We start from the raw sequence: 72,089 nt of genomic DNA on the forward strand, positions 1-72,089 counted from the left end.
TTCTTGCACAAAGCATCAGTGACTGGAAAAGCAACTGGTGCAATCGTTTCTCTTTAAAACAGAAAAAAAATGGGGAAAATGTATGGAACCAGATTAGTCTCAAAAGAAATTCACGCAAAAGACACAATGATACATGTTGCTCATGGGGCTGCGAGACAATAAATAAGAAGAGCGGAGCTGTGGCAAAATAATGGATAAAAAGAGTGAGGATATGGTCAAATAAATAAATAAATTTTAAAAAAGTGCGCCTGCTGCTTTCTCCGTTCGCCATGCTGGAGAGGAACAGTTTGTGCAAAAGAAGCGCAGAGTTGGTTTTATTGAATACAGCTCTCATCTGATTGGCTGAAAGGTACGAGTAGTCCTGACTCTGGCAGGAAAGTCTCAAAAATAGACACACATACGTATCCAGGGGGGGTCGTAGGTGAAAGAGGATTTGCACATTCTCATCCAGGATGAACTCGCAAGTTTTAAACATTCAAAACTTTTTGTACACTCTTATACATTTGCAAATGGTGTTTTGCATTTGTGAAACATTTTATGAAAATGTATTTTTATTTTGTGCACGTGAAATTTTTTTGTGAATATAAATAAAATATTACGCACGTGAATTTGGTTTTATGCACGTGAATTTGGCTACGCATGTGTACATCATGTCTTTTGCGTGAATTTCTTTTGAGACTAATCTGGTTCCATAAAAATACGGTGTTCATGCATTCACAGTTGTGCTGCTTTCAAGACCTCAAGATGTTTTAAGCAGCAGCAGTTGCAACTTTCGCTTTAACCATTCTTTGAACAGATCATTAATGAGCCTAAACCCTGTGTGCGTGATTATCCTTTCATTATCGCACATGGAATGTTTTTCACCGGCTTTGTTTTGCTTACAGTTATTTTTGTTAATGTGGTTTAATTATCATCCTATACAATAATATTGTTTTGATAGGAGATTAACTTTCCATTAATTTATAGTTAGCTGGTGATCTGAGACCTTTAGCCTGGACAGAGGCTGTGTTGAATACATATATATATATATATATATATATATATATATATATATATATATATATATATATATATATATATATATATATATATATATATATATATATATATATATATTTTATTTTTTTATTTTTTTATTTTTTTTTATGCCATTTGTTTTTTAAAGAAAATTTTTAAATTTTAGCATGCCAAAGTTAAATTTGTGCATATAAAATATATTTTCCCAACAACAAAATTGTGGCTTGTGAAAAGGGTGAGTGGCTAGTAAAGATGGAAAACTACTAGCCACATTGGCTGGTGATCAAAAAAGTTAATGTCCTGTAGGCCTGGTTATCAGCTAATAGCTATGGGCCCGTAGAGGCCTTCTGCACCTATTAGTAGGCTCAGAAGTCTGTTATCATTCATCCACATAGTTAATCAGCTATAGATCACAAACGGCTGCAGCCATAAGTTAACGAGAATTATTTAAATTATTTATTAAATTTCCCATTAATGGTATATTATTAACGTTTACCCCTACCCCAACCTTAAACCCAACCGTTACAAACCGTTAAAACAGATCTGGATCTGGCGTCTTCTTTATTAGTATAGCTGATTAACCATCTGGATGGATGATACAGTAACAGCCTTCTGAGTCTACTAGTACTAGAATGTCCCTACTGGCCCATTTGTATCAGCAGATAACCACTGATAACACCCATTTAATCAAGTGATAACATTCTAAGCAAATTCTCTTGTGAAATACAGTACATATACTACATATTTTTATAATCAGCAGTTAAATCAATTTATTTTTCTTCCAGTTCAAATTCACAGATGTACAACAACACAACATGTGTTTAAAAATGCAAACAATGGAAAGAAAAGGAGAAAAAAGCTATAATAATATTGATTGGAACTGCACTATGGGAAACGTGGGAAAAATACAGCTAAAATAAATTGCCCTCAGATATACGGAAGAACAATATGAACCATATTTCAACCGGCTCTCATGAAGTACACTATTCCCACCCTCACATGTTCTTCCAGCACCTGAAAACAAGATGTGCAGTGCTGTTATCTGCTCAGTGAGCGAACAGATGTGTTTGCTAGAGCGCTTCATATCGTTCCATGAGGCAACAGGAAACACTGTAATGACACAGTGTGTTGTTGTAGCTCGGTTTTTCCTTTCAAATAAACACAGACAAAGCAGATTGCTGGGAATTCAGCTCACACGTTCTCCTTATCTTTTCATCTGTCTCTGCCTCTATACCTGGACCCGTTATGTTGTGCTAAGACATTTTACTGAACTTTGAGAACTACGAGTAAGCAAAGTTTAGTTTTGTTGTGTTTTTGTTTTGGGTGTGTTGTTTTGTTATGTAGCTTCTTTTACATAAAGGGTGCATGAAAACAAGGTTTTGTTTTATTGTTTATGTTTTTTGTTGTTGTTTTTTTTTTTTAAGAATTCAGAGCCAAAAAGTAGTTTATATTTAATGCAAGAAGTAGTCTGTGCTTTATCTGAATATTTCTATAGGGTGATGTAAACTTTACCTTTATTCTAAAGCATATTATTGTTATTTTTTTAAACATTATATGTAACTGGAAATAACGTCACCTAGCGATAGCAGTGTTTTATCAATAAGTCTTTTACAGACCCCTATTTTTTGTGTTTTTTTCTGCTATAAAAATGACTGATTTTATGGTGGTAATTTCCTGAAAATTGCAGACAATATTGTGATTTATATATATATATATATATATATATATATATATATATATATATATATATATATATATATATATATATATATATATATATATATATAAAAGGAACGTTTTGTGAACGATTATTTTGTGTTTAATTAAGAATTTTGCAGGATCATGAAAATTTGCGACTTTTTGTTGATTTTGTGTTTGATTCAGCGGTCTCGGAAACACATGAAACTAGGGGTCTGCTTTTAGTTAAGATATAGATTAAGTTGATGCATTTAGTTTTGCTAAATCATACTCAACAATTGTTTCAAGAATTGGACTGATCAAATAAAATCTGTTCTCGAATCAACAACTCACTGATTTAAGTACTTTCAGAAAGTTTCCAGTTAACGATTCACAGATTCAAACGTTCCTAGAAGAGTGAAGGGCTTGTCCCTGTACCCTTTAATTCTTTACATGTGACAGCTTCGAAGGGATTAGAGCATAGGGATGAGCCCTTATGTATAGAACACTCTGTTTAACACCAAACAACTACCCTTTGCAAATGATCAAGGGGGCCTGAAATGTCCATCAGTTATACCCATTAAAATCCTTCATTCTGTAGGACCATAAGAAGTGGTCAGTTTTCAGCACTTCAGTTTGGAACAACAATTCAATATGGCTGCCATGATAGTTTTCAATGCAAAGTAACAATTTTGTTGGCAATGTATCCTAAGTAATGGCTTAATCATTATTAGCTAAATAATGATTAGCTAATTCAGATGTTTGAATAGCTAATAATGAATAGCTAATTCCCGTGATACTCCTCTTAACTGCACTGTAAATAGTTTCTCTCATCTTTTGAAAACATCTGCTGCACTAATCTACAATTATTTGTCAGTAATACAAAAAAAACATTTAGTTGGGTTAAGATTATTGGTTTTCTGGAGAGGTGAACTACACTGTAAACAAAAAAAAGTTTAATTTGCAGAACTGGAATGTTTGAAGTTAAGTGAACAAAAAAAAAACAATATTTATTCCCTTTGGTTTTTTCATTTATTATTTATTTTTTCTCCTTTTATTAATAGGACAGTGGAGAGTATAGACAGGAATGCATGTAGAGAAGAAAGAGGTTAAGGACCGTCATAGGAAACAACAATTACAGGTGTGTGGAAACTAGTACTGAGAAATAATAGATTATCAGAACAAACAAACAGCTCAATTGAAAAAAACTAAAATAGAGACAAATGATAACAAAACCTTTATTAGACACGGAATTAAAAACAGGACAGGGGGTAAAGCAACAATAACAGTAAACAAGACAAGGATCAAAACATGACAGGACAAACAGGGAAAACTGCTTTGTAAAGCTTTACATGTGAATCATGTCTTCCTGTTTTTGTTTTTTTGTTTGTTTGTTTTTGTTGTTGTTGTTGTTGTTGTTGTTGTTTTCAATTTAACTATGTTTGTTTGTTCTGATAATGTATTAATTCTTAGTAATATCCAAAAGTTTTTTTTTTTTTCACTCAACTTTAGACATTTTTGGTCAGTGCAACTGATGTTTTCAAAAGTTTAGTGCACGTCAGCGCCAATGGTGCAGTGGTAAGTGTGTTGACACATGACACTCCAAAGTTAATGGTTCGATTTCCACCTTGAGGTCCTATGCCGATACGGAGTAGTTCACTTCTCAAGGAATCTAATCTAATCTTATGTTAACCCAAGTAAATGTTTGTATGTTTGTTTGTTTGTTTGTTTTTTTGTAATACTGACAAATAATTCTAGGTCAGTGCAGCCAATGTTTTTTAAAAGTAAACAAGAAAAAGCTAAAGGAAATAAGGATTATGTTATTTATTTATTAATTTTTTTATTTTTTTATTTATTTATTGATGTTGTACTGACTTCAATTTTTTTACAGTGTGATTCTAATAATCCTACAAGAGTGAGTCTCCAATGAACCATTCACTGAATTTCAAATGCACCTTTTTGACTAACGGGATAGATTATATTTGATTTTTAAGATAATTTAAATTAATTGCTGCCATAGCAACCAATAGTTTAAACAAATATGTTTGCAAGTTTTTCTTTTTCTAAAAAAAGTTTAAATAATTTGTCCTGTCTGATTTCTGTTTTTATATCTTTAATATGTTCAGCACACATTTTTCCTTTTTGCACAGTTTTATTTAATTCTATTTTTGCTTTGTGTATTATTTTGTTTTTTAACTGTTCAAGAGCAAAAGTAAAACAAGTTTTTGTGTTTTAAAATAATTCATAATCAAAAGTAAAACAAAAGAGTTGTTTTGTTGTATTTTGCTTTGTTTTTTAAGCTTTTTAATAGAAAGAAAAGTAAGACACAAGGTTTTATCGTGTTGTAAGTGTTCAGATCCAATAGACAAACATGTAAAATGTGTGTGTGTGTGTGTGTGTGTGTGTGTGTGTGTGTGTGTGTGTGTGTGTGTGTGTGTGTGTGTGTGTGTGTGTGTGTGTGTGTGCGTGCGTGTGTGTGTGCGTGTGTTTTTGTGTGTGTGTGTGTCTGTGTGTTTTTTTTTATTTATTCTCTTTTTGGAAAAGGTTTTTAATAACTATTGTTTCTTTTATTTAGGCTCTTATAAACCTCAGGTATTTGGCAGACTTTAATAGAATTTAAAGATTTTTATTATTACTTTTATGCATGCAGCGTAAAAAAATAATAATTCTAACATTAGGGTTAATTACCTACACTATACTCAAGATATTTAATTTGCTCAAATTTAGCCTCCTTTTTTTTAAGTGTCAATCATAATGGTGATGGATTGGTTGCCACCATCTGCGTGACCTATTGTACTGCAAATTAATTTGCACACGACCGACTGTTGAAAAGAAAAGAAACAGCGCCTCTAAAGAATTCCTAATAAGTTCCTCTCCGTCTTTGTTATACAATAGTCGCTCTAATGTGGCAAAACAGAAGTAGCCTTGCTATTACAAAGCAAAACAACACCAGGCTTTCTTTCTTTCTTTTTTTCTGGTCCCCCTGCCCCCTCACTCCACTCCTCCGCTCCGCCACCCTCTTTTGTGTCTCTCTCAGTCTCTCTTTTCCTCACCTCTTCTCCCTGCAGTTTATTTCACAGAGGTGAAATGGAGTCCTGGAGTCTGTCAGGTCTCGTCCGGCTCTCTCAAGGTGAGAGGACGAGCCTCCCCTGGCCCGCTGCCGGTGGGTTCTCCCATCTCGCACAATCGTTTAGGGAGACGGGACGGACAGTGAGAGTGACAAGGAGGTCAGCTTCACGGCTTCCGGGGAGAGCAGATGGCCCTCGGTGTGGGCTTTTTTGTCCATCATTGTTTTTCCTTTGCGTTTTTTTTTTTTTTCCAGGGGAATGTGGTGCTGAGAACACAATGGCCTGCAGTGAGTGAGTGAGTTGGAGCTCCTGGCAGGGAGAAGGCCAGCGAAGAGCTCTGGATGTTGGGTTTAAATCCCCTTTACCTCAGGGAGGGACTAACAGCTCTCTTTCAGCCAAGGTTACTAAAGACCCATCCAGCCATTGCACTGTTTAACCCGAAGAGAAAGTAACGACCTGGCATAGTCTGCTACTTTCAAGGATATCTTGTCCTTAACTTAGCGGTTTTAATTAGATATTTAAAGCGATAGTATGGTAGAAAATTAACATGCTGATGGCCTTTACTCAGACTCGCGTTGTTTCAAAGCTGTATTGTGTTCAGTGGAACAAAAAAGATGACCTTTTGACATTTGACATTTTTTTTTGTAGTTTTTGCTTTGATTGATATAGAGAAAGCCAACAGTGTTTTTTAGTATCGTTAAGATAGTATTGTAGTTTTTATTGAATTAAATTGTACTAATTTAATTTTATTTCTATAATTTTTTTTGTAAATTCATTTTAGTTTTAGTTATTTTAGTGCATTACGTTTATTTAAATTATATAGAGACATACTTCCTTAAATAAAACTGAAATAAACAACCCAGGCTCATTCTGAATATGTACCCCTATATATATTTCTGGAGAGTGTTAAATACATCCCAGGAGGTAGAGCTGTAATCAGGCCATAAAAGTTAGACCCAACTGGGCCCGAGCCCCACAGAATTCGGCCCAAGCCCGACAAGTACATTTTGATTGACTTTGATTAGAAGCCCTCTAAATAGGCCTAGGTACATACACTTAGCCTTTAAATTGGCCAACACACCAATAAAAAGTCCTTCTTAACAAATTACTTTAAATGTAAAATTATGATGGGTATTTGGCTATAACGAAATTAAGATAAAGACTCTGTGGGATTTGTTTCGCCACTTCTCTTCACAATCTGGCTCTAAGGCGATGGTGAAGCTGAATATTAAGAATAATGCCAACATTAGCCTGTATACTCTGTCTACATTAAACATTTAAGATTTAATTAATGTTTAGTTATAATTAGAAAATTCTTTACTCACCAAGATTAGGCTGTGTTTTGTGGAGGAACTTTATTGAATCCACTGTGAATGGCTTTAGCGCAGTTCTGCACGCACTAAGCAGCACTGAACACCCTTTCACTGCTGCTGCTGTCTATCCACTGGCCGGGATTCATACTGTTCTTGCTAATCTAGCATGTTTTGTGTTTTGGTTTTTTTTTAACTGGCGGCTAGCCTAACCGCAGTCAAAATTTGCTCTTTTTGCCTTCTCTGTCATCATTTGTTTTACCTTTGCAGGGATGGATTGTAATGTTGTAACAAACAATTTGATTACTTTCTCACGCTAAACGAAATGCATCACATGACTGTTCATTTACTGCACAAGCCCAAACCTGTTCTGACCCCTTCTGAAATAATAGAAATTAAGCCGGTCAGTCAGTCAGTCGACAGCGGCCTCTGGTGGATTTACTTGAGAACAGCAGGCACAAATATCACTTGCAAGTGAAATTTTAGATTTCAAAAAGTGTACACAGCGGCGTTGAATGACTAACTGACCGACCGATACACCCCTAACCCACTTTCACAAACCTAATCTATAGTGTTTTCAAAAGCAATGATTGACCAGCGCCCACTCACTTCCCTAAACACAGTCGACAGTGTTTTCAAAAGCAATCCAAAAGAAAAGCCCTCACCACTGCCTTATTATTACCACGTTTTCAGATTTTACCCCAGTCTCACCCTGGTATTTACTTTTTTATTTAATTTTTTTTGCTTTAGTTATTGTTTCATCTACTTTCTGGAACCATTCTTTGATGGACTCAAACTCAGTTGTCGCAACAAACTTTGTTCCACGTCACAATTCCACTGACGTACCGGGCGAGTCACTGAACAAACTGGTAACAACTTGTCCACATGGAGTTAAGCGGTCAGCTAAAGGAACAGCATCATACCGCCATGTAGCGTTTGTTTAAAATACCAAATGGATTCATACATACTTCTGGCTACATAATTCACGATCTCCAGGTATGTATATGGGGTACGTTTTCAGAATGAGCCTATGTAAGCCTAAAGTGATTTTTTTTTGTGTGTGTGTGTGTGTGTGTGTGCATTTTGAGTAGCTATTCTTTGTCTGTGTGTAGTTTTATTATTATTATTTATTTTATTTTATTTTTTGGATTTTAGTTTTACCAAATCAGGTTAATAAGTAATGCAGAAGTACATCAATCAATAATACTGAGAAATATTACCTCAGGTACTAATTAAAATCAATTGTTAATTTCACATTTTATAGTGATTTTTATTTTACCCTTTTGTCAATTTTATTTGTTTGCATTTTAAATGTTTGTTTATGTTTGGAAATAATTAATGTAATTAATTTTATATTATGGCCATTTCATTTAATTATTTTCAAAACATCTCCCTTTGTGTTTGACAGAATCAAGAAAGTGATAAAGATTTGTAATAAAACCTAAAAAGTAGTAGATCGTCTTCTTAAGTATTTATAATCATGTAAGCAATAGAGATTGGAAATGCTCAGTATTTTCAATAAACCGGCTTCCTGAGCTTTACGATCACGCATTGTGGCCAAAGCCTACGTGATTTAACATCATTGACTTGTTTTCTATATGCATGGCACATACAGTAATACTTATTTTTAATAGCAGTGAGTAGTTTTCGCACCATCTGATAGCAGAAGACAGGTGCAGTAACTTCCCAGGAAACTGCTGGGTGTGTCTTTCTCCCAGAGTGACATCTGCTGACGCTGTTAAACCATAAAATAACAAACACTGAATATAACAGCGTCTACAAATAATACAGCCTGCAGCACATTTAAACCTGTTGTTTATGTGCTGACACAAAAGCGCGTCTGTCAAGTTTGAAGTGTGTGTTTTTTGTTCTGAATATGATAAGAGGCCGTAAACACACTGTAAGACATGACTGAAACTTTGAACGTGCCTCAAAGCCTCAGGCAATTACGCTCAGGACATGGAGAAAGTCGTTTTCTTTTGTCGGGAACAGCACACCGTGGCGTTGCATTTTAAAGGAAGTTCTGGGTAATTGAAAAGGGGAAATTTGAGAAGTGTCTGTGAAGTGCTTCTGTGATGATTGTTCAGTTCTTCTCCTTTCATGCATGGAGGAGTTCCCCTTTGCTCTTTTAAGACTGCGGAGAGGAATAAGAACGCCCGCACTTCTCTGAGAAGTATTATCAGTTTGATATGTGCTTCTCCAAAAGTGACCCTCAAGCTATTGCTTAATGTGAGCTCCAACTGCTTGCATTAATAGTGCAGGTGGATTTTTTTCTTTCCTCTTTAGTGAGAGTAAAGAGTGCATAGAATAAAACACTATGTATGTTATTTGTAAACCTATTAAAATAGTATGCCCATACAACAATATACGTATTGTAAGTATAAGTTCCAGTTGGTACATTCATATATTAACAGTGGAGATCAAAATAAGAGGCCAATGCTTAGTCCTATTTGAAGTTATACCAATAGGAGTAAGTGTACTTCATGAGTTACATATGAAACCACCAAGCAATTTTGTGTTTATAGACATCTAATATACATCTTGCATGGATATCTTGGTTTTCAAGAGTTCACAATTAGCTGATGATTGATTATAAGCAAGTTTGGCATGCTGTCCCGGGAGAGAGTCCTGAGCTCAAAAGGTCCTTGAGCCCTGGGCTTCCTCCCGATCGCAGGGTGAGAGGGGAGCCTTGAGGTCAGGTAGATCTCGACAACTCCCCCTTTTTTAAAAGAGCTGATGACTAAAATGATTGCTATGAAGAGATTTGCTGATGGATGAGAGTTTGACTGTAGTGCTAAATTCATGGATGTTTTTTGGAATGAGGGAGGAAACCGGAGAACCCGGGGGAAACCCACGCGAACACAACATGCCAACTCTTCACAGAAACGACAGCCGGCCTGTTAAAGGACTAGAACCGATGATGCTCTTGCTGTGAGGCAACAGTGCTAACCACTGGGCCACCATGCCACCCTATGAAGGAAAAGGTGGATGAGTGGGGGGTGGAAGGGAGGATTCTTCAAATCGAAGATGACTGTAGTGAGAAACCCTGGCTCTTTATAGTGGGTTGGGAATCGTCTGATTGGTGGATCATACATAGGTAATGCAGAACCACCCGTGTTCAATCATAATCACGTGATCCTCTCGAAATTAGTTTATAAATAAAATTCACAAAGTGTGGCTAAATTTGGGCTGTCAGTGAAAATTTAATAGACGTCCAAGACTTATAAATTAGACTAATCATTAAATAGACAAGTCAGAATTCCCATGCATGTGTAGTTATTTATTCCTCTGCTTTTATTAATTAGTCTAGTTTTGGGCTTTTAGATTTTCACTGACACTATACAGTATGTTTAGACGTTCATTAGACATCTATTAGGCTTCTTTTAAAGAAAAAACAATGCTTACTAGGAAATTTATTTCCTACACTATTGCTTCATGTTGTCCCAACCTAAATCGATTGTCAACTTCATTGTTTTTACAAATTTAATTGGATTGAACATAAAAACAAAAGTTTCCCAAAATAAGCCTCAGAGTTTTGATTTAGCTCATTTTAAATAAGTAGTTTAAACAAGTAACAATATATATATATATATATATATATATATATATATATATATATATATGTATATATATATAAAACTGAAAGGTTGGCCTCAGTTTATTTATTTTTTCATGGTTTTTAAAGAAAATTATTCTGTTTATTATGAATGATATTTATGAAAAAAATTAATAACTGCTTTTCCTATTGTATGTAGTTTCAAATCAAATAGTCATTATTGCTTTTATTACTATTACCAATAATAATAATAATAATAGTAATTAAAAAAAATCTAAATACATTTAAAAAAAAATTATATATATATATATATATATATATATATATATATATATATATATATATATATATATATATATATATATATATATATATATATATATATATATAAAAGAGTGATTTCTGATAGATAGTGTTAATCTGAAGACTGGAGTAATGAAACTGAAAATTCATAAGAACAGGATAATGTGGAGAATCTTAATGTGCTATCAGTTCAGAACAGGATATATATCTTTAAGATTGTCTTATTGTTTAAGGGCCTGTTTACATCTGGTCAAATGTTAAGGGCCTGTTTACACCTTTGGCAACATAAATATGTCCGCTAAACGGATATACAGTACATCTGTTATTCAATCTCATGCCATATGTAAACAAGGTAACAAAGTTACGTTGACTAAAATGTCAGGTAAACCACATGTTCTATATTATACAGAAACATGAGTTACACATCTTATTTGGCATACAAATGAATTGATTTGCATATTCAATTCATTGTAATTTATATAGGGCAGATGGAAAACATGTCATCATCAATGCAGGGAAAAGACTTGAAAGTTGGAGGAGGAAGTGTCATGGTTTGGTGGATGTTTCCTGCTTCAGGTTGGGCTTTAATACATTGCAGAGTAAATAAAATGTGAAAAATAACACCAGCAATTATAATTCAGGACCATGGTAAAATCCAGAAAAAAAAGATTTTTAAAACAAGGCTGGTATGATCCTTTTAACAGTCATCAGCATTTTAAATCCTTTTTTTTTAGTTTTTAATTTTTAGATTTACTTATGATGTATGTTTATATCTATTTCTGTATGCATTACATCATTTACTTTTATTATTTCAGCAAATACGATTAATATAGGAACAATTACTTGTTGTTCTCTCCCGTTTACTATGCTCTACGCTTACCCAGCTATGGCAACTTCTGCTTCTGAAAAGCATGAAAATGTGAAAAGGGTCCGTAATTTATTGTGAGTTTGTGTTACTTTTAGAAAATGTTTGCTGAACAGTATTAGTTCAAAGATCTGTGTTCTGCAGCTATTTTGAGGTATTCCATCTGGACTTTCCTACCCAAATTGAAAAGCATTCCATACCCACATACCGAGGTGTACATTTTTGTATTTATGAGATAGACCTAAATTTGAATTTGTTTTTAAATGCTTGTGTAAGATGTCTGTCTAATAATAAAGCCCCTAAAAAACACTTTTTTCCACAAACTCAAATTTGGAAGTGTAAAACTCTGGCCCTTTGTCCTCCAGCACCCTGTAGATCAGGGATTTTCAACCAGTCAGCGGTCTGTGGGCCGTGAGATATTATACCAATATATTACACTATAATTTTTGGATCTATTCTCTAATTGATTACTTCAAACTCGTCGCAAAAACAGCCTCATGATCGTGACTTCAACTAATACACTTAAGTCTGTTCATTCACAAACTATGTGTGAAGTGAAAGTTAAAGTCTCTATGTATTATTTGTGAACTAAAATTTAACTATTTAACATATCTGCATAGTTGTCCAAATGAATGTCCTGTGAGTGTTTTATAATGGACACGCGCCCATACAGGAGAATCTTGCGAGGCTCAAAGGTGTTTCTGCCATAGAATGTAAAATAAACGTGCAGTTGCATATGAGCTTCAGAGGCACTCTGGTGAAGCTGTTTACTGTTCCTGTCAGCGATCTCACAATAATATCCAGCTGCAAACTCAACCTCTATTAGATCGACATGTTTCAACAGATTTAGGGTGTTTTACTGTATTTTACATTTGTCTGTATATTTTTGAATAGTAGATATTTAACAGTAGATATTCAGTCAGTGCAGTTTAAAGCAGAAGCTGGTCTTTTGCAATTTATCAATATATATTTTAATATATATTTAGTAAATAAAAGTAAACATTATATTAAGTATTATAAGTATTATAGTAAGTAATATGTTTATAGTAAATAAAAGTATATATTTATTACAAAATGCTGATAACAGAACATAATAAAAGGCACAACACTATATATATATTTATTTGTTTTTTATTTGTTAATAAATACAAGTTTAATTGAGCATTTCATGCAAACATTTTAGAGAAAATGTCAGACAGGTGGGCCTTCAAAATTGATTGGAGAAAGAAGTGGGCCCTGGACTAGAAAAAGGTTGAGAACCCCTGCTGTGGATAGTTGTGTTTGTTTTTAGCACATGTCAGCAAACAAAGGAAAAAATACATTTTACTCTCTCGTATTATATGCAAAAGTTATTCTATTCCAGATAAAGAGAGGTGTACATTTTTTTTGTATAATTAACTGTCCCTTTAAAAGTGTTCCTAAAAAAAAAAAAAGAAAAAAAAACATTTCACAGGTCATAAACTAATCCAACATGAAACTGGTGTTGCTATTGAACATATTAATGTTAATGAAGCAAATGATACAGTAATTTTTCCACTGATGGCATTATGAATGTTTCCCTGGGGATTAACGTCACTCGACAATTAGACACACAGCAGCGCATGACAATCGCCAGAGGACCCCATTATAAAAGAGACGGTCATTTTACAGTGAAAGAGACAGATTGTGTCTCTCCTGGGATTGATCGCATACTGTATGTACACACCTATACAAATCTTTGTCTGCTCGTGTGCCACATCTGGAACCACACATTTGCATTGTACAAAGGTGCAATATGTTGCCCCCATTCTCAAACACATGGATACACACAGACAATACACAGATGCTATAACACACACACACACACACACAACAAGCTTTATTTTAAACTGGATTTTTGCCCTGGAAATATTGATTTGCAATTGCATCAAGTTCTCAAAACTACTTTAAATGTTGTATTTGACCATATTTCATTACTATCTTTCAGTTTTGATTCATTCTTATAAATTAAGTTTATTCATTGCAGTTGTGACAGACAGACTTAAAATGCCTTACAATATACATACAGTTGAAGTAAGAATTATTAGTCCCCCTGTTTATTTTTTTCCCCAATTTCTGTTTAACGGAGAGCAGATTTTTTCAACACATCTCTTAACATGCTGTTTTAATAATTCATTTTGAATAACTGATTTATTTTATCTTTGCCATTATGACTATTTTTCAAGACACTTCTATACAGCTTAAAGTGACATTTAAAGGCTTAATTAGGTTAACTAGGCAGGTTAGGATAATTAAGCAAGTTGTTGTATAACAATGGTTTGTTCTGCAGACTATCGAGAAAAAAAAACATAGCTTAAAGGGGCTAAAATTTTTATCTTAAAATGTTTTTTTTTTTATTTAAAATGGCTTTTATTCTAACCGAATTAATATACATAAAATTTTCTCCTGAAGAAAAAAATATTATCACACATACTGTGAAAATTGTCTTGCTCTGTTAAACATCATTTAGGAAATATTTTAAAAAATTTAAAAACTCATTCAAATGGGGGCTAATAATTCTGACTTCACCTATATATATACAGTGTTTATTTATTTTCGTAATTATAACTGCAACTTTTATTGTGTCTTTATTCTTTGTATAATTAACCTTTTTTATATTTGTTTATAATTGTAACTTACAGTATTTTACAGTATGACTTTCATTTATAGTTTATGAAGATAAGTCTTAACCTTTGTGTATTGTAATCATCAGATTTTTTATTTATTTATTTATTTATTTATTATGTTCAATCATATGTTTATTCCTTCTTTCAACTCTGCTATAATATGTTATTCATGTTTGTGGACATTTATCATATTTATCACTAACAAAACAATTTTTTTTTTCATTCCTACTTTTTCTAGTTTTGTAACTTTTTTTTCTGGTTACTGCAAATTTTTCTGCAATTAAATTGTTGTAGTTTCTGCAACTAGTTTGCGCAACTTTAGGCTAATTAATGCATTTTATTAAAGTTAGCACAACTTTTTTTTGTTTTAGTTATTGCAACTTATTTTTTCTAGTTCTTATAACTTAATTGGTCTAGTTTGCGCAACTTAATATTTCTAGTTCTCACAACTTCACAGATTATATTTCTAGTTATTGTAACTTCATTTTTCTAGTACAGCCTTGTTGTGAAGTGTTACTGTCAACAGTTTATTCATTTACTGTGCAATTGGGACTTTATTCACCATTCATAATTGACTCCCCCTAGATATTGATCAAAACCTGTATGTTGCCTTTTTTTTCTGCTAAACACAAAATAAAAAATTCTGAAGAAAGTCAGTACCCGAGCAATTTCACTTCCCATTCAGTTCCGCTGTATTTTTTGTCCAAACAATGGAAGTCTACTGAAAGCGAAACTGGAACTATAGTGAGTAAATTCTGATTATTTTTTATTTATTTATGTATTTATTAATTTTTGATCATCTTAATCTGTTTATTTTATAATGTTGTTTATATGATATAACCTTATTGTACTTATGTTATACTGCAATAAAAAATACATCAAATTTAAAATAAAACTGTGGCTGTCAATTACTGCAACGCTGTGCTTAGTGTAGTAAGAGATTCTACAGTCTGTCTTAACAGTTTGAAGAATTGTAAAAAAAAAAAAAAAAACATCTCTGTCATCATGACATTTTAATTGTCATTTTTAACCTCAAAAGCAAATTAAAGTTCCTAAAACTTAAAACTCTGGCATTTAATCCAGTTATAAGATTACAAAAAGAATAATGAACAAACAGTGGACTGCCCATTTTTCCCACAAAAACCCACAAGTGCCACTTCATTAATATAAAACATTATTACAAGCTTATCTTTGTGAATTGGGCTATGGTAAAAAAAAAAAAAAAAAAAAGTTATGCTTATGAACTTCATAAAAAAAATTAGAATAAAAAAACATTTTGGGATATTAAAAAAAATAAAGCTTTAATGTCACCGTGACTCAAAAATCATGTTTGAATTGTCCTGACACTTCTGATGTGAAGGATCAGAGAGTGGACATAAGTAACCTCTATGTCTTGTCATACAGATAGTGTGACTGGGGGGGTGTCATCCTTCCACAGGGGCTCAGGTGTGGCCAAATCTGCCCAGCTCTGCTGCTTCCTCATGCACACAGCCTTCATTACACACTCTCTTTGAAACTTGAGGCCAATTCATCTCCGCTTGCACGTTTTTCCATCATTATACTCCAATATGCAAGCATGTCAAAGTCATGTGAGCATCACGCACATACACACACACACTTAAATTAAGTCCCCCATGATGTATTTGCTCACAATAGAACCTTTTTTTTTTTACGATTGCTCTGGTTTGCAACCCTTCTCTCAGGTCGACACGTGCAGATAAGTGGACAGTCAGTCAAACAAAAAGCGACATGAATTATGAATACATATTTGCACAAAAGACAAGACACACACACTGGTCCCTCGTGAAAACACAAAAGAACGACAGACGAACACTGACCTGGTGGATTTTCGTGTCGCTCAAAAATACTTTTTTATTTTTATTTTTTACTGAAGCATGTTGTAGTCACTAGTTGTTATTTAAAGAATCAAGACAAAAAGGCGCACTTGTTTTTGTTTTGGCACAATCTCACAAAGCTGTCAGCACAAATACTGTAAGCTACTGGTGGATGTTTTTTTTTTTTTTTTTTTTTTCTCTCACAGTACCTGATTTTACCAAAAACAACATGCTACTAGATCAACATCTTTGATTCTGGAGCAATATTTCAATCATCTAATCAAATTGAATGTACAAGTTTACAGTTTTTAATTTTTGATTGTGTTAATTGGTTAGTTCACACAAAAATGACTCTGTCATTAATTACTCATGCCGTTACAATCCCCAGAGACCTTCATTCATTTTTGGAAGACAAATTAAAATATTTTAAATAAAAATTTGAGAGCCCTCTCATCCTCCATAGACAGCAAGTGTTGTGATACATTAAAAGTCCATAAAAAGAACCAAAAACATTGTTAAAACTTTCTATGAGACTTCAGAGTTTCGACTGTAAACATATGAAGCTCCAATAACATTTTTGTAAGCCAAAAAACCTAATCTCACAAGAAAACCGAACTATTTTACATATTGCCTGAAAAATGGCTATCAAACTCATACAGTTTCATTCGCAGAAAAATGTATGATTTTTAAAATGACTCCAAACCCCACCAATTTAACAACAGTCACTGAATCATTTCTAAATCATTCTAAAATGTATGAGATTGTACAAATTCATATGAATTAGCCACTAAATAAAAAAGTTATTATTAATTAATTATTATCATTAAAAGTGTTTTTGAGCTTTATATGGTGACAGATGAAACACTAAATTCCAACCAAGGCTCATTATTGATGTACCTCTATATACATTTCTCGAGAGCATAAAATATATGTACCAGGATGTATGTGTTTTTGCAGTTTTTGTTTCAGCAAACTATTTAGTTTTTTTTAGTTTAAGCACATTCGTGCCTGCTCTTGCTGAGTAAATCCATCAGAGATCGAGGTCTGACTCACTGACTGACTGACTGACTGACTGACTGACCAACTGACTGATCCCCAAACCCCCTTCCCTAAACCTAACCAATAGTGTTTTCAAAAGTACTGATTGACTTGCTTACCACCTTCCTTCAACCTAACTGACAGGGTTTTCAAATGCAATCCAGAAAAAAAAAAACTTGTGGCAATGATTTTTATCACGTTTTCAGATCGTACCACATTCGCACCCTGTTGTTTACTTGTTTATTTTGCTTTTTGCTTTTTGTTTAACCTGCTGTTTTGAACCGTTCTATACCAGACTCAAACTCTGTGGTCACGATCAACTTCTCACAGCGTCTTAAATCCGACGTCATATGTGGTGAGCTACTAGGCAAACAGGTAACAGCGGAAAAGCCATCCAATCGGAAAAGCCAAAACTAAAATCATACTAAAATGTATGAATGAGGTACGAATTACCCACTAAATCTAAAAGTTACAGATTGCCTTGAGATTGCAAAGAAAATCTGTAAAAACAAACCATATGTTTTATACCGTGTCAGGTCTTCAGGGCATTTCAGGGTTTAATACGGGCAATACAATTTATTTTAATTTGAGTCAGGACCTCGAATAGGTGTTGTATTGCCTGTTGATGTAGTGAATCGTTTTTTTTTTTTTTTTGTTTTTTTTTTGCTTACAAAAGTATTTTTGGAGCTTCATATGGTGACAGTTGAAACACTAAATTCCAACCAGGGCTCATTATTGTTATATACGTACCTCTGTATACATTTCTGGAGAGCACAAAACACGTCCCAGTAGCTATGTTTTTAGGCAGTTTTTGTTTTTGCGAATACACCTGTGCCACTGTGTGCAATTTTGCTAATTTATATTACGAGTGCCATCTGATCCTGCTATCTGCTATTCGTGTGTAAATCCACCAGAGGCCGCTGTCGCCTGACTGACCGATCAATCCCACCACCTCCTTTCCTAAACCCAACCGACAGTGATTTCAAAAGCAATCCAGAAAAAGGAAAACCCTCGCGGTCGTCTGATTTCACCCTGTTAATGTCTTGTTTCTTTTATTTTTTGAACCATTCTACACCAGACTCAAACCCTTTAGTTGCAGCTCCACTCTGCATCTCAAGTCCTCTGACATACGTGGCGAGCTACAGGGCAAACTGGTTACTGCGGAAAAGCCATCCACACGGAGGTAAGTAGTCATCTGATAATACGAAAGAAACAGAAGCTGCCTTTGGTGTCATTTCGTTTTAAAGATGAAATGCAGCCATTCATAACTTTGACTATATATTTCGCAAATTCTCCCGAAATGGATACTAGGGTACGTTCACAATGAGCCTGTTGCTAAATTCACATGTTGAATGTTTTAACAATGTTTTGGTTCTGTTTCTGGACTTTGAATGTCTCATGATTGTTGCTGTATATATGAGTAAGTGAGCTCTTAGATTTAATCTAAATTAAATCATATTCATTTCAGTTAAGAAGATGAACAATGGTTTCAGGGGACTAAAACAACTTGAAGGTGTTTAATTAATATTAAAACTTATTTTTGGTTGAACTAGCCCTTTATGCTTACAATCAGGGGTCCTTCTTAGTTATCGTTATTCAGCTATCGTTTTTCTATGATTATTTTGGAATAACCTGTAGTTAGTGTTTCATTTAGGGGTAGCAATAACAGGTTTAGACTCAATTTTCAGACAGGAATGATGTTCTAGGATCAACAAAATATGTTGACCCAGGAACGTGTCTAACTCATCAAAATCAGGATGTGCTATTTTTTTCTTTTTTGTCGAGCTCTGAAAAACACCAGAGAATGTCCGAAATGAGGAGTAGCTGATGAGGTGATAAGAGCCCCGGTTGGGGGGTAAATCTGCTAACTGCACCCCTGAGGCTTGGGCTGATGAAACAGAGGCCTGATGACCTCATAACCCTTGACTGAGGGCCAGGAGATCAGAATACAAGCCGGAGCCTATAATGGAAATCAAAAAGCTCGAAATCAAATGACGATTTAATTAATGCAAAAGCTGCTTCTTAATGAGACAGTGAAAGCAGCTCTCCCTTCTAAACGCCGGCGTCCTCTAGGGAGTGATACACACATATTGTATTTACATTATCCACCTCCCACACACATATATACACGCATATGTGCCCACACACACTGCTCGTGTCAGCTGCAGGCATGCTTTTCCTTCTTTGTTCCTTAAGTACAACTTATGTTGGATAAACCTAAAATTACATACATTTTTGTAAATTATCTATCTATCTATCTATCTATCTATCTATCTATCTATCTATCTATCTATCTATCTATCTATCTATCTATCTATCTATCTATCTATCTATCTATCTGTCTGTCTGTCTGTCTGTCTGTCTGTCTGTCTGTCTGTCTGTCTGTCTGTCTGTCAACTAACCAGTTATGCATAATAGTGACTGAAAGGGAAAATAAAGTTATATAAAGGAACATATATTTTTTTAATTAAAAAAATTAAACAATATCTTATTCATTCATTAAATAAATAAATAAACAAACAAACAATACAATAGATATCAAAGCTTTCTCCAGTGATAATATCATCAAAGGTTTGGGCACCATTTTTTTTAAAGCATATTAAAATGATTTCTGAATGAAGTAACGATTGAAGGACCTACAGCTTTACCACCTTAGAAAGACCATTAATTTTTAAGCATAAAACCATTAATTTAAATTGTAATAATTTCGCAATATTTATTGTTTTGTACTGTATTTTTTAACTGCAGCCTTGATGGGTATTTAAAAAACTTCTCGCAATTTTAAATATTACAAAAATAAAACTTGACTTATTAAAAAACTTTAAGTAGCTGGACTTATTTATAATAATGTATGTTTTGTTTGTTTGCTTTTAGGCAGCAAATGCATGAAAAGTACTAATGTCCATCAAGAAAGGGCTAATTGACATCTCAGTTACTTTATATTTTTCTAAGAGCATCCTTTAGTGCAGGTTAACTTTATTCAAATCATATTTTACCTTTTTTTGTAGGTTGATTAAATTGTCCTGGCGTGTGATAAAGTGAATTCTAATAGTCCTACAATTCCATCGAACCACTCAGTTAATACGAGGTCATAAAAACGACATGTACAGTATAATTGCACAAGTATTTCAAAAATAGTTTTCGCTGAAGTAGATAGCATGCAGCGCTGCAGGTCAACAACCCGAATTCAATTTTTAATCAGCCCTTATCAGATGTATTTTTAAAGACTTTGTTTTACATTTAGAAACATGACAGCCCATCTTGTTGTTTTCTTGCCAAAATGTGTCCTGCTGCAGGGAGTGATAATGCGCTCTACGCCACTGTTTGCTTATTCGATAGAGTGGATCAGTGTGTGTGAATCAGCACTTCAAACACACAGAGATAATCAGACATGTACACACACACAGTCAGAACCATCACTCCACACTGCCAAACAGCAAAGTCTGCCATAAACTGTCAAAGTTTTACACACTTTTAGAAATAAAGCTGTATCTTCTCAAAAAGATGCACGTACCTAAAATGTCTGTATTTTTAACATTGAAGATACATACAGTATTAGTAACTGAAATGTACACTATAGGTCAAACGTTTGGCATCGGTGTGTGTGTGTATGTGTGTGTCTGTGTGTGCGTGCGTGCGTGAGTGTATGTGTGTGTATGTGACTGCAATACACACTCATTCACACACATACACTACGGTCAATTTAGCCTACTCAATTCACCTATACCGCATAAATAGAACATGCAAACTCCACAAAGAAACACCAACTGACGCAGCCGAGGCTTGAACCGGCGACCTTCTTGATGTGAGGCGACAGCACTACCTACTGTGCCACTGCGTCGCCCTACGTTAAATTATATAATAATAATTATATTCCTAATTTATTTAATTATTACTAAAAAATTTATTCCTGGGATTCCAGTCCATAATTAGTCCATAATATTCAAAATATGGTAATTATCTTTTCTATTATGAGCAATTAATATGAGCAGTTGTTATACAGATTCTTATAATTATGTAAATGTTATTCTGTGAAATATTATATTTTAAGGATTTTTTTATGAAAACAAAGTTAAAAATAACAGTTTTTGAAGAAAAGATATATATTTTTAAAATGTCTTTATTTTACTAACTCTAAAATGAATCCTTGATGAACTGAAGTAAATACTTTTACTTTCATTGTATCACATTTTACAAAAAATATGAAGCAGCCCAACAATTTTTAACAATGACAACAACAACACCAACACAATAATAATATTAATATTCATAATAATAATAATAATAACAATAATAATAATAATAATAATAATAATAATAATAATAATAATAATAATTGAGCAACAGACATAATAAATAAATAAATAAATAAATAAATAAATAAATAAATAAATAAATAAATATATAAATAAATAATTAATTAAATAAATAAATAAATAAATAAATAAATAAATAAATAAATAAATAAATAAATAAACATCTTTCCGCTTCCAAACATTTGGCCAATATAACATTTATCTACTGTTACAGTATCTATACTATATTAGACTATATCTATATTAACTGTCTAAAATGTGTAACTTTTGAATAGACATCACCACACTGATAGCATTTGTATCTTTAGCACCATCCGAGAGTACTCAACCAGACCAGACAAACAAGACACAATGATCTGTTTCTTAGGAATCGCATTGGCATTCCTCCACTGGTCTGTATTAGTTAGTAGCGGGGCAGGTGATAAAGTTAAAGTTGAAGGTGAAGGCAGGTAGTAACCCGTGCTCTCTGTCTGACTTTGGCATTTAGTGCTGCTTCTAAACTGTGTCTTGTTTTGACAGATAGGCGCAAAATTAGCACTTGACCTATCTGATGTGACATTCCACCCCACCCTTTCCCTTACGCACGGCACAGGCGCTTTATGAGGGTGGTATCCTTCTCTCTCCACAGGCCTTTATTTCTGAAAGAAAAGAGGGGATGAGAGAGAAGAGCAGAAGGGGGAGAGGTTGATGTTGTGTGGGTGTTCGCTTCGGCACACACAGCACATGTCTCCCCCTGCCGGTCAAGGCACAACACTGAGGAAACCTTTCGACAATAGGTGTGTATTTAGAGCAAACACTATTTAAAATCGTAAGTAAAGCTTGAGATTCGCATTATTTAGTGTAAGAGCCGATTTGGGTAACTGTAAGTTAAATGTGTTAGGCTTTAAAATACTTCTGAATGTCTTGTGTCGATTGATATTGCAGACTGTTGTTTATTGTCATGTTAATTTATTTGGTTAAATGTCATGGTCATTAATATATTCGTTTGTAGCAGTAATTGTATTACTGTTCACTACACTTTGTCAGTTACTTATCTTAAGGAGGTACATAATAAAAGATGCTATAAATAAGATTAACTAAAGTGTAAAACTTTTTTGTTGTAAAAAATCTTGAGATTTCTGTAATTGTGTTTTAAATTTGTCATACATTTATTGTAATTTCCACTTAATTTTTCAGACACTACTTTATTAATCCTTAGTTTGTAATTAGCACAGTTTATGTGCTAGTCAGTGTCTTTATATCTTGCATTCTTGTTTAACATGACTGTCTTTTTAATATTTTTTCTGTCACTATCTAATTTTAATTTTATAGTTGTTTTACTGATTAACTAATTTAAAGTAGCTGTTTACACGCCATAATGTAATTTAGCTAAAATAAGACGCATTAAATATGTAAGACATAAAATGTATTAAATAATATATTTAGAATTTTCAGTTCTTATTGACTTCTGTTGTAATTGTGTTAATACAGTGAAAGCTTGTGGGAACTAAAACCAAAAGAGATAATAAAACAAAACATATATATTACTGTACATCTTAATTTCTTCTTTAATTTCTAAAAATATGACTTTATTTCTTGCAATTTATTGGAGTCAGAATTATTACTCCCCCCAAACAAAATAAGTGAATAAAACTATAATTGCTTAAAGGAAAATGCTATTTCTATAAATATGTACCTAAATATACGTTTGATTAATTTAAAATGTTACTTGCACATTTTTTTATAAAACCTCCAAGCAAATCCCAAGCTAAAATTCTTTTTATAACTTTTTTTTTAAGTACACTCAAAAATCATTAAAATATATGTAATTAATCTAACCAAAATTATTTTAGATTCGGATTATCAATATGATAGGATGCAGTTCCTAAATTTTGGTAACACTTTGTTTAACTATTTACTATTCCACGTACTTGCTAATGTAAAAGCAAAAAAAAAAAAAAAAAAGCATACTTAAATGCAACTAACACTTGTTTAAAACTGAACCATATGTAAATACATGTAGTTAATTGATATTATACAGTATTTAAATGTGTTACAAGGACACCATAAAATAGAGTCATTTTCTAATCTCGTCCCATATGAATTTGACATTTTGAAGTCTTAATACTGATTTAAATGACCAAATCTTTCTCATAAATTTGTCTAACACACCTGGTATGACTCAAAATACTGAATGTTACACTAAATTTGTGACTGTATACCTAAAAATCATTGTTCATTGTACTTCATGTGCATTTAATAATATAACAAGATAACATGTTGATTCTAATAATCTAGTGCACTGACCAAAAATTATGTCTGCAAAATTATTGCACACAATTAATATGGGCTGAATTTAAACTAATTAAATTCAGTATTGTTCAACTTAGTTTGTTTGTTTAAATCCTGACCAGAAAAATAGTATACAACCAACTTTAAAAAAAGCTTTGATAAATCCAAGGAATCATCTTTGAATCGTTTTTTTTTTTCAGTGTAGCACATGGCAAAATTGATATTAGCTAAAATAAAATTGTTATCTAATGTTATTAAATGAAATATACAGGCTCACATTAATATGAACTGAAAAGGAAGGAGTGAGTTTTGGATGCTCATGTTGGCATCATGTGACAGTATTAATACTGCATACATTAGTTGGAAAGGATCTTCATAATGCAGTGAATGATTGAATGCCCGTGGTCTGAGAAGCAAACGCTTGTCATTTCCTGGGTTATGTGGGAGATTAGTGCTCTAACTGCTGTTTCAGCCTTGTAGTACTTTTCCCCCTTGACCTCAGATGTCTTAGTAAGACTCTGCCATATGTCTGAGTGTCTTTATTAAATGCTCCCACAATTTGAACATGCTTTACAGCTTAAGGCCAGCCATATTTTTTTTAAATCGTGCTTTCAACTTAATAAAATGACATACGTTTAGCCGTCACTGCAATCTCCTTAGCTCGACTTGAAGATTTTTGTAAGCGTCTCTGACCAGCGAAACAACGTCATTTCATCACTGCAAGCAATACCAAAAGTGCTTCTTTTAGATGATTGGAAAATCCATTGTCTCCATGTCTCGTGATTAAACTAGTTTTAGTGAAATTAGAACAATGTAGACTTGCCCTCGCACTAAGATTCTTCTTCATTTTACTGAGAAATTTGATCAAAGAAAAAGCACAGGCGGAGGATTTGAAAAATCTGAGTGACAATATTCATTTGCAGAGATGATCGGAGAATACCTCGCTCGATTTAGATAAAGTAGTTGATGTGTAATCTCTGCTGGAATCAGGACGAGCATCTTAACCAACAGAGACCCGCTGGAAAATCACTGTAGAAAGGGTGTAATGCAGGTTTGAGGAAGCACAAGTGTGAGAGGATGTGCTCGCAGAAATGCATATTAGAAAACACAGTCTTTCTGCTTTTCAGACACGTTGACACTTATTTCATAAGATTGTTGCACCTCAGAATAACATTATAACAGCTTTGTTTTTTTAACTGTGACAAATGACAGTGTATTACAAGATCTTACAATCTTTTTTTTATTATATTTTGAAAACTTTGTTTATAATAATTGTAATTTTGCAACAAGTTTGGAGTTACGACTGTCACACAATATTGTTTGAAACTTTCACATACTGTTACACTGCATTAGCACTGTCGCCTTACAGCAAGAGAGTTGCTGGTTGAAGTACTGGCTGGGCCAGTTAACATTTCTGTGTGGAGTTTGCTTGTTCTTCCCAGGTTTGCATGGGTTTCCTCCACAGTTTAAAGACATGTCGATATAGGTGAATTGCATAAACAAAATTGTTTGGGTGTGTGTATTGGTGTTTCCCAGTGCCGGATTGCAGCTAGAAGAGCATCTGCTGCATAAAGCATATGCAGAGTAATTATTAGTTCAGCCACAAGAAGATTGGTCAGAAGAGAAATGGTCATGCCCACTGAGCTTGGTTTCTCTCTAGGTTCTTTGCCTTCACTTTTGTGAATGGTGAAGTTTGTTCCTCGCCATTGGCGCCACTGGCTTGCTTGGCTTGGACTTGTTGAGCTGCACATTGATGGATTTGCTTTTCAGTGTTTGGACTTCCAGTAATGAAATTTAACCACACTGGACTGAACTAACCTGAACTTCAACTCTGAAAACTGGACTGACACAGTTTCTATTTATTAGAACTTCTATGTGAAACTGCTTTGACATAATTTACATTGTAAAAGTGCCATTGAAATAAACATGAATTGAATTCAATTCTGCTGTGGCTACCCCTGATAAAACCTGAGACTAACCAAAGGATAGTGAGAGAGTGAGTCCAATTTAGTATCTTTGTTTGTCATTAATTGCAAATAGCAAAACTCAGTATAACTCCTGATATCTAGGACAACTCCAACTTTTAGATTTTTACAATTACACCAACCGCGCAATTGTGCTGCTTTAGTGGGGTCTGAAAGTGCTATTTATTGAAAATGTATTTCAAAGTGCAAGCTTTAGAAGACAAGGTCATTAACATCTCTGTGTAAACTACAAAAAATATATGTCATATATACGTACAGTATGTATTATGTGTTCAGCCTAAAGGCATGTACCACTTTAGAGGAAAGTTTATTTGGGTTTATTTGGGTATTTTTGTAATTACAGGATTACTTTTAATCTCACAATATATTAGAATGGCGACGCAGTGGCGCAGTAGGTAGTGCTGTCGCCTCACAGCAAGAAGGTCGCTGGTTTGAGCCCTGGCTGAGTTTGCATGTTCTCCCTGCGTTCGCGTGGGTTTCCTCCGGGTGCTTCAGTTTCCCCACAGTCCAAAGACATGTAGTACAGGTGAATTGGGTAAGCTAAATTGTAAGTAGTGTATGAGTGTGAATGAGTGTGTGTAGATGTTTCCCAAAGATGGGTTAAAGCTGTGTGCTGGATAAGTTGGTGGTTCATTCTGATGTGGCGACTCCGGATTAATAAAGGGACTAAGCCGAAAAGAAAATGAATGAATGAATGAATATATTAGAATAATAGGCTACTTTATATCTTGCAATGTGACTAATGTGAATTAAATCTTCATAAATCACAATTGCAATTTTGTAACTCAAAATGTGACTTGCCTAAATTTCACAGTTGTCACTTTGCTGGATATAAAGTTCTTTTCAATCCCACAATTGCACCTTTTGAACTCATAGGGCTCTATTTTAATGATCTAGGTGCAAAGTCTAAAGTGCACAGCGCAAAAGCATTAAGGGCATGTCTGAATTCACTTTTGCTATTTTAAGGACAGGAAAACGGTTTGCACTCGGCACATGGTCTGACAGGGTTGTGCTTATTCTCTTAGGGCCCTATCATACACCGGGCGCAATGTGGCGCAAGGCGCGGTGCAATAGTCTTTTGCTACTTTCAGCTCGGCGCAAGGGTCATTTTGAGGTGTTGCGCCACACTGTTTAAATAGCAAATGCATTTGCGCTCAAATGTGCGCCCATAGGCATTCTGGTCTAAAAATGTAGGCGTGTTTTGGCACGTTGCTATTTTGAGAAACTATAAATAGTCTGTTCTTTAGACCAGAACAAAGTAAGATTATTGTCTGGCTTGCACACTACACACAAGATGTAGAGCAATACACAAATATCTTTACATATGAAAAAGATATAATATATTAAGGATATATATATATATATATATATATATATATATATATATATATATATATATATATATATAATAAGGATATATATATACTGTATGATATAAATATAAATGATTAAAATATTACAAAACATATTAATTTCTAGCCTACATGAATTTAAAAAAAACACTGCCTTACTTTCTTCATCTCAGGAGGCTTTTTCAGTTCATTCAATTTGCTTTTGTATCATGTTATTATTATTAGCTGTATTATTTATTATATACATATTTATATTTGTTTTATTAAAAAACAAGCTTAGATTTGTCCACCTGTCAGGTTTTAGACCATATGGGGCATAGCAGGTGTATTTGGAAATAACTCAGTATTTTGACCACACTTTGTTTTTATTGTTCATTTATTCGTTTGCTGGAAATTAGAACTGAATTTAGAAATCGTTTTGAAACAAATCTTTGCGCTTAACAATTATTTATAGGCTGATTGATGTCTGTGTGGTAAGGTTTCCCTATCTACGAGAGCAAAAGCGAAAGTGAACTAACTTTACGTCATGTTAATAGCAAATGCGCTTATGGCGCGACACAGCTGGTTCTTAAAGGTAATGGGAGATGAGACTCTGATTGGTTTATTCTCAAAACACACCTATAACCCATTAAAAAAATAAACTCAACCCTTTTAGACCATGTGCCACGGCGCAAAGCAGAATTTTCCATCTTTAAATTAGCAAAAATGCGTTCTGACATGCCCTGAAAGCGTTTAAGCCCTGCATTTTGCGCTCTGCGCATGGACCATCAAAATAGAGCCCTTAATGAGTTATGGGTGTGTTTTGAGCATAACTGCATTAAACCAATCTGAGTCTCATCTCCCATTGCCTTTAAGAATTCACTGCATTCATGCCATGGCACATTTGCTATTTAAATGGCGGACTTTGTAAGTGAAAAACTAAACGATTCACTTGCGAGAAAACAGTTAAACAGACCATCTGCAGCGCGTGGATAAAGAATGAACCTCCTCCATTTGGCGTCTTTACCTTTACTCTTTACTCCTTCACTCCTTTGTATGCACTCCACTGAAGACATCCATCAGCCTACATAATTAATTTATTTGGTAAGCGCAAAGATTTGTTTCAAAACTATTCATAAATTCAGTTCTAATTTCCAGCGAACGAATAAATGATTAATAATAACAAGGTGTTGTCAAAAAACTGAGTTAGATCCAAACACACTTCCCATTCTTATGCCCCATATGGTCCAAAACCAGACAGGTGGACAAATCTAAGCTTGTTTTTATTAAAACAAATATAAATGTGCATATAATAATTACTACAAATAATAATAATAACATTATACAAAAGCAAATTGGCATGAATAAACTTTAAAAAAGCCCCCTGAAATGAAGAAGACATGAAGGCTGTGGTTTTTATATTTATGTAGACAATAATACTTTTTGTAACATTTTAATGTCTAAATTCTTTTTATTTGTAAAGATATTTGTGTATTGCTGTACATCCTGTGTGTATCAAGCAATGTGTACGCGTTTAGGTGCACAACTGATGCACTCTGTGCTGGACTTTATTTCATTATTGCGCAGTGTATTTTTGTTCCTTAAAATAGCAACGCACAACAATGCACCTTAACACAACTCCTTTCTAGACCCCTTTTGTGAGTCCACAAAGCAGCGCAAATGGATTTACTATTTAAAGTTATGCAAAATGGAAAAATTAGGGTTGTGCTGGGCTGAAAGTAGCAAGACATCTTGCAAACACATCTTGCACCTTATTGCACCAGGTGTATGATAGGGCCCATAATAGTTGACAATAATGCTTAATCTGACTTTAAATCTTGCAGTCATGTGACTTCAAATTCACTAAAGCAACTTTGTAACTGGTAATGGGACTATATCTTGCAATTATAACTTTACAAGTAGCAGTGCGGCTTTAAATTGAGTAATTGCTACAACTCTGATTTTATATCTTTTTTTTTATTAAGCTTTATCTTACAAACTCAGAGATTTCACTGTGAACTCATTCAATTTTCATTCAATTCCACCCAAATTATACGATCTTGGTTATTCTATTCACAGTTTGGTCATTTTGTAGCTTCAATTGCATCTATTTTCATTTTTCCCCAGGAATTTCAGAAACATCTGCGACAAAGTTGATAATCCCCCCCAAAAAATGACAGAAAACTACCAAGCTGTGGAGGAACAATCTCTAAGCAACAACATTTTTCCTCTGGAAAGTAGAGCGGCGAGGACAGAGCCCAGGTTCAGCAGGAGCCAGGCAACTGTGAGGTCGGAGAGGTGCATTATTTAGTGGGACAGAAGGAGTTGGCGGGCTGGAGGAGCGAGCGTGTGTTCACAGGACAGGAGGAGAGATGCGGGTGGAGGGGTGAGTGTCTCAGGTGCGAGTCAGAAGTTTCAGCTCAGCGGCTCTCTGATCAGCCAACAAGCACATCACGCCGCGTTAGCACTGGGTAGGTGAACAGACTGTCGCATCGTGTAAAGGAACGGACACTGTTTCCTGTGGTTCTAATGCCAGAACTGAGTGGGGTGCAGAGAGAGAGGGAGTAAAAGAGATAGATGGAGAGAGAGAGGGGAGTTCAGCATGAGCAGACAGATGGAAATTACCCTGGCAAGGTATCAGAGAGAAGCTGCAACAAAGACCTTTGTTTAGTTGCTTTAGAATCCCATGTTTTTGCGCAAACCATAAGATGACGGCCATGCATATTCATTCGCTCATTTGCATGCAAACTTCTGCTCCTGTCCAGATTAGCATGACATTTTTTTAAAATGCTGTTTCATGTGGCGAGGACTACCTTAGGCAGTCTCGGGCATCTTTTCAATTAAGCAAGCTACAAAAGTCCTTCTTTTCAACAAAAGACTCTTATGTCTGAACGCCGCGTATGCGTTAGCCTGTTTGGGTAATGTGGACATTTGAATGCGCTGCTTGTAAGTGAGCACGACTATGCAGTCGTATCAGAAGAACGATGTTGCGCTTTTTACTCTAAACCAATCTTCTTGCCTCCAGGGTTGTGCAATGTAAAGGCAGGCCCAGTGTACATGGCAAAACACAACAAGCTATTTCACACTACCAATTAGCAATTGTAACATGCTGGCTCTCAAAGCCCCATTAAAATCGCCTGTGGCGTAGGGTACGTCCTCCGTTTTAATAGCTTCTGAAACCCTTTCTGTTGCAGTAGAATGAGCCATTGAAAGTGCGAACAGCAGAAAGATGGACTGGATGTTGCGGCGTTCTGCAGCGTACACTTGGACATCTGGTCAGTGGGACATTTGAGAGCAAGGCTGGACCACAGAAGCAGGACACCTAGACTTCTGTCCAAAGTCAAACGAGTACTCTGAGAGGCTTAATAGGAGGGTTTAAATGGCTGACTTCACTCTAATATGGGCTGCTTTGTCAAGTACTGAGAGTCGGAAGTTGGTGACATTAGAGGAAATTAAACTGGCAAATGAACAAGACATTGTACGCAGTCATTTTAACCATTTACTGTGGCATGACTAAAAACACCTTATGTTGTCTGCATGCGAGGTGTAATTGTAATTTCATTGTAAACTTATTTATTTGACTATCATTTCATTTATTGGAGATGAGGGTTTGCCACCATTTACTGCTTACAAAGATAATCCTTATTAATATTAATAATATTAATAATAATAATAATAATAATAAAAGGGGGAGGCAGTGGCGCAGTAGGTAGTGCTGTCGCCTCACAGCAAGAAGGTCGCTGGGTCGCTGGTTCGAACCATACTGCATAAAAGGCACATAACCATTTTAAAAAGTCAGATGTAAATGTCACTAAACTTTTTCTCTTTTAGGTAAGTTAGTATTACCATATTTGTTTCTGTTATGCTTAATAACAGAATAATGAGAGAGAGGTTTTTTGAGAAATGTTATAACTTTTCTTAAAAGTCAATAGTTTACATACAATAAGATTAGTATGCCTATGAAAAAGCTCAGATGATGGTGTCAAGGTTTTGGAAGTTTCTGATTGGCTAGTTGACAACATTTGAGTTAATTTGAGGCACAGCTGTAGAGTCGTATTTAAGCAAAACCTTAAACACACTGCTTCCTTGTGTGACACTATGGAAAAATCAACAAGCCAGAATCAACAAAAAAGCCAGATTACAATTTGCTAAATTAAAATGGGAAAAATAATAATTTTTGAAGACATGTCCTGTGGTCTGATGGAACTAAGATTGAACTGTTTGGCCATAATGACCACTGTTACAGTACATTTGGAGGACAAAGAGGGAAGCTCACATCAAAGCAACATCTCAAGACATCAGCCAGGAAATTACAACTTGGCCACAAATGGGTCTTCCAAATGGACCATGACCCCAAGCATACTGCCAAATTAGTTAAAATGTGCTTTAAGGACAACAGAGTGAATGTTTTGGAGTGGACATCACAAACCCCTGAACTCAATCCTGAGTGGGCAGAGTTGAAAAAGCTTGTGCAAGCAAGACAGCCTACAAATCTGACTAAGTTGCAATAGTTCTGTCAGAAAGAATGGGCCAAAAATCCAGCAAACTATTGCGAGAAGCTTGTGGAAGGATACCCTAAACATTTGACCATAATTATACTGCAAGTTTAAAAGCAAAACTAAAAAAATTCCAAGGAAATGTATGTAAACTTTTGACTGTCTAGAAATTAATTAAAAATTCTCTAAAATTCTCCGTGCAAATAATTAAGGTAATCTTGACGGTCCTAAAATAGTAAACGTTTAGTATGATTTACCATCAGACATTTTTTTAAAAAATGGTTATTTTCCTTTTTTTTAGAGTGAATGTAAACTTATGGTTTATATATATATATATATATATAATTCATCCCACCACTACATTTATAATAGTTCAAATTCACAAAAGTGTTCCTCTTTTTTTAGGTCATGGATAAAAACATCAGACATTTTAAATGATATATTTACTGCTAAACTCGAAATGTCCTGTCTCATTTCAGAGCTCTTACTAACTACTTTAAATTTACCATTAAGTAAATTGTGGGTATCCACCTGTATTTGTGAGTCACTGAATCTGTTCATACCCTGTGTTTAAATACAGATATTTTGGATGAGTGAAAGGAAGTGATAAACAAGCTCTAACACATAATGTACGCTCAGTCCACAGTTATTGAATAAAAACCTAGGTGACATCATCTAGCAAATGTTTGTGAATGCTTAATGTGCTCGACTGATGGGGGAAAAAAAGGTGTGAGGAGCTTTTGATTTCTCGCTTTCTGCTGCTCCATTTCACTGCATTTTTTTTCAATACACACTTCTTGCTACACTACAAAAATATGATCACAGACAAGTGTCCATCTTAAAACAAAAAACAAAACACACACGCACATACACGTAAGAAAAATATACACTGTTTTCTCCATGCATATCCAGCAGAAGTGAACTGTAATTATTCCTTTGTAGCTAAAAACAGTATCATTAAGAATAATGGCATCATTAAGTACTAGAAGCTATTACTGTGGGTGAATTTGCTGCATTGATAATGAGGCTTCAGACAGGAAATTAAGATACTAATTATGGGATAAAACGCCTACTCAGTTAATTGGAAGCAAAGAGCGAAGTGAAAAGAAAAGCATTTGCACAGAAAGGGAAAAACTGTACAAGATAAGATCTTGACCTTTTCGAGCATGGAGTAATGGTACAGTACAGATCACAGCCTGTGATTCAGTTCTGCTGCACAGCATCACTCAGGTCATGCTTTAAAACTGAACAATATGCTGTCCTCAACAAGACTGTCTTATTTACCACTCAGAGAACACAAGGTAAAGAATCCCCTATTAAATGCTTTACTGTAGCTCAAACAGTAAAGTACATCACTCGTAATATCATGACTAAGGATATCAAGAACTGGGGCCAGTTGCATAAACATAGCAACAGTGTTTAAGAACAAGTTTGACCAACAAGCAGTTAGCAAATGGCTAATCAATCTTGCTTTTTGGATTTAAAGTAGAGGGGTCAACCTTTATTTGACTGACTTTTTAAGACTGGGGTAAGAGGTTTATACAGCTGTCTCCTAAACAAATGTGTACCCTACCCTGTAAACAAGTTTATCCAGTAAAGCATGGTGCTAGCAACACCAAATCTGATTTCCAGGGAAATGTGTTCCTGCATGCTAAAGTAAGCTTTGAATAAAAGTATCAAATATATACATTTAAATGCATAAATGTATATATATAAAAATTGCTTTATATACTTATTCCATGTTTGTAATCTTGTTGTGGATGATTAGGTGGTTTATTTTATTCATTGTAGTTCTTTTGAAATTACTTCTTTGCTAACATTACATGCTGAAACATGTTATCTAACAACCAAATGATTGTTATTTGTAGCTTGTAGCTTCAGAACCCCCTTAATCCTTCATGGCATAGATTCAACAAGGTACTGGAAATATTCCTCAGAGATTTTGATCCATATTGACATGATAGCATCGCGCAGATTTGTCGGCTGCACATCTATGATGCAAATCTCCTGTTCCACCACATCCCAATGGTGCTCTATTGGAGATCCAGTGACTGTGGAGGCTGTTTGAGTACAGTGTACTCATTCATGCGCTTTCTGACATTGCTTGCTATCCTGCTGGAAGTATCCATTAGAAGATGGGAACTCTGTGACCATAAAGGGATGGACATGGTCAGTAACAATACTCTGGTAGGCTGTGGCATTGACAAGATGCTTAATCAGTACTAATGGACCCAAAGAGTGGCAAGAAAATATCCCCCACACAATTACACCACCACTGGCCTGAATCGTTGATTTAAGGCAGGATGAATCCATGCTTCTATGTTGTTGATGTCAAATTCTGACCCTACCATCGGAATGTCGCAACATAAATCGAAACTCATTAGACCAGCCAAAGTTTTCCAATCTTCTATTGCTCAATTTTGGTGTGCCTGTGAGAATTGTAGCCTCAATTTCCTATAGCTAACAGGAGTGGCACTCGGTGTGGTCTTCTGCTGCTGTAGCCCATCCACCTCAAGGTTGAACGTGTTTTGCATTCAAAGATGCTCTTCTGCCTATCTCAGTTTTAACTATTGTTTAATTGAGTTACTGTTGCCTTTCTATCAGCTTGAATCAGTCTGGTCAGTCTCCTCTGACCCTAGAGATGGTTGTGCGTAAATATCCCAGATCAGCAGATTCTGAAATACTCAGACCAGCCCGTGTGGCACCAACAACCATGTCACATTTAAAGTCACTTAAATCATTTTATTCCTTATTCTGATGCTCGGTTTGAACTGCAGCAGATCGTCTTGACCATGTCTACATGCCTAAATGCATTGAGTTGCTGTCATGTGATTGACTAATTAGAAATTTGCATTGCACGTGCTGTTGGACAGGTATACCTTATAAAGTGGCCTATGAGTGTATATAGGATGGTTGCACTTCTGGTGACTGAAGTTTGCATGCAACTCAACGGCAATCTATCCCCGATTTTGTTTCCTGACAGAATTCATACTCTCTAATCTCAATACTACTAAAAATGTTGTTTGTTGGAACTTGGAATCGATAGCCATAAGGACAACACTTTGGGACACCAGAGTTTTAAGTTCCAGCTAACGGACCTTTCCTGATTCTACCCCTCCTTCTTTCCACCTTGCTTCTTGGCTATACAGGTAAGTCCTGAAGGGGACCAGCACAATATCTAACACATGGTTTCAACTACAGTTTGTGAGACAATTGTCATTCAGTTGTGATTTCTGGCAAGAGGAGAATGAGTCCAGAGGGCCCGGAAAAAAATAGCAGCACACCTGCTCATACCTCAAAAAAGGTAAAAATTGCTAAATAGAAAGTAAATAAGGCAAATGAAAATGGCAGTGTACCTCAGTTACTCTTTGGAGGACCTGAACCAGTCCTATTTTCTCTCTCATTTAGCTTTGAGTCAGTTTTTATATTGTCTTATTTCAAAAATGACAAATGCAAAATTAAAGTTGTTAAAGCAGATATCCTGATGGGCAGTGTTCCGACATACAATGTGGTTCCGCTTCCTGAGTTAAAGTCCTGTCTATCTTTCTTTACTTCGTATCATTTTAAGTACTACTAAACTGTCCTATCACAATAAGTCATTCAAGAGTTCCCACTTAGATATGCTTGGCATTTAAAGCAGGTTTGGCATGCTGTCCCGGCAGAGAACCCTAAGCTCGGAGATATTTGAGCCCAGGGCTCCCACCTGGTCAATAAGCACATCAGGGGATCCGAGATTAGGTAGGTCTCGATAGATTCCCCTTTAGAAAAAAGGGGGGAAAGGAGAAGATGGGGTGGAAGGGGGGATTCTTCCAAAATGAAGATAGAGCAGTAAGGAGAAAATGATCCATTTATAATAAGCAGGAATCACTCTGATTGGATTTTTACTAATTACGGATGAGTGGCCAGCAGTGCTCAATTAGTTTATGAAACTTCACTTATATCAAATCAAATTTCAAAAAATTTGGAACTGAGTGCGTCATGGATAGCATTCAGACGCATAATGTCGCTTCAGGTGACCCAAGCTTGATTTTTTCTAATCTTGTCGCCCTCTTTCTCTATTTTGCATTCTGTCAGATACTATGCTGACCTATTTGAATAAAGGCAAAATGCCAAATAAAAAAAAAAAATTAGAGCCAATAGCCTTGAGGCACTGCTCCGACATGAAATGTAGTTGCACTTTGGGGGGCCTGAGTTTGTGTTCTAGCTTGAGGATTTTTACCGATGTCACCGGTGTCTCTCTCTCCCACATTACCTCCTGTTATATCATTTAGCATTCTATACCTAAAAAAGTTCAAAATCAAAACACATTAAATTAATTTTCAATCATTTACTTAATTTTGATTTGCAGTTAGGTTTAAAGATTGCAGCAATTTATTATGAATTACATGACAAGCTCAGCACTGTAAAGGACTTTAATAAAGGAATTCTGTCTGTATGTCATCTGTGCATATTTTTGCTATCCAGAAGGACGTGTTCCATTGACAATATCTCCAAAAACCAATGACAGGTCTTCAATTCCCATCTGTGCCCCAGCCTCTTTAAGGTGTCAGACGCTTCAAGCAATTGTCACTGCCCAAGACGGAGAACTCTTAACCTCACCTGCTATGCCTCCTCTCTTCTTCTGTGTCACTCAAGAGAGGTGTCCAGTGGTGACACATGCCAGAGGGCATCAGTGTTCTACTTAGACTTTATTTTTTGCTTCTGTCAAATACTCAAGAATGTCCTAACAGTCGACAGCTCCAAAGATTAGATTTATGCAGTGTCCCATATTACAAATGACTGTAGTAAACAGATAGACTCCTTTTGTATCTTATTCTTCAGGAAATACAGCTTTCAGTTAATTTGTTCAGCACTTTGTGATTATCAGAATAAATGTATCAGTCACTCGATTTGATTTTAAGGCTTTAATTATCAATTTTGTAAAAAGAAATCTGCAATAAATAAAAATAGTTTTCACTGTTCCAAACTCGCCCCAGACCCATGCAAAACATGGCATGTGAAATGGAATGTAAAAAAACAAAATGAGAGAAGGTCAGCCAGGAATTCAAATGGAAGACATTTGCAGTTCCAACAAGACCGGGAGTGTGAGCGCACATCTGAACCTCAGTCCTTGCTGGAATAATTGCGGGAGCACATCTGGTGCACTTTGAAAATGAATTGGCCCAGCACTGCTATGATAATGACTGCACGGTAGTCTAATAAGTTAGGGAATGCTGCGTTCCAAATGTCACCCTGGGTCGGTCCAGCACTTACTTAGTTCATTTACTTGCACAGAGTTTGGTTCCAGCTCCCTTTGCTACCAACTCCATTCCCTATTGCATTTGTTTTGCTATTAAATGTAGCAAAAACACTTATTTGTGTGACTTTTCACCCTAAAAAAATGATGTGGCAATAGACATTTCATATTAAATAAAAACTACAGTAACTGTTTTCTAGTTACAGCATAACTATTCATGTACTATGGAGAAACATTAAATAACAACATGTAATTACCTTAGGCTTAGGGTTATAATGCAGATTAGATTTAGGTTAGTTGCATGTAATTGGGCAGTATTATTGTAGGTACATGGAACTTGTGCAACAAGGACAACTTAAAGTTAAGTCTTACATTGTTTAAAGTTAAATTTATACCTGTGATTCATGATCTTAATTTTACCAATAATTGCAACATGATCTTTAAATAATATAACATGCTTATTTTGCAACCCAGGCTAATCCGGATTACATACCCCAATATACATTTCTGGAGAGAGCAAAATACATCCCAGGATCTACTTTTTTTTTTTTTTTTTTTTTTTTTGCATTTTGTTTTTGTAAGTCCACCAGAGGCTGCTGTGTATGCTTTTTCAGATCTCAAATTTCTCTTGCCTGCTGTTCTCACGTAAATCCACCACGGGCCGCTGTCGGCTGACTGACTCCCCCACCCTCCCCCTTCCCTAAACCCAACCAATAGTATTTTAAAAAGCACAGATTGACCTGCCCACTCACTTCCCCAAACCCAACCGCAGTGTTTTAAAAAGCAGTCCAGAAAAAGAAAAGCCTCATGATTTTTACCACATTTTTAGATTTTACCACATTCTCACCCTGTTATTTACTTGTTTGTTTTATTTTTTAGCTCATGTTTTTGTCTTACCTGCTTTCTGGATCCGTTTTCATCCAGACTCGAACCCTGTTGTCACAGTCAACTACGCACTGCTTCTCAAATCAGCCAATATAGGTGTCGAGCTACTGAACGAACTGGTACCAGCAGTTAAGCCATCCATATAGAGGTAAGCAGTCAGTTGATAGCATTTTGGCTACATTTTCAGAATGAGCATATGTTGTTATTTTGTATTCAAGAAACACATTTTATTAATCTCAATGTGGTGCACACATTAAAAAAAAATTATGGATGAACCCTCTTTAGTGTAGCCCAATAAGTAGACTATGTATCAAAAACAAAAAGGGCTGACGGCGACCCTGCTTAAACAGTTACACATCCACAATTTGCTTCTAATCAACCATACATTCCTTTACATCTCTTTCAGAGCGACTGGGCCAGTGCAGAGGGTTCTATTTTCACTCAAGGCCTACAGTGAGGGCTCATTTTGGCTGTTGATCTGCAGTGGCCTGGTTACGCCGTGGTGGATGCCCTAAAGGCAGCTCCAGTCCCAGTGAGTCCCACCAGTACACTGCGCTTTACTTGCAATGCTTGGCAAGCATCTTCAGCTCACTCATTATCTCATCCACTGATGTATGTATTCTTGCAAGAAATCTTGTCAGGCTGTTACTCGCCATCCAATTAGACAGCTCATCTGCTCTTGCTCACCAAGCAGAAATGCTTGACAAGGCCCACGTGCTTGTAAGCGAGATTGTCTGTGTTTGCGCGTGTGTGCTAATAACGACCTGCGGCTCCACCTGCTGTAGGGAGCAGTAGCCCTGTGTCACAACGCCTTTTCTCTACAACATCTGGCTGAGCCCAAGGCGTCGGGAGAAGAGAGCAACAGAGCGGAATAAGGAGAAAGAGGGTCCCCTCATAGCCCTGCACAGGCCTGGGCAAGAACCCCTTCTGTCAGATAGCGCTGCCATTGATGTGCCATTCCCCTTGTTGCCTCCTCGTTAGTCCATGCAGTAAATTAATACAATTAAGCACAGTTTTCTCCAGGCCCACGTGGGTATTGTTCTGAGTGTGTGTTCAGTGAAACCTCAATCCCCCAAGCTCATGTGTTTTACAAGGAGAGAGGATGGGGGATAAGGTTAGCTGAGGAGGCCAGCCGTTCGCTTTCAATGTGACACAGATGCGTTCATTTGTAAGATGAGCATTAAGTGCTCGCTAATTTATCTACGTTCGGGTACATCTGGCAGACATCAAGCAAGGTAAATTAAACAGCAAAGTTGCACTCGCAAACTTAGCAAAATGCTCACGCTTCGCCTCATGCGAAATTGTCCACCGGTGAGCTGAATGAGCTGCCGTTATAGATGGAATTTTCACCTTGACCTTCTCTTGCCACTTTAGGAGTCGTTCAGGAGCCACATGACAGTCGAGGGCATGATGTTGTGTTATCGGCGTGTAAATCTGGCTACGGGAACTTTGTCTACAGTGCTTTGTAAGACGCGCAACCGAATCAATGAGGAATGACAGCACCTGAGCCTTTTTTCCCCCCAATCCAGTCGATATCGTTGGCCGCCACTCCCTGGGTACTTAGCAGATGTAAACTATCCCACGGTCAGGCTCACGCTAGCCTTAACCTTCATTTGCTCAGTGTGTATTTAAGTGTGTCTTTTTCACCCCGCCAAGAGCTATGGAAAGCGATAGCAGTCAACAAAAGACACAAACAGTGTGAAGCACTTAAAACAAGCGCTCCTTTCCAGGCGTGCACTACTTCCCCTTTGGCTAAAAGCTGCCAGGATACTGGAAGTACCAGGAGAAAGTGGTGTAAATAAAAGCCACCCCCTGAAGCCTGCAGCTTGGATCATACTGTGTCAGCTCTCTCCAAGTATAATAGAGGTGGAAACCCAACAGCAGCCGAGACCATGATGCCAAATAAAGTGCTTTCTGAACAAACAAGGCGCGTAGAAGCCCCAAAACAGGGGCTCGTTTAATTCGGTTAAACCGCCACGGCGTATCGTGAGGTCCTCGGAGACGATGTTCCTGTGCGGTGGCTAAACGTTGTCGGGTCTCGCGGTTGGGGAGGATGGTCTTTTTTGTCCCCGCCACCCCCTCTCCGCTGCTTCCTCTGCCCCTGACAGAGAACAAAAAGGTCAGTTGTACCCTCGGCTGCCTTTGGAGCACGCTGCGCGCCGTGTTTATCAAGCACGCTAATCTATTCTTGTTACTCTCCACTTCAGAGGCAGGCACTCATCTGCGCCCTCCCTCCGCCCCAGCCTCCACCGGTCCCCCAGAGGCGGCGCTGATGGCATCTGGCCGGCGTCCAGCCAGCGCGGGAAAGATGGCACGGAGCTGCCATTAAAATCAATTACATGGGTCAATGTTTTTATTAGAGGATTTCTACTCAAACTAAGTCATCAGGATGGCAACGCGACTGCTGTTTCCCCCAATCGCAAGGCCCCTCCTCACCCCACGACCTTTCTGTACCCACTACTAAAGATTCGCTAAAGTGAAGGCAGGAGGAGGATCTGAGGCCATCGAAGGTTGTGTTTTTTTTTTCTTTTGTTGTCATCTATGTTATGCTGTGACTATAAAGCAGTGTGTGCCGATGTCATTAGCATGTCTGGACTAGCGCTTCTGTCTTAAAGATACCATCCCTCCTTGAGGATAAAGAATATGATTGTCCCTTTCGCTTGCCCTTGTGCATTGGTAGATTATATTTTGAACATGTAAACAAGTGTTTACCTTCAGGTAAAACATGATATATCAAACACCATTAAATAAACCACGCACAAAGTGTTATTAGAGCAGCAGCAAGGCCTTGAATTAAATGTTTTACTGTTATTATAGCAACAACTGTTTTTTTTTTCCTCTTCTTTTTCACATAAGGATGTTGAAAGGCAATTACTCGCCACAGAGTTTCAAGAGGGTTTGCGATCACCTTCCTATTGTTCTTGACGCATTCACAGAAGCTCGCACACACACATACGTGCTTGGTAGGTGTGAATCCAAAGAGGCGCTTTGACCAAAAGAACACTCATGGACTATTGTGGTCTGTCTCTCTTATGTTCCTGTCCCTGAAGTACTTTTGTTGAGCAGGGACAGGCAACGTCACTACCAGTGCCTGGATTCAAACCACAATTATTTATCTCTTATGTGCATATCCATACAGTGCAATCCACAAAAAAGATCAACTAGACATGTTCTTCCACACCGATGTGATATAATTGCTCTGTTATTCGTTTCCTTTCAGCCCACTGTGGAGTTGTTCAATTTGCAGTCTGGAAGATAATTAGCATTTAGGCGAAAAATAGGGGGCTTTAGTTTAGGAGTAAAATGAGGTCTATGATAGGCATTACTAGAAGAGATTTTCTATGATATAATTTACACAGGCAGGTGATTTTTGAAGCTGTTGTGGTTTTTATGCTGACTTCTTTCCAACTTTGCATTTCTTTTCATTAAAGCCATGTACCATCACAATTCGTACGGAACCTCTGAATCAAATTCAAGACTCTGTTCTCCGAGTCGCATCTGGATACTTGTTAAGAAGAGGAGCAAAAGTGAACACTTTAGGAATTGGGTTTTTGTTAAAACCAACAAACATATATATTTAAACATGTAAGTATTGGCATGTTTTGTCTTAAACAGCATATTGTGTCTAAATGTAAATGCTTGTCATTGTAGATTGCCTTCAGTTGTGACACCTTTTAATGGTTGCAAAAATACAAATGAAAGATTTATTCTCTGCTCTTCAATAAATAACTTTAGTAACTTTATTTCATTCATTAATTCCAATTTCCTTCGGCTTAGTCCCTTTATTCATCAGAGGTTGACTAAGCAAAATTAACTGCCAACTTATCCAGCATATTTTTTACACAGCGGATGCCCTTTCAACTGCAACCCAGTACTGGGAAACATCTGGGAAGGACCCGGAGAAAACACACAAAAACAAGGGAGAACATGCAAACTCCACACAGAAATGCCAACTGACCCAGCTGGGACTTGAACCAACGACCTCCTTGCTGTGAGGAGACCAGTGAGCCACCTACTGTAGTCACCAACTTTCTTTAAGTTATACAGTAGAAAATAATGAAACCAGATTTGTTAAGTGAATTTGCATATGCCAATGTTGTCTATCCTTTGAGAATGCAACAAATCATGCGACCCCCAGTGCTGGGAAACACAAACACTCAGTCACTATGGCCAATTTATATTATCCAACTCATCTATATCCCAGTGTCTTTGTACTGTGGAAGAAACCGGAGCACCTGAAGCAAACCCATGCAAACGAGGTAAGAACATGCAAACTCCACTCTGAAAGGCATCATGGCTTAGCATGGACTCTAACCAGAGACCCATTTGTTGTAATGTTGTGTGAATAATTAGCTTTCCAGATTGACATAGACTTGACAATGCATTGATACTATTTTTTTACCAAAATAATACATTTTAGTTCAGGTACAGTTGGTACATTCTGCCATTTCTTGCTGAGATCTTGTGTTGCTCAAACTGGAGACCCAAATTCTAGGATGAGGTCAAGGAGGTAAATAAATGGCCCTATACGGGTCTTCCAAAGTCATTGGGGCCAACAGCCGGGGGTTCAGGAGTGTCCCTTTTCCCTGTGGAGATCACCCCTCCTGTGCTCTGCAGAAGGCCATGCTTCAAACAGACCCACTCAGAGCCCTGACCTTTGAGAGGGAGTGAGTGAGAGCAAAAAGAGAGCACAGGAAGTTGTGAAAGATGGGCTAATATGTGAAGAGAGGGAGAGAGGATGGACGAAAGTGAGAAAGGAGGTTAACACCATGTGAGATTTCGCAGCAGTGACAAAATTTGTCAATAACTCAACATGATAACTCTACATTCTTCCCTGAGGCGCTGGTAATGGAAGTTTCGAAAGGAAATAAATTCAGAAGAGTCTGATCTGCAGACTCACTGACAGCCAAGCTAAACAGAACTTCCTTCACAAGTGTAGTATATAGATGACTTGTTTAATCATTTATGTAATCACTTGTATACATTATACAGTATTTTTAGTACTTTTGTATCTCATTTAAATAGTTTATGATCACTGTTTCATCTTATCATACATTTTTTATGAAGTTTTTTTATGCTAACGGAAGTTCAGGAGGAGCCCGATTAGTCAGGTCAGTCAATTATCACGTGTATATAAGTAGCGGTCTTTGCACTGTTTCAGGTTTAATTTCTTTTTTTAGTGTTCAATCAATAAGATATGGCTATAACAATGACTTCACAAGTTAAAATTATTAATGCGTACTATTGTTATTAGTAGCTATTATTAGCGAGGCAGTGGCGCAGTAGGTAATGCTGTCGCCTTACAGCATGAAGGTCGCTGGGTCACTGGTTCGAACCTCGGCTCAGTTGGCGTTTCTGTGTGGAGTTTGTATGTTCTCCCTGCCTTCGCGTGGGTTTCCTCCGGGTGCTTTGGTTTCCCCCACAGTCCAAAGACATGTGGTACAGGTGAATTGTGTAGGCTAAATTGTCTGTAGTGTATGAGTGTGTGTGTGGATATTTCCCAGAGATGGGTTGCGGCTGGAAGGGCATCCGCTGTGTAAAAACTTGCTGGATAAGTTGGTGGTTCATTCTGCTGTGGCGACCCCGGACTAATAAAGGGACTAAGCGGACAAGAAAATAAATGAATTAATTAATTATTATTAGTAGTAGTGTTATTATTCATTCATTTTCTTTTCGGCTTAGTCCCTTTATTAATCGGGTCGCCACAGTAGAATGAATCGCCAACTTATCCAGCATATGTTTTACGCAGCGGATGCCCTTCCAGCTCCATTCCATCGCTGGGAATTACCCATACACACTCATTTACACACATACACTGCAGCTAATTTAGCTCACCCAACGAACATACAGCATGTCTTTAGACCTGTGGGGGAAAACCGGAGCACCCTGAGGAAACCCACACAAACACAGGGAGAACATGCAAACTCCACACAGAAATGCCAATTGACCCAGCCGAGGCTCAAACCAGTGACCCTTATGCTGTGAGGCGATTGTGCTACCCACTGCGCCACCGCGTCACCTGTTTGGGATCTACAGTTCTAAAGTTAACAGATGTAGAGGAATTAAACATGTAAACTTGTTTAATGCAGTCAATTAATTTACGAATGGCAGTTGCTTACAAAATATTGAATCAACTTTTGAGAAATAACTACTGAAGTCATTCAATATTTTCTTGTTTTAGATTGCATCTTCATTTTTGGACCAAGTAAAATTAAGTCGTTCCTTCGGTCTTCTTGAAAACCTGACCAACAGTCTCCATCCTTGTCCAGCTCCAGTCTTTCCCCCAGTCCGTCAGCCTGCTTACAGCATATGCGACTTTCTCCGCATCTGGCCCCTGACCTGCTCTGTCTCTCTTTTTTTGACTCTTCTAAACAGGTGTTGGCTAAATGATTATAAATTGGTGGCTGAGTAAACATTCATCGTGGATCCATGCAGGGCCCGGGCTAATATAATTAGAACCCAAACATCAGGACAGTGAGGCCTCCCCATCTGTCCATTTTGTCCTCCGCCATGCAACTTTAAGGAAAAACGGATGAAGCGATGTAGAAAAAAGATGAGCACCCGTCCCCTGTCGCCCTCTGCCAAGGCATTGAACAGCACGCTCGATTTGTGAGATGTGGCAGCTGGCCTATACCTGCGAGCATCTTGAGGAAGGACGGTAATTGTCTGGAAGAGTGTGTTCGTGAATGTGTGTGTGTATGTGTGTTTCCAGAGGATGGGCAAGGAGATGGCAGGTTCCTATGGGATGAGGAGGAGATCTGTCTCAAGGACACGCAGAGCTCATCTCTCTAGCTCACTCTCCGTTTATCCCTCACTTTCCTCCCTCATCTCAACCTCACCTTGCACGCATTAAATTACACTCTGTCAAAAACTTATTTTGGGCCCCGTTTCCCAAAAGCGCTTGACTCCGTAAGTCACTTTCACAACATCAGGGAATATAATTCAAACCCATCAAGCCAATTTCAAAGATTTACTCGCTTAACTGTTTGGGTAAGGGCAATAAAAACAGGTCATTGATAAAAATTAAGTTGAAAATAAAAGCTTAGATTTGGTGGAAAGGTTTAGCGGTAGACCAGCTTAAAATAATTTAAACCATCCTGGTGTGATTCTGTGAGTGAGTTTTGGCAGGCTATGACTACATCTTGTAAAAGCAACTAAAACCACTACAAAAAATATTAATAATCAAACAAATGTAAAAGTGTTTATCCATTTTCCTTATTATTTTTTTTTTTATCACCTTATTATCCCTTTTACCTAAGAGGGGAAAATCTGGAAACTGGAAAGCAAGACAAAAACATGCAATTAATAATGGGTTTGCAGTGTTGCTTTTATACAGGGGTAGCAGCAGAACTTGATTAAAGGCAGAAATGTTCATTATTAATTGATTAATTTATTCAATATATGCTCATTCTGAAATGTAGCCCTATATACATTTCTGGAGATAGCGAATTATGTAGCCAGAAGTACATATAGTTGTATTTCATCTTAAAAAAAACAATGATGGGGCGGTATGATGCCTTTCCTTTTCACGCTTACCAGCTGACTCCTTTTCTCTGTGTGGACCATTTTTCTGCTGCTATGAGCTCACCTTGTTCGTTGGAGGACTTGAGATGCAGGGAGGAGTTGACCACAATGGTGGGGTTCAATCGGTGCTTTTTAAAACACTATTGGTTGGGTGTAGGGAAGGAGAAGGGTGGGTCAGTCGATTGGTCAGTCATACAGTCAGTCAGTCGACAGTGGCCTCTGGTGGGTTTACACAGGAACAGCAGGCACAAATGGCACTTGTTAGAGAAATTTGAGATCTGAAAAAGTGTACACATTAACCTCTGGTGGATTCGCGAAAACAAAAACGCACTTCCTGGGACGTATTTGGCGCTCTCCAGAAATGTTTATATTAGAACGTTTTCAGAATGAGCCCGGGTTGTACTCATTAACAATAATTTTAAGAAAAAATTGTAAAAATAGACAGCAACACACCAATAATGAAATAAAAAAAAAAAATACTGCATTGGTACCTTAAACAAGCAGTACTGTTATCAGATAAGTGTAAGAAAAGCAATCAGTCTAAAATCCTTCTCAGTCTCATCGTCTTTTATAAGGTTTTATCTAGTATAATGTTCTTATCTGCTTCCAAGGTAAAGCATGTCCTCCAAGAAGTGTTGCATTCTGACAGGAAGAATGCAGCACAATACCAAATATTGTGGATGGCTCATTGTTCAATTTCTGTTAACGAATTAGAAACTGTATATCAACAGCAATCTACAAAAAAAGTAATTCATTGTCATCCATATTTATCCATGTAAATATGTTAACCATGTAAACATGCAATGACATGAGATTCAATAAAATAATGATTTATTTTTTATAGTACTAAGTTGTCACACTAAACATAATAAGACACAATAAATTCACACTTTGCTAGATAATAATACTTTGTAAATTAACTACCAAATTTAATAATACTCTGTAAAAAACTGGTTCTACCAGACGAAGATATTGTTGTGGAAAGGAAATGAGGATATATACTGTATAGCTGTGTCAATCATGAGCATGTGCTCCTCTTGAAATAATTTTCTTGAAATTAAACTTAATTTGATGCAGTATACTTTTGTTTCCTCTGATTATCGAAAATCCCTCGTCAAGAGAATTTATTTATTAATGCAACTGTTTCTGTCCTGTTTCACTAAATGTCTGTGACCCTAAATTCTTTCAGGGTAACACTTTTATTTTATTTTTTAATAAAATAAAAAAGTAATATGCTTATATCAAACTAACTAAAAAGGGATTTCAGCTGCTAAGTAGTTAAAGTCATCCAATTAAAATAACTGTTTGTATATGCCATTCAATTAAAATTAATTAATGTGCATGCTTTCCCAGAGATGGGTTGTGTAAAAACGTGCTGGATAAGTTGGTGGTTCATTCCACTGTGGCAACCCCGGATTAATAAAGGGACTAAGCCTAAAAGAAAACGAATGAATGAATAATCTGCATGTGTATGTCATTCATTTATTAATTTTATCATTTATTAATTATCTTACTGGTTTACATGGTTACAATCCTGTGTTTATGACTTGTATAGTCTTATGTGTATGTGTATGTGTATGTGTATAGTTGAGTGATGTCTGTACTATATAACTTATGTCTTATGTGTATAGTTAAGTATCTTATAGTATATGTTAGTTTTGCAAGGTTTTTTTTAATTGCTCTCATGTCTAGTGTTGGGTTTGTATTCATGATTAATTTATGTAGCACCATTGTCCTGCAAGACATGACATTTCGTTACTCTCTATGTCCACAATTAGCAGAATGACAATAAAGCTTGACGACTTGATCAGATGTAAAAGCATTTTAAAATTAAGTAATGCTTTTAGCAATGTATGTTATCCTTATATTTTCAGCTTTCGAATGTAAGAAATAATTCATTGACAGCTTACAAATATATTATTTTACACAAGTATTGTTGAAGTTTTTGTAAACAGTTACAATTTTGAAGCTTTACCTACAACTTCTTCTAAAGTTATTTTCATTATCTCTATAAATTTATTATACCCACTATTTTGGTCCCACTCTCTTTTTCACTCTCTCGCTCACTCACAGCAGAAGAAGCTCTTCTGCACTGCTGCGTCTTCCTCCGAAACACTCAGGCAGAAAAAAGTTGGGAAATGAACACCAGTCTGACCAGCGGAGGCCTGAAGCTCTGCCATCTGCCACCATGCCTGAGTCGCGGCGGCGGCCACCTTCAGAACATATGCATCAAAGCCCTGGGTGAGTGGACTGAAGGAGTCCCGCAGAAAGCCAGCAGAAGTCCCGCCGCAGGCCTAAGGACCGAAACCAGGCAGAAGAGGAGCCGACGGCCATCTTTGCCATCGCTTTCCTCCAGTTAGGCCCACCAAGGTCATGCCGGTGAGGGCCCGCCAGCAGAGGAGGAAGAGGGTTTGGCAGAGACCCGTTCTGTCCCTCTCTGTGTCTGTCAGGGCCTCAGGCACTCGCCTTAACAAAAAGCTCACAGAGGGGAAAAACACTGCCACTCTTTTATCCGTCGTTCTCCTGCTCCTGCGAACAGAATGGCGGAGGAGGTGCCATGACAGCAGTGGCCGCATTCGTTTCAATTACAAAGGCGTTTGGCTATTTGTTCTTCAAGAGGGAGAGTTCAGCCAAAACATTTTGATTTTGTTTTTATTTACTCGGCCTCATGTTGTTTCAAATCTGAATGTGTTTTTCATGGAGCAAAATAAAGAGATTTTTTTGACAAATCTTCACATGGCTATTTTGCATACAGTGATAGTTCACAGTGGCCATGTTTGCCAAAGAGTGAAAAGCTGCGTCCCAAATGGGACACTATACACTATGCACTTATGCACTATGTACTTATGCACTTATGTCCTCAACAGCAGAGTATATGTATGTAGTGTCATCGCAAATGGAACACTAATGTTATTTTTACTAAGCGGAAATTCAACCTGTTCCCCTGATGACGTTTGACGGTTGCCAAATCAGTGAAATAAATGACAAAAATAACAAATAATACCTACTATGAGTATAGCCGCATTCACCATCGGGAGGCGCTATAATCTCTTTAGTAGGAGAATTTTGCTTTCACTATCCAAAATAAATAAAGTTATCCAACATGTGCGTCCGATAGCTCTATGCCTTCCGCTACATGAGCAAAACTGCAGTCGTTGAGTGCGTGAAGTGTCCAACATTATACACTTCATACCGGTCAAATAAGTGCATCATCCAGTATTTAAAGTACACTTATTATTTTTAGAGTTTTCAGTGTGAACACACTACTTACACTATTTATACTACAAAAGGCCCGTAGAATAGTGCATACGTATGCGATTTGTGAGGATTATCCGGCTGAACAAAATGTGTAAGTGTAATGAACAGTGTTTGAACACAGAGCTTATTATTTGCAATCTTCGAAAAGCCTATAGGAAAATCCTATAGAGATTTTATCGAGGGAACTGGTTTTATGCTAGCAGGCGATTAGCCTACAAGGTGGCTTCATAGTTCCTCCACTCTATTTTGAAGTGATGAGGTGAGGTGAGTGTATCTTTATTATTTTTTCTGTCTTAACTGTTTCCGTTTTTCTATATATACACATACTTACATATCATACTTACCATGAGGGGAAGATAGAGGGCACATGGACTATGCACAACTGGACTTCTGAAGAAATGAAAGCGCATGGAGTTGCAGGCTGCGTCCGAAACCGCCTACTACTAAGTAGGTACTGTATTTGAATTTTAACGTACTACTCGTACTACTTAGCGTACTCTATAGTTTGGAAGTATGTGGTTTCGGACGCAGGCGCAGTCTGCACGTTTTACCTTTTTTCGTTTGCTGAGGACAGTATCTTTTGTGGATTTTTCTCTCTTTGGACTCATTAGCCCTGCAAAACTGAGATTTTCATTTATGAAAAGGGATTGAGAAAGCATTCCACGATAAAATTTGAATACAATATCTAGAGAATTGAACCGTTTTTGTTATTTTTATTCTTGTGTAGCCTGTTAATTAAAGATGCTTGCTAGGTGGTTGCTAGGGCATGACTAGTAAGTTGAAAGGTCATCAGTGATTGGCAGATTGGTAGTCTGAGTTAAATGAGCCCAACTTTAAGTCTGTATGACAGTCTGGCACTAAGGTATGAAGTCACAAAGTTTGGTCCAATGTTAAGTCTATGGGACTTTTCAAAATTTTCCGGATCAGTTGAAAAATATATAGCAAACCGAGTCAGACCAGTTTGGAGTAAGTTTGGTGGTTGTAGTATAAATGGTCTATGAGTAGAAATTAGTCTCAGAAGAAGGTTATCTATAGTATAACAGTATATTGGCTTTCTCAAGCCACCATAATTAAAAAAAATAAAATAAATAAATAAACATTTTCAAAAAAGATATAAAATACAAGTGTCAAAGATCACCAAATACCATCTTATTCACATTCATATTTATGGTTGATAAAATGTAGCTAACATTATGTTAAGGGTTACATATCAAAAATCAACAGGCTGTAAATACATAAATGAAAGCACCACAAAAAATTCAAACATTACATTTCTTTTCAGCCATTTACCCCAGTATGCAGAAATTTTATAGGCTTGTTGGAAAGTGTCAGTACCTCCATATCATACACCTCTTTTATAATATCATGTCATTCACATACAGATGGAGGATCTTTCTTAAGCCATTTCTTTACCCCTACCTTTGATATATATATATATATATATATATATATGAGTGTGTGTGTGTGTGTGTGTGTGTGTGTGTGTGTGTGTGTATATATATATATATATATATATATATATATATTTCCTGTATTATATTTAACAAAGCAAGACAATTTTCACAGTACGTCTGACAATATTTTTTGCTTCTGGAGAAAGTATTATTTGTTTTATTTCGGCTAGAATAATTTTTATTTTTTTTAAAACATTTTAAGGTCAAAATCATTAGCCCCTTTAATTAATACTTTTTTCAATAATCTAAAGAACAAACCATGATTATACTATAACTTGCCTGTTTACCCTAACCTGCCAAGTTAACCTATATAGTTAAACCTACAAATGTCACTTTAAGCTGTATAGAAGTGTCTTGAAAAATATCCAGTAAAATATGATTTACTGTCATCATGGCATACATTAAATAAATTCGTTATTAGAGATTAGTTATTAAAACTATTATGTTTAGAAATCTGTTGAAACAATCTCTCTCCGTTAAACAGAAATTGGGGAGAAAATAAACAAGCAGGCTAATAGTTCAGGGGGCTAATAATTCAGACTTCAACTGAATGTGGAAATGGTCAGCCAATACATTTCCACATTTTCTCCAGCATTCGCTATTTTTTTGATCTCTAGTTTGAAAGTATTTTATTTTAGGTATCATAAAGAATCTAATTACATTTTCCAAACAAATTCCCTCCTTGAATTTGAATTAATTGTGATCATCTGTGTTTCCCAATTAGTTAACCACAATATAAATAATATGAATTATTATTATTATACTTAATGTTTTAATGAGAGGGCAAAAATAACAGTGAAATTGTCTATAGCACTTTTAGAGAACATTTATTAAATTATAGTTTTATATATTAGTTTTAGTTACAATATGTTATTTTTGCATGCGCTTTTATACTATGTAGGTTATAATTAAACCAAAAATTAACCTAATTAAATCATTTTATATTTAATTTTGATATATTATAGCATACATGTGTGTGTAGTCTTGCCAGCAAGTATACTGTTTAAGGATCTATTTACTGTAAGCTTAACCTGTTCTATGAACAAATATTTTCTTTAAATCAGTTCTTCTCTGGAAACCAGCTGATCCAGCTCACAAATCTGAGCTGATCTGGACTTGGTTTCCCAAAAGCATTGCAAGGATGAGTTGATTGCAAAACACCATTGCTAACATCAGAAGGATTTTGGCAAATAGCCATGACTTCTCGGGTTAAATCAAAAGTGGCTAATTACAATAGTTACAGTACAAACAGAGTTCTTCTACACATTGAGATGTTTTTATATATACATATTGTAGATTATACTACTGACAGATTTCTCACTGTTTGGAGTGGGTAAAGTGGTACTGGAGCGTCTCCTCAGAGACAGATGGGGGTTTGTGGGTGGCAGGGCTGTGGGCAGTGCTTCCTGACTGAAGGGTTAATAGTCAGTCCACAGGGCTGATCCACCTGCTTTTTAATTAGTGTTTTCGGTGCTCACTCATCCGTGCTCATGTGTCAGGTTTGTGCTAGTATTACAGCTTCAAGATTAAGTTATGCTCTGTCTGTGTGACAGCTGAAGATTTTAAATAAGATTAATTATAAGAATGAAATACTATTTATCGTGGATTAAACATAATGGTGTTAATTTTGCCAGGGCATGCATTCACTGCTTAATTTAACAGCTATAAGTTTTAGCCAAAAATATAGGATTTTGGTCTCTTATGAAAACAATTTACAGTATCATTTTGCTCCTAACAAGCTTTACAAGTTTTAGCTAAGACTTTAAAACACTGTTTTCAACACTGTTGCAGAACTATTTGTTTGTTTGTTGGTTTATTTATTACCACATATACTGTCACGATGTCTATAACTGGATCTAATCAATAAATAAAATGATGTACTGTATAAATATGAATTATTTAACTAATATAACAAAAAAAATATAACGATGTTGTAACAATGTGTATTTTATCACATGCATGCTTGCTTACAGTATTTTTACATGGCTCAGTACTAAGAATTTTTATCCTGGCCCAGTGAGGCCAGTTGTTCACATTTTTTACCTGCCATAGCCAAATTTTCAGTCCATAAAAACAGTTTTAGTTTTTCTTGTTTTATATGGCGGACAAAAATGAATTGAGAATACTTAAATTTGACAAGACACACAAATGCTAATTCTTTCATGTGCAAATAATGCCACAAAGACTCATTCTGAAAACATAGCCTTGTGTACATTTCTGGAGATCACAAATTATGTAGCCAGAGGAACATACAGTATGGCTGCATTTTATCTTTATTTTTGCGCTTAAATTCTGACAGCTTACGTCTGTGCGGACGGCTTTCCCGCTGTTACCAGTTTGTCTGGTAGCTTGACATGTACATCGGTGGACTTGACCATGTTGATTGTGACAACAGGGTTTAAGTCTGGCAAATAACGTTTTTAGAAAGCAGGTGAGACAAAAGCAAAAGCTAAAAAAAAAAAAACAAACAAGAAAATAACATGGTGAGAATGTGGTTAAATCTGAAAATGTGGTAAAAACCAAACTATGGCTTTTCTTTTTTCCGGATTATTTTTTAAAAAACAATTTCTTTTTATGAGTTGGCAGGGCAGATCAATCGGTGCTTTTGAAAACACTATTGGTTGGGTTTAGGGAAGGAGGTGGGTGGGTCAGTCAGTCAGTCTGTCAGTGAGTCAGTCAACAGCGGCCTTTGGTGTGTTTACGTGAGAACAGTAGACGTGAATGGCACTTGCAAGAGAAATTTGAGATCTCAAAAAGCATACACAGCGGCCTCTGGTGAATTGACGAAAACAAACAAAAACTGCATAAAAACGTAGACCCTAGGACATATTTTGCTCTCTTCAGAAATGTATATAGCCGAAAGTAATCAGAATGACCCTAGGTTGAAATATAGAAACACACTGTACGTTACAAAAACCCATGCATATAGAAAAAAACTAACAAATTGAGAAAACATGTATATCAATTTGACAGTGTGTGTTAATTCTTGCAACATTTGCCAATACAGAAACGCACTGCAAATAGCAGAGACAACAATAGAAATTTGTTGATTAATGAACAGTGTTGTCAGAGATTCAAGTGGTGAGTTTTTTTATTTATTTTTAACATCCTGCTTGTTTCCTTGTTATTTGTATTAAGCCTAATACTGACTCTAAAGAGGAAACAGTGGGGTTTGTTCATTTTTGGCGTTCCTGACACATTTCCTTTGTGGTCTGTGTTGTTTGCAGTACATTTCTATTGGCTTATGGTTCTGTATTTCAGTGTGTTTTGATTTTTATTATATAAACACACGCACACACACACACACACACACACATATATATATATATATATATATATATATATATATATATATATATATATATATATATATATATATATATATATATATATATATATATATATATATATATAACTGCTAAGATATTAATAAATTATTTGTAACATATTAACAGTTTATTAGCATTTAAAGTATGATCTTATTTTACATTCCTAATCCCACATAATTCCTAATGTATTACCTTACTAATTTATCCAGACATATATGGTGAATACATTAAGTAAATATCCCCTCAAAATAATCAGTTCAAATAAATCTGACCAGTACATACTGTAGGTTCATATATTAATGCTACAGTATGTTTACATATTAATCATGCTCATCACGTACAGTACCTTTCCATCCCAGCCAAATCAAAGTGACTTCTTTTTTTTTTTTTTGCCAGAGGGGTACAGGTGAAACGATTGCCCTATGTGGCACTAAATAAATCAGCACAACCTTTGGCTTGACCTTTTTTCATCCTGCGAACTTTTCCTGACCTTACAAGACATGCTCGGATTAAAGGCTCTTTTCTTGTGGCTCACCGGTGACCCAGCACCTCCACCCAACAACTCTCCCATCTCACTTCACTGCTTTCCCTCCCCTGTAGGCAGATGAAGTTCAATCCAACCCTACTTTTGTTTCATATCCTTAAGATCTATCACTTCAAAAGCCGCGGCTCGCTGCGGCCGACCACTGAACGCTGCGAGAGGCCACTCAAGAATCACCTCCATCAACGCTGTCAGGACCCTGAAGACCTTCAGCTCCGCGCCGGGGGCCCCTCCGTCGGCCTCAGGGGGCCCCCTAAGCCCCGTGGCACCCGGGGGCCCTGTAAAGGATATCAAAGATGAAACATCAATGGGAGCCCAACTTGAAGGATGCGCAACAGAGCTGGAGAAAAGGCCACGGCAGAGAATATGACGGCAGTAAACTCACCAGGAGAAAACACCCGTTCTTCTTTTGAAACGCCCAAGTCAGTCACATAATACATTAGAAAACATCACTTGGTAATTTTTTTATATTTAATTTTTTTTTTATATTTGACAAACTAAGGAGATATTTGACTCAATAAATGCGTACTAATGTTTTGAATTAGTAGGTCTTTTTGTTTGTTTGTTTTTAACTGACTTTTGCTTTACTCACACACTTTAGACAGTAAAGATGCTCATAATGTTTCAAAAAGTGTATATTTTAAATTTGTTGTTGTTGTTTTTTTACTTTTTTGTTTATCAAAGAATCTTAAAATAATATTTTTCTTTATTTAGGAGGGTTTGCCTCCATTTTGCACCCTGGAATTAGGGGAAAAAGTTAAAGGCCTCATGCAACAGGAAATTCCTCAATTCCTTTTTGGAAATTGGAAGTTTGGAATTGGGAAGTTTGGAAATTTCTCAATTCCTTTTTGTCTTTCTTGAAATCTTTTATTTGGTTGTTTGCTTGCATGTCATCGGGAAATTAAACATGGATCACATGTAGCAAATTACTTATAAAAGAAAAATGGCAAATATGAACTTCGCCAACTAGTTGCCGGTAGGCTTAAATGGGTTAAGAAAGAATAATTTGTACATTTTTAGCAATACGTACATTGTTACAAATGCTGAGTTCCATGCAATTCCTTCATGCTCTCCCAAAACAAATTAAGTTAACTTAATTGTTTTTACCAGTTTAAGTGGATTGAACATAAACAATCCAAAACACAAGAATTGTATAGTTTTAGCTCATTTTTTATTGTATACATCACACTACATTACAAATAAAATTAGGGAAAAATATTTATTCATTTATATATTTTCAATTAGTTTTCAATTATTTATCTAGCTTTTTTGTATACAGAAGAACAAAGCAATTCTCACATAAAAACAAAAGAAAAGAAACAAAGAAAAGCCAGGCAGTAAGTGATTCTAAACATGGATTACATCTTCCAAAGGAAAAAAAAAACCCTGCAACTGTTCTGTCCTGAAAAGCCAATCCTCTCAGTCTTTTGTGACGGCCTAGTTTATCTGAAAGTTGTCCCCAAGCAGCGGCTAAAGGAGTCTGTCCAAGCGTTTGGAAAGCTACTAAAGGATCAGGGGCGTCTGATTATGATCCTCTGTGCTATTCTACTCCAGCCTTCTGGGTCGCCCTGCCTACTTCCTCTCTTTCGCATTTCGGCAAATGAACAAAGCGCACAGATCTGGCATTATGGATTAGCATCATACCTTTTTTTTTACCTGACTTGGAAGCTCATAGCGGAGGATGTTTTATCTGACAGCGTTCCGCCATTAATATGGCTTCTTTTGTTTTCCACAGCCTTGTGTCCTATTTAAAAACCGGAAGGACCGGACGATCTGCTTGGACCTTGTCGCAATCCTTTGAAGGGATCACCACAGAAATACACTGATTAGCCGATTGCTAACACCTTCAGGACGCCTCAGCATGAATCTTCTCCATAGTCTGGTGCTGCGGTGATAACATTGTTAGCAGCTCTGAATGTGTCAATAAAACCGCTGCAGATCGGTCGAACGCTCTCTGCATTGCTCCTCAAAAGCAGCTCATGATTTAGCGAAGGAGGGTGGCCATGTGTTTTGGAGAAGAGATGGCTCCCTTCGCACAGCCACACACACACATACATACACTAGCCAGGACGTACTGGCCAGCTTGAACAGCTTTTTCAGAGCCAACGGAGAAAACATGGCACAATATGCTGGGAAGTCTGGAGGTGACGGGAGAGCGAGCTGATAAAGGATGACCCGTGAAATCCTGCATTTGCAAACAAACACACGGCTGTTTGATAAAGCTTAGCGAAACACAGCAGGCGGGGAGAGGGAAAACAGATATTACGATCAGGCCTCTTTTTCAGCGTCTCTCTTGTGATGCCGAGATAAAGCTGCATGTCTGATATTGTGCCCAAACTTCCAGCCAATGAGAGCAGAGCATAGTTTTACACGCTGAAATTGACTCTTCTTCGCTAATTGTGTCATTTCTGTTGTTCAGTGTGTGTGTATGGGTTTTGGTGTGTGTCAAGTTTGGCCTGTGAGGAAAACAGCTTCATACACTGATTCAAAAGGATTCTGTGAAGTATCAGAGGGGAAAAAAATATAAAAAAAATAGGAGTCTTAGTTTAAAAAAATTTTATTCTATACTACCCAGCAGGCACAGGAAGTCAACATGACATCACATTGACATTGTACCTCAGGTTGAAGTCAAAACCCAACGTTAGGCCAACATCAATGTCCAAAGTCCAACCTAAAATCAACCAAATATCAGCGTCTAATGTTGTTATAGCTTGACGTTTTGTGGACATTACCAAGAAGATGTCTATTTGACATTGGATTTAGTTGCCGTACCTGACAAATAAATGTCAGTATTAGACGTCAATATGACGTGGGTTTAAGATGTTGACTCGACGTTGGATTTTGGTCACTTTCCAACACAACCTAAAATCAATCAAATATCAACATAATTTTAAAAATATAGACTCATTCTGAAAACGTAGCCCTATATACATTTCTGGATAACAGGAATTATGTAGCCAGAGGTACGTATGGCTGCATTTTGTTTTTAAAAAGAACGCTACAAGGCAGTATGGTGCTGTTCCTTTTCTCGCTAGCAGCTGACAGCTTACCTCCATGTGGACGACTTATCCACTGTTACTAGTCCAGTAGCTCGACACGTATGTCGGCAGACTTGAGATGCAGACCAGAGGTGACTGCGACAACGAGGTTCAAGTCCGCTGAAAAAATGGTTCCAGAAAGTTCCAAAACAATCAGTTGGCTGGTCAGTCAGTTAATCAACAGCGGCCTCTGGTGGATTAACATGATAACAGCAGGCGCAAATGGTACAAGAGAAATTTGAGATCTGAAAAAGCATTCTTAGCGGCCTCTGGCGGATCCACGAAAACAAAACAAACAAAAACTGCAAATAAACATAGCTTCTGGGACATATTTTGCTCTCTCTATAAATGTATATAGGGGTCATTTTTCGGAATGAGCCTGGGTTGTCATTTGACATTGTTATTGGACATCAAAATAACGTTGTCCTTGGATGCTGGCTAGACATTGAATTTTGGTTACCTGACATCATGACCTATATCTAACCTAACATTTATGTCTTTTGACATTGTGTGCCTGCTGGGCTTGATTCAAGCTTGTAGAAATTAAGCCTTGAATGTAGAAGTGTATTTTTGGTTTATTATGTTTGCAAGGACTCTTTAAGGAAATACCAAAGTAGTAAAATTAAGTAAAGCCTACTCAACTTTCTGATTCTGGTGTTTTCATCATGCATTGTGGCATCTGCTATGTGGTTTGAGTAAGACTTGCCAAACAATAGAAAGTAAAATACTTTAAAGAGAGTAATATTAAGTTTAAACTTCAAATGACAAAATGAAATTTACTTTGCAAACAATGTTACATTTAGCTTTGCTTAGTTTAACAAAAATTACTTAATTCAACAGATCAGGGGTTCCCAAACTTTTCAGCCTGACCCTCAAAGTAACAATACAGTGACTCATGACCCCAAATATCCTCTGAGGTGGTTATAAACACACATACCAATAGGCCCAAGTCTATTCATTGTTTAATTTTGAAGAACGCCACTTGGAGACCATCCTCCATGTTCAGTATAATGATCCAATGTACATGAGTGCGACAGAGGTGTCAGAAAGTTTAACCAGGAGCCATAAAATCAATGTCCTTTTAATAAAGTAAAGTTGATTTTTGGAAATCACCAAGTGACCCCCTATCATTGTCCAGCAACCCCCACTTTGAGAACCACTGGCATAGATGATAGCCATAGCGTGCAAAGGGAAATTAAGTAAAATGTATGTTAACTAAAGCCTGGCTCACACTGTGCGATTTTTAATAATCATAAATGATTGTAGACTGCACGAATATTGCATTGTAAAATCTCAGTTGTCATAATGTCAGACTGAATGACAATGAAGGTAAATTTACCCTGAGTTTGACGTCACACATTCACGACACATTCAGTAACCCGCTTTTTGAAATGATACCTCATGGCAAACATAAAAATCTGTAGCTGTAATTTTGCTCACAGCATGTCTTTATAATAAAACCAGGGGGGAAGAGCTGTTTTGACATTTCCCGAGCTGTACTGAGGTTGTCGTGCTGATTGCATCATCAGTGTCTGTGCTTCTATTGGTTATTGGATTAATGCTCGTCACAGCTGAAGTCACATTGCAGGAAAGTATCTGGAATCTTTTGACAATGTCAAAACTTCATCTGAGGGGAAAATTCTGATCACAACTGCCATTAATCATCTGCCAGTGAACACGTCAAACCAACATTCAAAGATCACAGATTTTAGCCCTGGATTACACACAATTTTAAGTATTTTATCTCAGATGACCAAATCGTGGCTGAAATTGCACAGTGTGGACAGGGCTTAAAACAGCATTCTGTGTTCACTTAACCAAATACATTTAAAAATGCTCCTGTTTAAATTAAAACTTCATTATAAAAAAACATTTATGTGAATCACTGAAATATATTTATTTTGCCAGTAATATGAGACAGTTAGGAGCAGCACGGTGGCGCAGTGGGTAGCACGATCACCTCACAGCAAGAAGGTAGTTGGTTTAAGCCCTGGTTGGTTCAGTTGGCATTTCTGTGTGGAGTTTGCATGTTCTCCCCATATTCGCATGCTCCGATTTCCCCCACAGTCCAAAGACATGCGCTATAGATAAATTGAATAAGCTAAATTTGCCGTGGTGTATGAGTGCGTGTGTGAATGCAAGAGTGTGTGGGTGTTTCCCACTGTTGGGTTGCAGCTGGAAGGGCATCCGCTTCATTAACCATATGCCGCATAAGTTGGCGATTCATTCCGCTGTGGTGACCCCTGATTAATAAAGGGACTAAAAGAAAAGAAAATAAAGTATTGAATTAATATGAGACAGTAAGACCTTTCTTTAAGAGAATCCTATAATATATCCTATATCATAATTTTCTGAAAGGACTACAGTTCCATTACCCAGATATGTAAAATCCAAGCAATGCCATGAAGCTTTCCTGTTCATTCCCGGCTGCCTGGTACCTCAGCCAAAATGGCTGCCATTCAGAATGGGCATGAGAGAATAGCAATATTAGCATTCTATTACAGACAGAAGACCATCAGATGAGTGTGTGTGCATGTGTGTTTGTGTGTGTTGCATTTTCATTGGGAATAAACTTGTCGATATTGTGGTCTGAGTGGCAATCTGAAGAACTGTTTAAATGTCACTTTCTAATTAACAAGTTTATGAGCATTTTAATTTGCTGTGTTTAATATAACTTGAAACCACTGTATAGAAGTTTTTAACTGATCATGTTCTACGATTTGAAATTGGGGTTGGGAATTAACATTAATATTGCCAATTAAAGTAGTTATATAGTAGCTATATACTTAAACTGAAAACTAAACTACACTGTTTCAATTCAGTATACTTTTCTATTTGAATCTGCTTTGATACATTGTAAATGTGCCATACAAATAAAGATGAATTGAATTGAATTGAATTTAACAAACATATTAGCCCCACATTTTACCCATATTTAGTTGCATTGAATACTTTGTACCTATAATAACAAATAAATAAAATGTACTTAATATGTTCATAATGTTTGCAGAACATGTCTAATGCTATAAGGGCTGAATTGGTGGTATGGGTAAGTTTAAAGATCAAATGACGTATTTTAAAATGTGCATTGTTATTCGTTGTTTGACTTTATCTCAACCAACACACAAAGAGAGGGTGGGACATAGTGTAGCTCCTCCCCTCTTTATAAAACAGCCAATAGTGTTTTGCTTTATAACCGCTCTGCCAGTGAGAGTGGTTGAGCTCAAGCACATCAAATGTGAAGCATCTTAAAGTAAGTGGGGCATGTCAGATACTGGAGAGCATTTGATTGGTCACAATATGATGAGAAATTTGAAGTATGAGGTGACATGAAAAAACTCATTAATTCATTTGGGCGGAAGTGAAAAACTACAAATTTTTAAATCTTCTAAACATGAATTGTGTCACTGTCTTAGAGCACACTAGCTTATAGATATCCTAAAAACTAACAATACTGATACATCTAAAAAACTTTATTTTGATTTCATGGGACCTTTAAACAACAAGGCTCATTCTGAAAACGTAGCCCTGAATCATAGCTCTGAGATCGTGAAATATGTAGCTAGAGCTATGTATGCATTTCATCTTTAAAACATACACTATGGGGCGGTATGAGGCCGTTCCTTTTCGGGCTTACCAGCTGACCACTTACTATCATATCAATGGCTTTTTTTTTTTTCTTTTTTTTTATCAGAATATGCAAAAATTATACAAATACAAGAAAACATCAACAAATAACAAATACAAAGCAACAAAACAAAAACAAAACAAAAACAACAACAATATAGTCAGGTGCTGGTATGTGCGTGAGTGTGCGTGTGTGTGTGTGTGTGTGTGTGTGTGTGTATGCATGTAAAGGTAACTTGGTGGACAGGTCAGAGTACATACATAAGGATCAATAACAGTCAATAAATGAAGCAAGTGTCACAGACATAAATAAAACATATAGAAAGAAACCAGTCAGAGGTAGGGAGTAACAACAATGCTTATTAATGTATGATAGTAAAAATGAAAGTAAAAAAAAGAAAGGACAACAGTAATTAACTGACAGTAAATAACTGACAATAATAATAATAAATCACAAGTGCTACACCTACTACTACAGAAAGTTACTTATATTACAACTACTACTGCTTCTACTACAGCCACAACCACGACTATAACTACTACAATGTCTACTAATACTGATACTACTACAACGACTAACACTACTGATAAGATAATGAATGAACTGATCAATGGCTTTTTCGTTGTTACCAGTTTGGCCGATAGCTTGACACGTATACGTTGGCAGACTTGAGATACAGAGCGGAGTTGACCACGACGATGGGGTTTGAGTGCGGTGAAAAATAGTTCCAGAAAGCAGGTAAGACAAAACAAAATTTAAAGTCAATAACAGGCTGAGAATGTGGTAAAATCTGAAAAACGTAAAAAATCAGGTGTTTCTTTTTCTGGATTGCTTTTCAAAATGCTGTAGGTTGGTTTTTGGGATGGGGGTGGCTGGGTCAATCAGTGCTTTTTAAAACCCTATTGGTTGGATTTAGGGAAGCGGGAGGGGGGCGGGTCAGTCGGATGGTCAGTCAGCAAGTCAGTCAGTCGACAGCGGCCTCTGGTGGGTTTACGTGAGAAGAGCAGGTGCGAATGGCACTCGCGAGAGAAATTTGAGATCTAAAAAAGCATACACAGTGGCCTCTGGTGGATTCGGGAAAACAAAAACTGCAAAAAAGGTAGCTCCAGGGATGTATTTTACTCTCTCCAGAAATGTATCTAGGGGTACATAATCAGAATGAACCTGGGTTGTATTTAGGGGTGTGTTATGGGTTAAAGGACGGTCAAAAATTAATTATTGCAATTACATGCAGGTTTTTAATCAAGCATAAGTACAATGAAAAAAGAAATGTTTACACATAAGTACATTGTAACAAATACAAAGTATACAACATAATTGTAGTATATTAGTTAAGGCCACTTGATATTAAACGGGACCAACTTATTTGATTAAATATTATGCTTAAAATCTGCCAGAGTGATTGAAAATACATGTTTTGCTTTGTAATGCAATGATAGACAGTGATTCGTTTCACAGCTATTTCTGCAAGTCATATGTATCCTTACAATGGTGATTTTTTTTTTCGATTCTCTTTCACGCCGTTGTTTTAAAAACAGCTTTCACATTCAGACAAAATGCATGTTTCCATCCTCCGTGAGGACGTCTAGAAGGCTAAAAGGCACAATCTGTTTCCCTTTGTTAAGATGGTTGTTAAAAACAGTGTTATGTCCACCATCCACTTCTCCATTGGACAAAAACAAAGCCCTGTTTGCCTGCATTGCAATTAAGATCTTTTAAAAGAAAAGCAGCGATGGAAAACAACAATCCTTCAAACGGCGAGGCATCATCGAGCACCTACGATTTGCACAAATAAGCATAAAAACAAACAAATAATCCATTATCTCCTTTTGAAATCTATAATGTGTAATTTCTTTATCTTCCTGATTATGGTACTTTGTGATGCTTCAATGGGAAGCCTTGCAACCTCCCCCTTACTCGCCACTACAACAAACCGCCAAAAAAAAGGAGAGTGCATTGAAATCCACGTGGGTAGAGAAATTGAAGGGGTTAGGGCGAGGAGCAGGGTGTAATGATAACCTTGTTGGGATGATCCTTTCGCTTCGGTTCCATTTTCTCCAGCTGCATCGCTTCGCTCTCTCTGCATGAATGAAGGTAAATCTGCAAGAAACCTCCCACTTATTTTATTTTCAGCTCACTTTCCCATAATTCCTCCCCCTGAAATTGTTTGCACAACAATGCTGCAAAACATCTGCAAAAACAGATAATTAATGTGTCAAGTCAAACTAATGCATTTTATATGAAGACTATGCTTCACTGGTTGTAATTATAACACATTTCTGTCTCTCTCTCTCTTCCCACACACACCTTCCACCCCTCTGAAATGATTACTTGTTTGATAATGCCTGGCGTCACATGGAAGCACTTATTCATGGAGTGTGTGTGCTCAAATGTGTTCGCCACCTCCACCTTGATGGTTGGCTGAGCAGAAAATACAGAGTGGTCATATCCAAACCTGTGCGCAGTGGTCAGTCTGGCCACCCATCAGAGTGCAGGTTCTACACCTTTTTTTGTCTGACAAAGTCTCAGATCATGCATGTTAGCAAACCTTTTTGTACCTTTGAGTTTATTAGGTTATATTTTTATCATTTTAATGATAATTTAATACTTTAAAAAATCAACTAATATATTTTTTAGACATTTTAGCATTTGCACAAATCTTATCAGGTATATTTAGCACAACACAATTCATATTAAAAGTTTCTATTTAAGCCTCAATATATCAATTAATTGTCACTTTAATCATTTAACACTATATAAAACTATTGGGTTTTTGGCTAGAAGATGTTTTTTTTTTTTGTCAGTTATAATAACAATTTATATAATTAATTATTCTTTTATATGTTTTAAAAAGTACATGTAGCCCAGAATAGTGTTGTTTTTATTTTAAGCTTTGACTAATAAATTACATTTCTTTTTGTTTTCATATTATGCATACAGTATTGAATCACTTTTAATTTTATGCAGACAATCAATTTGATGTTTAATTTTTGACCCATAATATACATTAAAATTCATAACTTCCCATATGCTTAACAAAATTAATAAAATTAATTTAAATGGTTAACATGATTAACTCTTTAAATACACCACAATGATGTAAAAAATAAAATAAAATAATGTAAAAATAAAGTAAAAATAGTTGAGTACAGTATTATTGTGCTCATTTTGTATTGCCCAACATGGATGCACTTTATTTTACAGTATGTGTGCACTGTCACATATGGAATTGCAGTGTTTTTTACCTGAGCTTAGTTCTAAGGCAAAAATATTATTAATAATTTAACAAATTCAAATAATCAAGAATCAAGAAGGGATTTTGAAAAAAGGTTAGGTTCACCAGAAGACATTTACATAGTAAATGAAAGTGGAAAACATAGAAAAAACATTGTCCAGCTACTGTAATTATTATAATAGGTACAAATTATGTACAGTCCATGTGGAACTGAACTGTAAGTGCTACCCAAAACACTTTTGCTTTTGATGTGTGATTTAGTTAAGAGATAGGATTAGTGGGTTTGATAGGTCTAAATTGGTTGATTAAATGGGTATGGTTTACACTGTATACATAGTTAGATCTATTAACAGCAGAAATTAGTTGAAAGTGTAAAACGTGTCTAAAATATTATAACCGTAATTTAACAAAACCATGTTACATGGGTATCATTTAGTCAATATCACAAAATAGATTGTATGGATCAAAATAATCTTTTCGCAAATATTTTGTTGCTTAATGATTTATTGTAAATGTCCATAAATATACCATAAATATATCAAAATGTAATTTTTGATTATAATATGCATTGCTAAGAGTTTAATTTGTACAACTTCACAGCTGATTTTATTAGTATTTCCTTTTTTTTTAATCTTCAGATTCCAGATGTTTAAATAATTATATCTTTAACAATCTTCAATTATCTTTACAAAGTACACATTTCCCCTTTGTTTATTTTTTTCCCCAATTTCTGTTTAACGGAGAGAAGATTTTTTTCAACACATTTGTAAACATAATAGTTTTAAAAACTCATTGCTTTTTTGGCCTTTTTTAGATAGGACAGTATTGAGACAGGAAGCAAAGTTGAGGAAAGAGAGGGGTAGGGGAATGTCTTCGAGCTGGGGTTCAAACTCGGGACGACCTGATATGCTACTGCACCATTTGTCAGTGTGCTAACCACTAGGCAATTGCGCCGACATAACTCATTCCTAATAACATTGATTTTGTCTTCGCCATAATGACAATAAATAATATTTTACTGGATATTTTTCAAGACACTTTTTATAATAATTATAATTGTATAATGATTGTTTGTTCTTTAGTCTATCGAAAAAATATAGCTTAAGGGGCTAATCATTTTGACCTTAAAATTGTATTAAAAAAATTAGAAACTGCTTTTATTCTTGCCAAAATAAAACAAATAAGACTTTCTCCAGAAGAACAAATATTATCAGGCATACTGTGAACATTTCCTTGCTCTGTTAACCACTTGGGAAGTATTTAAAAAAGAATAGAAAATTGAAAGGGGGGCTAATAATGCTGACTTCAACTGTACATCAAGTATACATGCAAAATATATATAAGATAACTCAAAAATTTACACTGGATTTGAGGTCCACTGTCACAAATGTTACTACATTATAATTGAAGTCACTGACTGTCTATAACCCAGAAAAATATTATGTATAAATGTGTAAAATATAATCACTTTTGGTATATTTAACATGTTCGTGCTAAATGAAATGTGAATGTTTGTTTAAATACATCCGTATATATGATACAAATAGTTGTATTTTTATATTGTCCTATCTTAACAAAGTATACATCAGTGAGAATGATATACATACATAGAACTCCAGAAACTGGACTCACTGTACCAACAAAACCTCCACAGCATGAATGAAGTCATCAGAAGTAGAGCTGCTTTCATTATTAAACATCACACAACAGTATTGTCTGAAAAGCTCAGATTTCCTCTCTCAAAAATGCCAATTGCTTCTCATACCGCACAAATAATCGAGTTCAGACAGAGTACAAATACACACCTCCAGGTGTGCGAGCCATTGAATGTGTGCAGGAATCTGAGGCGAGCAGGTCCCCGGCGAGTGGCTCCTTTTCACCCGGTCAGCAGGACAGAAGCCGAGCGAGCCAGCAGACCAGCAGGAGTGAGCCCCTCCTGGGGTAAAAAGCAGCCCCCGCTGCCCCTGCGGCCCAGCACGGCTCCAGAGACGGGGGGAGGCCTCTTCTATTGGGCAGGAGACGCACCGTCCGCCAATAGGACAGCAGGGAGCAGTCGGATGCCAGGTGCCGCATCTCCAACTACAGGTGGCTGCAAATACATAATCAATTCTGTCATTTCTCACCTACAACTGGGAGCTTGGATCAGTGTTGGACAGCTTGAGGTTCGTGTAATGAGCTTGTTGGAAGGACATCGCTTTATTTGGTGTGTTTTTAAAGATTGCTGAAGCATATTCATCATTTTCCTGTTTGTTTTGTTGCTCATGAGATAATAGAGGATTTGGGATTTATGTGCCTGAGAACTGATTGGGAAGTGATTTTGTTCTGGCTCGAAATGATCTAGCTTTCCCTATGAGTGACTTTCATGCTTTCATAAGTACAGCATTTCTCTACCCTGCAATTAATGGAATTTTTTATCTATTATCTATTTTTTCATCTATTTTTATAAAGAACTTTATATTCATTTTTAAAATTATTAAATTTTTGTCATTTTATTAATGAGAATATGTTTAGTTATGTTTTATAATAAGTATGGCAAACATTTAAATGAAGTCAAGAGATTTTATTTAGTACGTTAGTATATTATATTGTATAATTTGACATTTTATTTCAATACGTTGAATGTGGTGTTAATATAACAGTGCAGATGAACTGTAGCTCTTTTCAGAAATACAATTATTTTAATCAACAATCACAAAACTCTGTAACTGTCAAAATTACAAAATAATTTGCAGAGTTTTTAGGTTTTTTCTGGGTAAAAATAATTATTATTTATATATAACTTTTTTATTAACAATTTTATTTGCTTAATTATATATTTTATTTGATATTTTCTGCTTTATAGGATTTTAGTTTTTTTGTTAGTAATTATTTAAGTAATTATTTTAATATATGTTGTTGTTTATTTATTTATAGATTTAATTTTGTTTTTAATAAGTGTCTGTGTTAATTGAATGATAGTAATGTTATAAATGATAAAAAAAATTACATTTAATTTAATTATTATTTTCAATCAGTATTTTCTTCATTTTAAGTTAAATAAATCATTTGTGTTATTTTATGTTTTATTATTTTTAGTTGAATTTGATGCTTGTGTTTGCTTCAGTTCTAAAACTAATTCAATACAGATGTATATATACCATAAAAAATATTTCTAAATAAACCTGTTTTTAATAGGTTAATTAAAGAAATCTTTTGAATGGTTTCCATATTCCATACATAATGTCCTTAAACTTTTGTTTACATATTAGGAACCAAAAATTTGTGACATATACGATTCATGAGCACATCAAACGACATGATTTACCAAAATAATAAACTTTGTTTACTCTGATGGCTGTCGGCTAATGAATGGTTCAGCATGTGATGCCCAAATACTAAGGTCACAGGCAAATTAATGAAACACAACCTACATGTGTTAGCCAATTAATGAGGAGGTCGACCTCCAGGGAGGCTCTTTATATATTAATGGGCTCCTCTGCTCTGTTGTATAACAGTCAATACAGTACCTAGACGTGCCATCATAAACTAGAGTAATATGGAGATAATATAATGAGTGTGTGTATTTACACATATTTCAATACACTTGAAACTGTCAAGTACACTTAAAAGTTTTTAGGCAATTTTAGTGTAATCATAACAATTCAAGTCAGAATAAGTATGTTTATTTTTGCATAAATATATTTGTTACACTGAATGATGATAAAATATTAGACATTTCACTTGCATTTTATATGTTTACTGTGTGTAAAAGCAATTTTGTGAATTATGTTCCTGGATATTTCAAAGCAAATTACACACACACACACATGCACACACACACACCACTTTATTTTCTATTGCCTTACACCAACCTCCTGGCCCTTGCATGAAACTGTGTGCACAACTTATTTATTTACTTACTTAATTATTTTATTAATTATAAACCTATTGAAAAATTGGGACATCACCAATGTCCTTATATTCTCATTACAGACATGCCATTTTACACATTTGTGTCCTGAAATGTCACAAAAACATGCACACGCACACACATACACACAAAATGCATTTTTGCTACATTGTCTCACTTTTCAGCTTCTAGAGTTTCTGCATGACTGGCTGTGAATATATTACTGTGTATAAGTTTGCATTTGCACCAGTATTATTCTGAAGGTATTGATCAAACACCAGGATTACTGATCAATGTTCTGAACTACAGTAGGTTTCAGCACAATAAACGTCTCTCATGAAACAAAAACTAAAGGAAATGAAACAATAATTAGTCTACATCATACCTGCAGTGTTCAGGGTATCCAATGAAGGAAGGAGAGTGTTGTTTATGGAGATTAATGATCCGTTTTAAAACTTTGCTTTTAAACATGTGGCTTGTAAAGCTTTTTTTCTGAAAGTAGCTTTTATATACATTTTAGGGGAAGAGAGAGGGACTTTAATAGCATTTCCACATAATGTGAGCCACTTAAACATACAGCTGGACGATATGTGATGTATTTACTAAAATCCTGGATGTTAGAGGTTATTATGGGACCCAATATTGGATTTCTTTTTCTGGTTTACCTCACAAACAAGCACAACTTTATAACATTTAATGCATAGTATATGGCTTTAACGTTTTGTTTTGTTTTTTTGTTTGTTTGTTTTTTGCGATACATATGAGAAAGAATTATATGGGGTACAAAGTCTCTTTACAACAGGGATGCCCAAACTTTTTCTTATAAACTTGAGGCTAGTGGACCAAAGGTAAATATAGTTGCCATGAGTAATTTCCTTATTTATTTAATAATATTTAAAAATAACTACAAAACATTGCTTTATATTAACTAATATAGTATAAATTTTTGTATTTTTAAAATACTTGATGATTTTACTAAAGGTCCGCTGTTTTGAATTAAAAGCATGATATTATTAGTTTGATTCCCTAAGGCAATGTGACGAGACAAAAAAAAATAAAAAAAATTTTTTGCATTATGAAAAATTAGAACATAAAATTGTGTTATTTAAATCATCACCTACAATTAGTTAAAATGATAAATTTTAACTAATTAAATTAAAAAAAAATTTTTTTTTTAAATTATTACTTCTAATACTTCCCTTCTTAGACTTTACAGACCTGAAACTTGCCTATAGCACTTATTCATTGTTGCTCTTAGTTGTGTAAATTGCTTCCTTGTCCTCATTTGTAAGTTGCTTTGGATAAAAGCGTCTGCTAAATGACTAAATGTAAATGTAAATGTAAATTCCTTTTCTGTCTCAAATTTTTATTTTATATGAAAAAATTTACTGGCCAAATTTCCATTTATTTATATTTATATATTAATTATATATATATATATATATATATATATATATATATATATATATATATATATATATATATATATATATATATATATATATATATATATATATATATATACATATTATAGTTATAAGGGTAAAAGTACAATATCTCTAATATAATCACATTATAGTTTATGTTAAAAATATATTTTTTAATCAATTAAAACTATTGAGTCGTTTGCTTTTCAAAGGTTAGTGCACAAGTGAAATAAAATAAAAATGAATGTAATTATGGTGCAAATTTATAATTTTATACAAAAAGTGTTTAATTTTGTCTAATAAAATAAGACTTTTTAAATCTGTAAAAAGTTACAATAAATATATATTTTCAAGGTATTACTGTTTATTTATTTATTTACTTTAAACACATGGTTTTTATAGTTAAATTTTATTTAATGTTTTACTATATTTTTATTTTTGATCTAGCTCATCTAAATTATCTAAAATTATTCACGTTGGTATCTTATTTTTTAAATTATATTACTTATCACATTTCTAAATTGCTTTAATCCAAATTGTATGTATCTGTTTCTTTTTATAATCTGCATTTATGCATCTATTATGTATATTTTCATATTACTTTTTATTTACACATTTATTGACTTTAAACACACTCATTCATTCATTTTTCTTCAGCTTTACTAGTACATAGTCAAGTACAAAAATATCCCATTTGAAATCAATTACAAGGCAAATATTACATATATTTCATCCAACTGTCAATTAATTGAGACATCTTGCATTCTTTGTAAACAGTCTCATTTTGATGATAAGTCTTTCAAATTTAAGCTATCTTTTTTTAGTAATATCAGTATGCCTTATTTTGCCACTTTTTGTTTAGATTTTGGCCTGTGGAGCAAATAATATTCATTTTAGTTTTTTGCTTTTTTACATTTGAGAACTACTGCAGGTCAAAAGTAATTATAACTATACGTTTGTTTTTGCATGTTCACACAGAGAAATGTGTGTTTGATGCTTAATAAAAAAAATCATCAAAATTCATATTTTTGATCACTGACACTCATCAAGGAATGTATAGTTTTGGTGATGCATACGTTTTGAGGTGTATTTATTATCAACATTATATTTTGTATTATATTTATTTCATAAATTGCTACTAAAAGGCACAAATTTCTCATTTGAAATCCATTAGGCAAATGCTCCATATATTTAATCCAAATGCCATTTAAGAAAACATACTGCATTCTCTGTAAACAGGCTCATTTTGTTGACAAGTCTTCCAAATTTAAACTACTTTAAAGAAAGTAACATCAGTCATTTTTGTTTAAGTTTTGGCCTGTGGAGCAAATAATCTTTTCTTTTTTTACTTTGAGTACTTCTAAAGATCAAATGTAGCCAATTGATAACGATCAACGTTTGTTTTGCGTGTATACTGAGAAATGTTTTTGATGCTTCGCAAAAAAACATCACAAGTCATAATCATTGACTCACCCATCAAGGAATGTATAATTTAAACGAAATCTGCTTGGCTTTTAACATACAGTGGGAAATTATTTTATTGTTATTATGGTTTAATTGTTTAAACTAATATTTTTTTAAGTTATCACCAGGGCTGATGCTGGGAAAAGAATTAATGTCAATGAAAGCTGGAAAGAAAAATGAAGTATAAAACTTTCATAATGTCCTCATATGAAATACTGACGCACAAGGGTTAATGATCACAACTGGAACAGCCCCATTACTAATTGACTGATTTTGCACCAGCAAACTGCATCTATTAACCGTTTAATGAAAATCTTTTCTAATCTAAATGAGTGTTGATTTATTCGATGTGATTAGCCCCTTTTTAACGCTAAAGGAAGAGTCTACACCTGCGATGCTCTCAAAGAAAATCTCATTGACACAAGAGCTCTGAAACTGAACACAATGAACTTTTTGGCACCAAAAGTAATTCATGACCTCCGAACGTAGGGTTTTATTTTTCCCTCGACAACATGAGAGCACTGATAATTAATATGCCTAGGGTAATTTGCAGGTGCAGATCTTGATTTATTCTTAGCCCTTTCAGAACACAGACGTGAAAGGAGCAGGGGTAAATAATCAAAGAGCAATATCTCAATGAATACAGGTTATATATATAAATATATATAAATATATATATAACCGTTTTAGCTGAAGAACACTTTAATAAACTGACTGTCCACCCTTTATTTGGGATAATTTATTGTGATAACAGAGGTTAAGCGACACACTCGGTGTTTTATTAATCAACAATATGCAGATAGTTACCGACACATTAAAAACTAGAAGCAGTTCATTAAATCAAATTAAAGTGCATACTTCATCTGTTTTTGTAAGCTATTAACACCTCATAAATAATACATAGTACATGCAACTCATGTAGCACAAAAGCAGGCACTGAAAATCACTGGGTTAGAGAGACCTCTGCTGTTCTGCGCTTGTAAATGCGCATTATTTCAACCGACATGAGAGTTTAATCAATAAATGTATTACTTGTAGAAGCATTACAAAGCATTCTGCAATATATTTTATAATAAAAAGAATATTATATTACTTAACAATTATTACTGTTCATTAGATTTTTTTTTACTGTATAATATAATCATTTGGACACACTTTTTCCACTCTCACTTGTTATTTACAGCATCAAAAAACTAACGTCAAGTTTTTGAATCTTTAAAATGATGCATTATGTTTAATGATATGATGTGATGTAAATTAAACTGAATGCAGCAGTGTTTTATTAAACTCTACTATTTTATACAGGATAGTGTTTGGGGTCTGGTGACCTTCATGCCACAAGGGAGAGCTGATGGACTGTGCAAATGTTTGGAGAAAAGGCATAAACATGTCAAATTAAATGTTAAATAATTAATAAATAATTGAATAAATAAAATAAGAAATAAGATTGACATAAATAATCAATCTA

At 35.6% G+C, this 72,089-nt stretch overlaps 1 long non-coding RNA gene across 2 annotated transcripts; it reads left to right on the forward strand.

Annotated features, from left to right (window-relative positions):
* Positions 1 to 22,288: 22,288 nt before the first annotated feature.
* Positions 22,289 to 48,085, forward strand: LOC141378617 (uncharacterized). 2 transcript variants are annotated; one of them, XR_012393501.1, is made up of 11 exons: positions 22,289 to 22,406; positions 29,345 to 29,603; positions 30,412 to 30,492; positions 34,697 to 34,862; positions 37,829 to 37,982; positions 38,241 to 39,953; positions 40,042 to 40,344; positions 41,266 to 41,419; positions 41,681 to 42,093; positions 44,210 to 44,492; positions 47,432 to 48,085. It is a non-coding gene; the product is annotated as an uncharacterized lncRNA (long non-coding RNA). The 2 variants fall into 2 exon arrangements; XR_012393502.1 differs by lacking the exons at positions 22,289 to 22,406; positions 29,345 to 29,603; positions 30,412 to 30,492; ... (1 more) ...; positions 44,210 to 44,492; positions 47,432 to 48,085 and having other exon boundaries at positions 37,874 to 37,982; positions 38,241 to 38,366; positions 41,681 to 41,911.
* The last annotated feature ends 24,004 nt before the right edge of the window (positions 48,086 to 72,089 follow it).

The sequence above is a fragment of the Danio rerio genome, chromosome 17, assembly GCF_049306965.1.
Source record: "Danio rerio strain Tuebingen ecotype United States chromosome 17, GRCz12tu, whole genome shotgun sequence".
Classification (NCBI taxonomy): domain Eukaryota; kingdom Metazoa; phylum Chordata; class Actinopteri; order Cypriniformes; family Danionidae; genus Danio; species Danio rerio.